This window comes from Archocentrus centrarchus, chromosome 18, assembly GCF_007364275.1.
Source record: "Archocentrus centrarchus isolate MPI-CPG fArcCen1 chromosome 18, fArcCen1, whole genome shotgun sequence".
In the NCBI taxonomy this organism is placed as follows: Eukaryota; Metazoa; Chordata; class Actinopteri; order Cichliformes; family Cichlidae; genus Archocentrus; species Archocentrus centrarchus.
The window spans coordinates 18353014-18423797 of record NC_044363.1 but is presented as its reverse complement, the minus strand read 5'-3'; the positions used below and the strand labels follow the sequence as shown (position 1 = coordinate 18423797).

The 70784-nt window shown below is 41.0% G+C and overlaps 5 protein-coding genes and 1 non-coding gene across 10 annotated transcripts; 4 read left to right on the top strand and 2 right to left on the bottom strand.

The window, feature by feature from the left end:
• Positions 1 to 2503: 2503 nt before the first annotated feature.
• Positions 2504 to 7115, top strand: pfdn2 (prefoldin subunit 2). Its single transcript, XM_030753460.1, has 4 exons — positions 2504 to 2633; positions 4657 to 4745; positions 6026 to 6149; positions 6285 to 7115. The coding sequence occupies exons 1-4, from the start codon at positions 2553 to 2555 to the stop codon at positions 6474 to 6476; spliced, it is 486 nt and encodes a 161-aa protein (XP_030609320.1). The 5' UTR covers positions 2504 to 2552; the 3' UTR covers positions 6477 to 7115.
• Positions 7116 to 8565: 1450 nt separating this feature from the next.
• Positions 8566 to 8647, bottom strand: trnas-gcu (transfer RNA serine (anticodon GCU)). Its single transcript has one exon. It is a non-coding gene; the product is annotated as a tRNA-Ser (tRNA).
• Positions 8648 to 8884: 237 nt separating this feature from the next.
• On the top strand, positions 8885 to 14640 carry b4gat1 (beta-1,4-glucuronyltransferase 1). The gene is made up of 2 exons (XM_030753440.1): positions 8885 to 10303; positions 12263 to 14640. Exons 1-2 carry the CDS (start codon positions 9200 to 9202, stop codon positions 12452 to 12454), a joined length of 1296 nt encoding a protein of 431 aa, XP_030609300.1. The 5' UTR covers positions 8885 to 9199; the 3' UTR covers positions 12455 to 14640.
• Positions 14641 to 33482: 18842 nt separating this feature from the next.
• On the top strand, positions 33483 to 37228 carry six7 (SIX homeobox 7). Its single transcript, XM_030753458.1, has 3 exons — positions 33483 to 34120; positions 35382 to 35545; positions 35750 to 37228. Exons 1-3 carry the CDS (start codon positions 33713 to 33715, stop codon positions 35958 to 35960), a joined length of 783 nt encoding a protein of 260 aa, XP_030609318.1. The 5' UTR covers positions 33483 to 33712; the 3' UTR covers positions 35961 to 37228.
• Positions 37229 to 39300: 2072 nt separating this feature from the next.
• On the top strand, positions 39301 to 48451 carry LOC115796951 (actin-related protein 2). 5 transcript variants are annotated; one of them, XR_004021369.1, is made up of 10 exons: positions 39301 to 39479; positions 40471 to 40581; positions 41997 to 42155; positions 43036 to 43165; positions 43306 to 43442; positions 43584 to 43733; positions 44775 to 44920; positions 45026 to 45158; positions 45933 to 46201; positions 46979 to 48451. XR_004021369.1 is itself a non-coding variant. In XM_030753447.1 (10 exons), the coding sequence occupies exons 1-9, from the start codon at positions 39432 to 39434 to the stop codon at positions 46101 to 46103; spliced, it is 1185 nt and encodes a 394-aa protein (XP_030609307.1). In that variant the 5' UTR covers positions 39301 to 39431; the 3' UTR covers positions 46104 to 46109; positions 47007 to 48451. The 5 variants fall into 5 exon arrangements, 3 of the variants coding, with proteins under 3 accessions (XP_030609307.1, XP_030609305.1, XP_030609308.1); XM_030753447.1 differs by having other exon boundaries at positions 45933 to 46109; positions 47007 to 48451; XR_004021370.1 differs by lacking the exon at positions 45026 to 45158 and having other exon boundaries at positions 45933 to 46109; positions 47007 to 48451.
• Positions 48452 to 49955: 1504 nt separating this feature from the next.
• On the bottom strand, positions 49956 to 69400 carry rin1b (Ras and Rab interactor 1b). Its single transcript, XM_030753428.1, has 11 exons — positions 69257 to 69400; positions 68975 to 69089; positions 66770 to 66842; positions 66239 to 66330; positions 65361 to 65533; positions 64876 to 65160; positions 64180 to 64735; positions 57866 to 58174; positions 57392 to 57523; positions 55443 to 55612; positions 49956 to 51967 (listed from the first exon to the last, which is right to left on the bottom strand). Exons 1-11 carry the CDS (start codon positions 69398 to 69400, stop codon positions 51644 to 51646), a joined length of 2373 nt encoding a protein of 790 aa, XP_030609288.1. The 3' UTR covers positions 49956 to 51643.
• Positions 69401 to 70784: the final 1384 nt, after the last annotated feature.

The following is a 70784-nucleotide window of genomic DNA, read 5'->3' as shown; positions in this document are numbered from 1 at the left end:
CAGAATTTTTTTTGTCTGTTGTACGATCGGATAAAAGGCCTCTCCAAACCAAGCTCTCGGGCTGAATTTCAACCCCAGCCCACCTCTGTTCATGCCTGTACAGTTTTGGCCGTAACGGCCAACAGTAACTGCTGAATTATAAATTAAAGGCGACTTTTTCTGGCAACCTCTCGCCGATCTTTTCAGCGTCCTCAGGGACGCTGCCGTATCAAGATTAACACGGAAACGCATTCGACGTCTCGCAAAAGTGCCTCTTTTTTTTTTTGCTCTTGTTTTTTTCCCCCCTGTGTTCCTTGCTGGGTTCCGTAATTCTAGGCTCACCAACCGAGACAAGAGAATCCCCCGTCTGCCCCTTTGCTTCTGTTACAACCTGTCTGTCAGACCATGGCAGAAAGCTACATGCACCACACAGCAGGAAGAGGGTGCTCATTACCCCACAAGTGGAGTAGTGCGGTAGGCGCTGCTGCGGCGATCGCAATGCATTGGGGGGAGGGCCCTAGATGAAAAGCCGCCCTGGGAGGCTGCCCATGTCGCCCATATCAGAAACCGCCACTGGCCATGGTCTGACAGACAGGTTTTAACAGAAGGTCCCTCCCACCATCACAGGCACACTCAGAATTTCTTTAAAATTTTTATTTGAAAAAAACATGGAAGAAACTGAAATATTTCACAGCTTCTGCTTACCTTTATCTTTGCTTGTTTCTCCTCTTCTTCTTTTCTCTTTTTCCTAAACTGCGCACCTGATGGCTTTGACCTTTTCCTTTCCATCTGCCGTAATTTGCACGTAATTTTAACAACACTATAACACACAAGAAGGCAAACTTTAAGTGGTTCTGACAGAAATTCTGTATTTATGTAGCACCAAACCACTTGCAATGTAAAAGCATCTTTTGGCACCCTCTCCTGGCAGATTTTGGTACATGTGAGGCAAAAGTTCACACAAATTTATTTCCTGTATACAAACTGTTAACAGAGAGGTAGTAGCTAATGAGGCTGACCCCCTAAGAGCACCAGCTGACTGGTTGACAGTAGCATCAGTATATACTGCAACTCTGGGGACACTTTTGGATCCGGTGTGTCTCTCACATTTTCACAGAAAATAAAGCAAGTTAGAAATTTAAAAAAAAATTAATGAATAAACAAATAGTCAGTTCCAGTGATGGAAACTTTCCTATAAGTGCTTCAGAGTAACAGCCTTTAGTTTTCTTTGAGCAGTGCACTTATTTCTTCCCAAATCAAATACCCCCCCCCCCCCCTCCCCCCAAAAAATGGAAAATTGGAGCCAATAAGCTAAATTGCTGTCTTCAAATATTATGCACAATTTCAAAAGAACAGTGACACAGTGACACAGCCTATTAACAGTACAAATACCACAAATTTTTCATAACATTAGGAGAATGTTAAATAGTAAAGACTACATAGGTGTCCACACAGGAAGCAACAAGCAGAAACGAGGCAACCACAGACAAATACTGCTTAGTTCCCTGTGGGAAAACTGGTTTTCCACGGGCAAATTTAATAAATGAGACTCTGATCAGAAAAAGAAAATAACTGAGTGTAAATGAAGGAATCAGTTCTGAATACACATTCTCATTCCTGGGGTTTTGATTAATGCTGTTTTTCCAGAGCCATTCACATAGATCAGACAGTCTTAATCACTAGATGTGTCTGTCACCCACCCCAGTTAGTCATTTTTCAGCATGCGTTTTTTTTTCCTTTCAATAAACTTTATTTAAATCAGCAAATGTAGACATAAAACAGGTGATAACCAAACAGAAAGGCAAGTTTTATTACATGTCTTAATACCAATCATAAGTAAAACAATAATGAACCCATATAAAATATAAAATAATAAAAAATTTCACCAGTAATATAATATTTAAGACAAAGTCCTCCTTCTTATTTTCGCTGAAAATGCCAAATTTAATAACCTGTATATTCAGAACTGAAAGGATTAAATTCTTGGAAAGGAGTCAGCTCTGTTCAGCATGCATAGTTATTATAGTATTTTGCTGCAAACACTGACAATATAACATGAACGCAGCTTCCGGGTTGGGAAAATTAACCTGCATTCTATCTGAAGACCAGGAGGGGGTAATAACTGTGATTGCAAAAACACTTCAGGTCCTATAGGAGTTTCTGGGAAAACATTTTGGTGACCTAATCTCTGTAAACACGTTCCTGATTAGTTTATAGGCTCCGTCGTATTGAATAAAAGTGGTTTCCAGATGTCACAGACCTTCCTTGTGACATCTGGGTGTTTAAAACTAAGATGGAAACGGTGAAAACGCTCAAGGCTTAAAAATGAGGCTTCATAAACAATTGATTAAATCCACCTTTATTACTGTAGAAAGATAATTTATTGATCCTACAAGGTAAATTGCTGTCTTACAGGAGCAGCAGAACTTCTTGCACAACAGTGATAAAAAAAAAATACTGAGACTGTGCAAATTTTATTTAGAAAGGTGGAGTGAGCCTTATTTTATTTTATTTTTTCACACAGGCATTCTGTACGTCTTTTCCGGGGTCCCTTGCAGCAACACCCTTCCAAGATGGCAGCCAACAGTAGCACCACGGGTAGCAAATCCAGCAACAACAGCGGTGGGAAACAGTCCGGACCGTCTGCTGAACAGGTACCCTCATCTCCACCTCAGGCTGCTCCGTCGGTGCACTCATTAATGTTGTTATCGTTGAGCCGCATGCGGTGACTTTAAAGCCACCAGCCTGACTCCCGGCTAGCTGAAGCTAACGTTAGCTTCCCCATCGCGGTGAGCCGGCCATCGGTCTGCTTTGACTCAGAAACGACGGAGCGCACACGCAGCTGGAGTTCAGCCACCAACATTAAAGCGTTTACTTAAAGCGCTGGGGTCAGCTGTGTGTTTCTGAGGAGCGCTTTATGGTGGTTAGGCGTATGTGTAAGGAGGTGGTGCAGCTGCGTGAAGAAAGATGCTATTTTTATCCACCCAGCCCCGCTTTACCAGCGTGACCCTGCTTAGATATTCATGAAGTACCTGCTGTGATGAGCTGAGTCTGCAGTTTAGCTGCTGTCATCAAACTATGAAGAAAACTATTATTTTTTTCTGTTAATTTTATAAACAATTAACGTGCAACAACATGTTAATATATAACAACAATTATAATACAGTTAACGGGTAACTACTAATACAGTTGTCTGTTATTACATATCGAGGCTGTTAAACTTCATCATCATTATTTCTTGGAAGATAAAAAATGTGAAAATAGAAAAATGTAAACTGTATAGGTCTGGGGATTTTAATGATATTATCTCTTAACAAGACCTTTCTAATGATACCAAGATCACTTTTTCTGTGATGAATAACAAGAAAGTTATGCTATTTAAAGCAACGCTAAATAAGCTGATCAGTAGTTATGTATAATTACTATGATCTATAAAACTGTAGCTGACCTGATTCTGGGTGTTGGTAATTGCTTTGTTTTTTTTCTCATTTCTAGCTCAATTTGTGAGATCTTGGTATCATTGGAAAGCTTATCAAAAGCTTTTTAAAACTATATGAATAAAAAATGATTTCTTTGATGAATTAATTAAATATCATTCTTATTTGGTATGACTTGCCCTGACCCAGGTCACAGCTGGTTCAAAAATGTTGACTGTTAGCTGATAATGTTTGCTCAAAATACTGTCCACGACGTAAAGAATAATACATCAAAATATGAAGTCATATGATACTCACTTTTGGAAGGTGAATAGGGTGTTTTGTAAGCAATTTTAATGCAAATTTTTGAAGATGAATTGTAGAAAAATCGCAGCTTTAAATCTCTGCTCTGCAGGGCAGTAATGGGGGATTGACACACACCTACTCTATAGAAACAGTAGAAATAAGGCATTCCATTCAATGTGCAACATGTTAAAATAAATACTCCAAAGTTAAACAGTACTATCTATAATATAAACTAGAATATAAACTATGGCAAGTGGAAACAGTCCAGGTGTCATAGGGAAGAGCTGTGGCGTCTGAGGACCGCAAGTAAGAATGATTTCCTGTGGCGCATCTTTTGCTGAACGTGCTCCTGTGGCTGTTTAACATGTCATGACATTTCCCAGTACTGTCCATAACCTGAAAAGTATCCCTCTTTCAGATTTTGCTGTCAGAGAGTCAGGCTCCACATCCTCAGTGTTACTGGCCTTCAGATCAGTTTGTTGAGTCTGTTGGTGTCTGCTGCTTCAGCACACCACAGCAGAGAGGATGGCACTGGCCACCACAGACTCATAAATCACTCTGAACAGTATTAATTTTCTATATTTCTGATATTCAGTCATATCAGAAAATAGGCATGGCTTTGGGCCTTCTTGTGGAGAGCTTCTGTGTTTTTAGTGAAGTCCACTCTATTTTCATTGTGAACACTGAGGTATTTGTAATCCACCCCATGGGCAGAAGTAGTTTTCACTACATTATGTCCTGTTAGGTAGAGTCATTGAAAACAATGCAGCACATTTGAAGATAATATTTTTAATTTTTAACTATAGTAATTATGGCTGTCCCATAAAGTTATCAAAACTAGAGACTTGTGAGTGTTACTGCACTGCATTGGGATAAATTTAAAGCTAATATGCCATATGAAGTAATTCTGCTGGTCTGTATTAGTGCTCACTGTGGGGTTTTTTTTGTGTGGCAGGTGGTGGCGACATTTCAGAGGATGCGTCAGGAACAGCGCAGTATGGCTTCTAAAGCTGCAGAGTTGGAGATGGACATCAATGAGCACAGGTCAGTGCAAACCTTTTAATGTGCTCTCAACACTTTACGTTTGTTCAGCAAAGAACTTTCATACAGCAGTGTGTGGGGAGGTGACAGTGAATGAAAGATTTAAATTCACAGTGTTGTCACAGAGATGCTGTAATGGATCATATAAACGTCCAGTGGGAAAATAATGGTAAGGAGACGAGATAAATGATCGTCTCTGCATATCCGGTCACATTATGCTCTGATGTATCAGTCCAGCAGTTAGAAATATCCTCCGCGTGTTTTCTCTCATTATGGTGGATGCGCGCACACACATTAAACTTCAAAGCTCGCAGAAGTCCCGGGATGAGCTTGTGTGCATGCACCCAAACACGGTTGTGTTGCAAGTGTCAGTTATAGTTGTGTGGAGGGGTGACATGAAACTCTCAATCAGAGAGTAATGATAATGTAAATTTAATGCATCAGTGGGGAAATTAAATAAAAATCACTGTGACTGGCGAGCTATCACTTTGACCATCGTTAATCCCTGACATCATTGGCTCATTGGCACAATCCTAACAGCTGGCTGGTTGAACTTGATGCAAAACAATTTCATCTTGAGTGGCTGAAAAATAAAAACGCTAAAATGAGGTATCAAATAGACTTGGGCGGGCGTACCTGTGTTGCTCACCCAAGTAGAGCGAGATATCACCTCTGTAGCCTTGATTATACTCTGCTGTGGACACGGACAGCTGAAGACCTGATAAATGAGTAGCTATTCCTGCAGGGGCGTGGTGGCCATCGGGAGGTTCGGGAGGTTTCCCAAACGGCCGGTCGTTTCCAGGCCAAACCAGCCGGTGATCAGAAATTTTTTTTTTTACCCAATTAAGCACAGCAGTGCTCGCCGCTGCAGCTCTTGCGGCCACAGATGCAGTCTGCACCTGCAAATAAAGTTCTCTTATCTTAAAATGATGGTTTGTCCGTTGTACAATCGGATAAAAGGCCTCTCCAAACCAAGCTCCCGGGCTGAATTTTATCCCCAGCCCGCCCTTGTATTCCTGTTATACTTCTTTGAAGTCTGCCACCTGGGAAGCATGTGTAGTTGGTGCATTGTAATGTAAATTCTCCATGGACGAGTTCTCACAGAACAGGCAGGCTTATGATCAAACTCTAAAACTCTAACACTAAAAAAGAAGGTTTTCGCACAGACCAGCTTGATCAGAATGCGTTTGGTGGGATGTGAAAATAACACTGAATGTTTGTTCTTAGTCACAAATATCTGAGTGGTCTTTGGGTGAAATAAGTTTTTTTTTTTCCCCATTCAGTTTAGTAATAGACACCTTGAAGGAGGTGGATCCGTCGAGGAAGTGCTTTCGTCTAATAGGAGGAGTGTTGGTGGAGAGGACAGTAAAAGAAGTTCTACCTGCCTTGGAAAACAACAAAGAACAGGTGATGGATGAGGAAATTATAGCATATTACCATCTGACTGTTAAACACTGAGTGCTTTGGTGTGTAATAGCTTCATATATTGTGTATAAACTCTTATTTCACAATATAATTTTCTTCCGTCATCTGTCCTCACAGATCTCCAAAATAATCGAGTCCATCAACTCACAGATGCAGACGAAGGGACGGGAACTCACAGAGTACAGGGAACGCTACAACATACGTTTGGTGGGAGAGGGTGAAGGAGAGGAAAAGGGCCAGTCGGCTGCCCCCTCCAGGGACAGCGAAGGAGGCGCATCCAAAAGTGGAGCTGGTGTTTTAGTTTCATAGTTTGTAAGCATGGACAGTGACAGTAGGGCCCTTTGATTTCTGCAGTACTGAACACGTAGATGGAGTCAAAGTTTAGGTGGAAAACAGAAACTCTTTGCAGGATAACTCTGGATTTGAAGATTACTGACATTTCAGCTTAATCTAATACACTTGTTAGTTTGCGGCAGGTGTATTCTGCTTATGTTCAGTGTGAAAGTAAAAGCTGTCTTATGTTTGCCTTTTTTTTATTGCTGAAAAAATGTGGCATCAATTCAACCCCTGAATACTTACTCTGTCACACAGGAGCAGGTAAAGATAAGATTTTACTCTAAATGCATCACGACGCATCAAAACAAAGCCGTCACATTCAGCCTCCCTTAGTGACGGTCTGTTTGCCACTGAGCACATTTAGCTTCACGCATAAGCCATGCAGAGAGAGGCTGCTGTTTGTATAAGCACTCTGAATGAGGTCAGTTTGTGTTCAGTGGTGCCGAGCCTGGAAGTGTAACTGCCACACCTTAATTAAAAAAAAACGAAACAACTGAAAACGAAACTGAGGAAATGCCTCCTAGGACCCGATGAACACTGTCCACACGGTTAATGTGTTGTAAGGACTTTTTTTTGTTAGTGTTCATGAATAAAAAACATGTCACAGTTGTGCTTTGTTGTGTGGGATCTCATGTTCTTATAGACGTTTACACCGTACTCATCCTCGGTTCATGTCATCGCCTCCACAAGGAGTCGAGGCAACAGGCATTTTTAACAAGATGAGACAGCTGTGCCTCAGCACCATCACTTTAAAGCTGCCGGTTAAATATGAATTTCAACAAAAAATGCATCATTCCCATTCACACAGAAACAATGAAGGACAGAAAGTTTTATCATCTCAAATTACTCAAGTTATCAATTCAAAGGACTAGTTTAAAGAGTCCCTCTTGCATGGCTTGTATATATTCCAGCTGTCTGCAGCATCTCTTTTCTCAAAGCATACACCTCTGTATCCTCAATTATAGCTCTTCTGGAAAAAACCTCTTTCAGGTGGATTTTAGGAATTCAGACACCTTCAACATGGTGAGTTACAACTGATTTCCAAGTCGCAGGCAGGAGAGAAACCTTTTATATCCACTGTATAAAACAGCATCCTCAGGATTTTTCTGGGGTACTGAAAAGTTTGCCACGGACCGACGGTTTTTCCCAGAGCTAAAGGAAAATCAAATAACAGGAAAATACACATTTATGTCAACTGAAGTAACACAGACATAATTCCTTTGTGTGGAACAAATGTGAGCACTTACCCCCATCCCCAACCAAGGGTAACCCTGATCTTTAAGGAGCCTAACCTTTCTGTACATCTAAAGTGCAAAACCACAACACAACCAACTGAATGCAAGCAATTGTCAAATTATGATTAACTCCAGATGTGTCTGCAAGGTAATTATAGTTACCTGAAATTAAAACTGCATGGGGAATGACTTTAACTTAAACACTGGACTTCAAATAAAATGAAAACTAAACTAAAAATGCGGGGATGTCTTTAGCTTTAGTTTTTGTTAAATCTGTCAAACACAACAAGCCTGAGGAGGCCCCAGTGCTTATGTTTGAGACTGAGATGTCTACGTGGCAGTGTTGTGTGCTTGTGTTGTGCTGAACTTCTCTTACCTCTAACAAATAATAACACTAATAACTAGAATGAACCATACCAAAGACCTTCAAACAAGAAAAATTATACTTGAATTAACAAACTTACTGAACCTCAACTAAACAGAAAAAAAATAAAAATGAGTAAAAGTTAATAATAAAAAAAATACAACGCTATGATAGCTCTGTTTGTTTGTGTGCACTGCCAGATAACTAGGACTTATAGATATTTTCATAGACTTTTAATCTGTGCGTCTTGTGCAATATATCACGTATAATCGGTATAGAGCTTATTCTTGGTTGTGGGGATTGAAGCAGATTGCTTGAGTCAGTCACTCCATTTGTTATTTAAAGCTCTTGGTCCACTTAGAGTAAAGTGAACAAATGCGACTCGGCAACTAAGAGACTATTTTTAAACACATGGTGCTGCATAAACGAAGTAAGGATTAAGGGTAAAAAGCGAAAAAGCTGTCGACGAGGATGGGATTCGAACCCACGCGTGCAGAGCACAATGGATTAGCAGTCCATCGCCTTAACCACTCGGCCACCTCGTCTGAATGTCTCCGTTAGTCCAGCAAATAGTTTTTAGCAATCACATACGATATTAGTTTTCATATTTATTCATATTATTTAAAATGACCTCACATTATCTGACGCAGTACTGAAAACAGCTTCTAATTTTCACCGTGATCAGTTCAACAATTTGAAATAAGCGCAAGAACTTCTCCGGGACTAAATTCAGCGGCGCCTTTACTTCCAATATTACGGCTATTACACATCGACGTGCGCCGCTGTCGCAGCAGCAGCAGCAGCAGCGGGGCAGACTGGTCACAACTGTGTTGCGCTTTGATGGAGATCACAGAAACTGGATCCGACTCGCCGCTTTATTCGTTCTTTCTCAAGTCGAGTGAAAATCTAGGTCAGCGCTGCCACTAACCAGAAAAATATGCGATCGAGTATTCATCACATTTACATTTCCAGCCGGGGAGGCTGCAGTTAGCACTGAGGTAGCAGTGTAGGTGACGCTAGCTGGGACAGAAATAGAGCAGAAAGCGTCATCCAGCTGTGGTTTTTGGACCTGCTTTGTGTACTGTAGTCTGTCTGGGATGCATCTCTCCAAGAAATGTTCAGCCTTCAAAGTGGTGCTGAGCGCCCTGCTGATAGTGGCGCTGCTGCAGCTCATTTACCTGTCCTTCCTGTCCAAGTTTCACGGTAAGCAGCAGCGGTACCGATACTCCGAGCTCTTCGGGGGCTCCGGGGCCAAGAAGAATGCGCACCCGGAGAAAAACTCGCGGAAGGAGCGCCTGAGGTACTCGCTGTCCACCGGTGGGATCTTTGACAACAGCGGGCAGTACCGAGTGTACAAGAACTTGATTAAAAGTGACTTCACCACAAATGAGAGGCCGGGATCTGACCCCAGCTCCAATATCCTGGCTTTAGCTACACACACCACTATCAACAACCTGCACTACCTGGAATCTCTACTGGAAAGGTGGCAGAACCCCATCTCTGTGGCCATATTTGCACACGGCCAAGATGTCAAGTTTGCCACAGCTCTGGTGTACGCTCTCAGTTTTTTCTGCCCTCAGATCCAATCCTTGGTGGACTTCCACTTGGTGTGCCTCTCAGGAGAGATGGCCAGCTTTCCCGAGCAGGACCGTGAGCACTTTGCAGGGCTCGAGGACTGCGCCTCTGTGTTCTCCAGACTGGAGACTCACGGGGAGAAGTACAAGAACTATGCCATAAGTGGAAACATCTCCTATCCCAACAACCTTCTTCGTAACATCGCCAGAGGGGGCACAGAGTCCTCATACATCCTGGTCATCGACATCGACATGATGCCAAGTGCTGAGCTGCATGAGCAGTTTCTGGCCATGATCACAAAGCGTGAGCCTGTAAGTGATGAGGTCTTCGTCCTACCGGCTTTCGAGATCCGCCACGCAAGGAAGATGCCAGCCACCAAGGCAGAGTTGGTTCAGCTCTACCAGGTCGGTGAAGTCCGGCCTTTTTATGAAGAGCTGTGTCCTCGTTGTCAAGCCCCCACTAACTACTCGCAGTGGGTAAACAGTCACGTCCGAGAGACAGGCGCCCTGGAAGTTGCCTACACACTCACATGGGTGGACCCCTGGGAGCCCTTTTACATCGGCCATCGCTCTGTGCCCCTCTATGATGAGAACTTCAAGCAATATGGCTTCAATCGTATCAGCCAGGTTGGTATGAGAAAGGTGGCTGCTGTTTCAACAAGATCCATCTACAAATTGAAACCCACGACAAAAAAGCTTCAAAATAACAACTGATCACTAAGTGCAGGAGAAGCTATACAAAAGAAACGCTACCACACACTGTCAGCAACAAAATCATTAGAGGTAAAACAAACTCTTAAGTCTGAAATCTAGAAAAACCATCTATCTTTAATTAAGAAAAAGGTTATTATTCCTAATTTAAAGGTGTAAAAAACAGTGCCACTTGTTCCAGATGTATGGCGGCTGGAGCGAGTGGCCCTCTGAAGTTAAAAGATATTGTTAGTAAGTCCCAATAAACCAAAGCCAGCAGTGTGATACTTTGCCTGCCTCTGCCTTTAAATCTCTTCATTTGATTGTCAGTCCAGAGAATTTGGGTAGATTTTCATTTTAGGAAGAAGAGAGTACTTGGTTCACAGGAGTGCTGTCGCAGGATCTGCAGATGCATTTTGACAGAAGTCTGCACTTTCTTTACTGTTTGCCTCACTGACACTCAGGCTTTTTCATCACCTTTTGCATCATCTGGGACTCCAGTAACAAAAATGAACCTGCATTTATTTTCCTGATTGTTAGGGCTAAAAGACTCAATTTTTTTCCCCAGGCCCAAAACTCTGTAAAACCTAAGCATCCAATTTAGAGATCAATAGGTTAAATCAGTGCCTACCGACCAATCAGTTCTCTGGAAAATAACGTCACCACTCTCGAAAGATTCCTCAGGCCAGTAGCATCTCATGTCTTTGTTTTCCCTTGATGAGCATCAGTAATAAATACAGATTCTTATACACCTGCTTGTGGCTCTATGCTCCACAGGGAAGCAACAGGCATAAGTCAAGTAAGTCACAAACCTGTGTTTGCAGACCTTAAATCTGCATGTAGACTAAGCCTATATTTGTTTTTTCTTTTCTTTACTTGCTCTCAGACCATTGAACACCACCGAGGCTGCAGCTGAAAGAATTAAAACCAAAACTGTCTTTTAAACAATTTAATCACTGAATTGTAATCCATCAGCAGCGTCTGGGTCTCAGTGGTAGAGCTGTGATATTGATAACTGTTAACTTACACAGTCAGCATTTTTGTCACCTTTCCTTCCTTCCTGCCTTCAAATGGGCTAAACTTTATTAATATTGTTGCTCTTGTGCAGTCTTACTGTCCTAAAACCTTTCTCGGTAATGGGCTCGTGACTAGATTGATAAACCCCGGGTTGACTTAGCCTGTTGATAACCAGCTTCATTTGACCGCTTGTCCTGATTGCTGATGTTTGGTTGAATAAATCCAGACAGCAGAAGGATACCCTGGATATTGAACTCCATAGCACAGAACCCAGCCCTGTCTGGCCCTGAGCTGGGATAGTCTCCGGTCTTCCTTGCAACCCTAAATCGCATAAATACTTAGGAAAATGGATGGAAGTTATTAAAAGTAACAATAGTGTAAAAAGGTAAATGTTACACATTTTAACACCAAAACACATTAGCTTGGCCATAGCTTCACTGAGGATGAAAAGTCAGAATATCTCTGCCTCTGGTGCATCAGTTTAGACCTCTCAAAAGTTCCTCAACTTTAGTTTATTAAAGGAGTGAATGCTTCTTTAACCGATTAATCCGTCAGTCAATCTACTCGACATGAATTGCTTTCTGTGGTAGTGCCTTCTAAACGTCATGGCCTTCTTTTTATATCCTTCACCTTTCCTTTGTGGAAATGTCTGCACACCCTCGTCGGCTTCATCACTCCACGTGGTCTCTCCCCGACACCTCGCACCTGAAGAAGACATTTCTCTCATTCCTAAAGCCCCGTCTGTCACCTTTATTCTCACTCCTGTCCTCGGTACACTGTCTCTTCTGTCATTATCTTCTCTCACCTTCCCCCTGTTCACTCTCATCACTTCCCACCTCCGTGTCTGCCTTCTCATGCTGCTGTTTTATCTCCCTCCAGGCCTGCGAGCTCCATGTGGCCGGATACAGGTTCTCTGTGCTGAGCACTGCGTTTGTGGTGCACCGGGGCTTCAAGATCCAGGGGGAGTTCCATGCTAGGAAAGACGAGGAGAACAAACGCAACCGGGTTCTGTTTCGCAACTTCAAAGAGGGCCTGAAGACCAAATACCCATCCTCCACTCGGCGCTGCTGAAGAAAGACGGGGACATCAACCGCTGATGAAATCGCTGTTGAGCTGAAATGATGGACGCTTTCTTCTCGTATCCAGATTTAGCTTCCCGTAAACCTCTTCCTGCCCAACTTTCCTAGTCAGCACATCAATGTCCTAGTTTTTCTTTTTTTTTTTGTTTTTTTTTGTGTGTGTGTGTGTGTGTGTGATGATGGCACAGTAGGAGTTTAGGCTGATCCAACTCCTGCGATGATTTCAAATTTTGTGAAAATGAGCAGCAGGGAAATGCTGTCTGGGGATTTCTGAGTGTATGCTGCATAGCTGGGACTGGAAAAAAGAAATGATCATTCAAGAGAGAGAAATGCCAGGAAATCCAGATTTTACTGCAGTTTCACTCAAATGCACATTCAGGTTGTTGATGGCATTTGATTTGGGGTCATTTTAAAGCACATAAGGTATCCATCCTATGATTAGAAATCATTTTAAACTAGTCCTCATATAAAAATAGACCAGAGAGACCCAGATTTCACTGCAAATAATGTGAAGTTTAACATTTTCCCTTTCAGTTATGTGGTCTAACATATTTAAAGGCTTGTTGGTGTTTGACTGACAGCAGCTGACAGTACACTTTAATTAGCGTATACATCAGAGGCCGACAGTAGGAATAAAAACAAGGACGACGTCAGCATCGAGTGAGTTTTAAAGCTGCTTTATGTGGAGCTCCTGGCGAGCTAATTCTCCTGCAGACTGACTGACAGCAGGTATTTAGGTGCAGTTTTAGCAAAGTGGTGGTGCATCACAGAGGTCTGGAAGGAGACCTCAGCAGGAAAGCACTGTCTGCAATGGCTCATTTTATACGGCAATGCTGACGGTTTACAGCAGATGTTTTAAACTGACATAATCTGAATTACTGCACAGAAACATGCTCTGATAGACTAACAGCCCTCTGAGAATATAAATTTCTCCCCTGTGGGTTGGAAAGGGGTATGATTTTTCTCCAAGGGGAAAACACAGTAATTTAAAGATAAATAAAGCTTATTTCAGCTGCTCCCTTGTTCGTAAGGAGTCGCCACAGCAGATGGATCCACATCTTTTGATTTGGCACAGATTCCTGTGGCTAAAAAACACCCCCCACACCATTTAATTAAATTTTGCCTGGCCTGGTTCCAGATATTTATGTCAGCTATTCTAGTAATAATGAAGATAAATGAAATACAAATAGTAAATGGGATTATTGCTCTTCAGACACAAAGGGGGAATAAAGTGCGTCCGTGATGCACTCTGACCACCAGGTGGCAACAGTCCCTCGCCTGTCGGGTGCACAGATTTATTTTCAGCCTGTAGTGAAAACAGCAGAGTGCTGTTTGGAGGATGTGAAGCGGCTCTGCAGTCAGCACATATCAGACTGAAGGGGTTAATCTCATGAGAACAAAGCACTGGGAACCTGTGTACAGAGATGATGTACAACACTAGCTTTTTGCCTACACTGTGGAGAACTGCTGTATTTATAACACTGAGGATCTGACACTGGCAGTCCTCTGCATTTATCAAGAGATGTTTTTTTTGTTTTTTTTACCTCTTAAGGTGGAGTATATGATGGGAGCAGGCAGCTACAGGCGCTAATGTAGCATACATGTAAAGCATAATCAATGTGTGAACCACAAACAGGATTGCTACTTTTGCCACTACTAGTATAAAAAATAGCTCATTTTTGATCTTAGACTTTATTCTGTAACTATGGTACATACATACAGTATTAAAACTCGACTGCCACTCTACTTTTGCTCTTTGTAGTGAATGCATATACACTTCAGATAGGTTTGATTCATGTGTTTAAGTGTTAAATTCTAATTTAATTCTCGGTTTGGGAGTGACTGAAGCATTTTTCCTTCCTTGCTTGTAATGATTGTGATATATTTATTGTTTAAAAACTTATTTGTTAACAAGAACTGTTTTTTATGACCTCAAGCAAAAAAAATAAATAAACAAAACTGTAGCACGAAATTGTGTTTGATATGGAACATTATGATTTCTTTGAACCACTGTTAATTTATTTAGCATTTTTGGAGTGGGCTCAGTTTTAACACATTACCTTATGTGATTATGTGGTGCAGTGCTTTTTTTCTGGTGTGACGTCTTCCTTATTTGAAAATACATTCTTTTTTATTTATTCTTTTTTTTTTTCTTTACAATGCCTGATTTGTATTGTTGGAATTTCTAATAAACGTCCTGGATTATTTTCACTGGACCCATGACTGTGATTGACTCTAGTTTTAATGCGTAAGCAAGAATAGACTGTGTTGGGTGGAAATTAAATCACACCCCACTATATCACACGTTCAGAGTACAGTATATGGGAGAAATGGTCAGCTGTGGCTCAGGTAGTAGAGTGGGTCATCTACCAGTCAGAAGGTCAGTGGTTTGATCCCTGGCTCATCCAGTTCACATGCCTCGGGCAAGATACTGAACCCTGAGTTGCCCCTGATGCATCCATCAAGTGTGAGTGTGAATGTTAGAAACCACTTAGGCATAGATAAAAGCACTGCATGCTTGTGTCTGTGATTTGGTGAATGGGACTCGTAGTACAAAGTGGTTTGAGTGCTCAACTTAGTAGAAAAGCACTATATAAGTACTAGTCCATTTACCAAAATGCTAAAATTAGAACCTCATTTAAATTAAGTATCTGGATTTATCTGAACTGAGCAATAGCTAAACCCTCATTTTTGTGGGCTGGATTAGATATACTGGATTGATAAATATGTTTCTACACTGGGTGATTTATATGGGAGAGAGACAACTAAATGTCCTCTCTCTCCCCACACAGCAGATGACCCCCCCTCCCTGAGCCTGGTTCTGCTGGAGGTTTCTTCCTGTTAAAAGAGAGTTTTTCCTTCCCACTGTCGCCAAGGGGCACCCCCCACCCCCCCACCCCCGCAACTCTGAATTGGATAAGCAGAAGAAACTGGATGGATGGCTGAAATTAGCTGAATTGAAGGATTAGGCATTAATGATTGGATGCCAAATTATTTTAATAAAATGGAAGAATTCAGAAACTGCCCTCTTTAAAATGTGGATTTTCAAATTAGGGAAGGTCACTGCAAATGAAATAATGTCATATAAGATGGTAAATAGTATACAATTAAAAACTGCAAAAATTGAGCAGGTACAAGTAGGATGATGATGGAATAAATGTGACTAAATTCTTATTCATTAATTTTTTTATGCAGTTATTCTCTGTTTTGAAATAGCTGAGTCAGGTGAATGGATTAAAAGTTATTAATGTAAATGAAAAAGGTTTTTTTTCTTTTTCTTTTTTTCTTTTTAAAAAGGCTACACGGGCTCTTTGAGCACTTGCTCAAATTCAGTCAATTAACTTCACCAGAGGGATTTGCACTGACATCTAACGTCAACAGAGTTTCCAGAAGCATCATTTAAATAGAACTGCAGCACTTCATGCCCAAGTGAAATGTTTCATACACAGCAGGCTTTGCTCATTTGAACTGAAAGTGTGCGTGAAGTTATGTAAAACCTTAAAATGTGTCGAGGTGTGTTATTCAAAGTGAGACAACTACAAGTTATTAGTGGAGTATCATTCCCCAAACACTTGACCTACTTGACTTTAACCTGTGGTATAACGGGGTTTAAGATGGAGAGGGTTTAAAGGCATCCCTGCACCAACAGCATGTGATGGGTGATTACAAGGTGAGCTGGGAGAGCATCCAATTAAAAGTTCCTACTTAGTAATTAAGATCTCTGTTAAAGTGGAGTTTAATGAGTTCTCAGTATGGCTTCTGTTTGATACGGACTGAATTCCCTCTGCAATGGCAGCCAAACACTTATGGCCAGTGACGACAGAGGAGCCCCTTCATTACGTCCTAATAGAGAAGAGAAAAAGAAAGCTGATGTAGCAAATGAAACACAACAGTATCATTTTGTGTAGCTTAACGTTGCCCGAGTGTTGATGGTTTAGCCAGCCATCTGTTAGTTGGTAAAGTGGAGCACGTGTGACATTCAGCACTTGACAACTGTTCGAGGGGCTGTGGCATTTTGTGGCTAAGCCTTCATTATTGGGTCCAGGCACACGAGGGCAAGTGGCACGCAACACCATGCTTTGACTTTAGACTGACGCATACTTAACCGTCACCAGCTCCATTAAGTCATGCACTGCTCTGCCTGCTAGTCACTTCTTCACAACCTCCCTAATTGCTCACATACAATAGCAAGTCCTTACAAATATTGCAGTAATATCTGAGAAAGAGTGCTCTTCCATTTATATTAGGTATCCAGTTGTTTTCCATAAATCCATGTTTGGTCTTTTTTTCTTAAATACAGAGACATGAAGCTTTGTCTGCCCTCGGCACACATTTTCTTCATTTACTTCTCCCCCTGGTCAGGGTGTTAATAATGTGGCAGAAGGTGTGGAAAGGTTAGGAGGGGGATGGTGGATCAGGAGAGGCAGGTTTGGTGAGGTAAAGTGGGGTTTATCTCAGCAGCTTTGGGGAGTGAAGGCTTATCTGGGTCAGAGAGCTTTATGACATAAGCAATTAGGGTTGCCTTCTCTTGTGTACGCTAGCAGGAGGGAGGCCTCCCGCTATCTAGATTAGCCATCCTACTCAAGCCAGGAGAGCTCGGCGGCTTCTGGACAGTGGAGGGAACCAGCTGGAGGGCGAGATGAGGAGGCGGCAGGGGGGTTCCTCGAAGGGGAGGGGTGGGGTTGGGTTGGGGGTGGGGGTAGGGGTAGGGGTAGCGAGGGCAACAAGAGCAAGGGGTCAACAAGCATACCTTGTAGACATATTGAGTATGGGTCAGTGGAGGAGCAAGAATAGAAAGATGGAGACACTGACCCGTACCGATGAAAGGAATTCACCAGATGAAATGTGGGTGCAAATGAAGAGGGAGTTAGTTCACTGTAGCATGTTTAACACAAGTTTGGAGAGAAAACGACCACAGAGGATGTTTATGGTTACGCAGCTTAATGTCATTGATTTCTTCTCATGAGCCACTTGACTGGAAGGATTTACAAGTGATTAGGACAATTGGTTTAGAGAAAAGGTTCAAAAGATCTTTACATACACTCAACAAGTGACTCGGTGACTACGGCGCCTGAGAATATGTGAAATTAAACAAATAAAAAATAACTTTTACAAGAACTTTAGATTTCCACCAATTATGTTTTATGTGCTGTAGCCAAATGCTTATGTGCTTATTTAATCTCTAATGCCAGATAACCATGAAAAAAGGACATTTTCCTTAATCCCAACCTGACCAAACACACTTTATCATTTTTTACAAAAACACAACAGTCACATTTGAGAAGCTGGAGAGAGAAAGTGTTGGCTACACTTACACACTGAGTGATTTTAATGAATCATTACTTACTGTTTTGTTTTGTTATCAGAAAACTTTACATTTTTAAACTGGTGTGGTCTGTCTTGGGCCATCGTTATTGCCCTGAAACTGTGAGAGCTGAAGATGAATTTAAGGTTTGTAAATAAATATGCCTTTTTTTTTCATTTTCTGGACTTGATTATAATGATTTCCTCTGGTAATGCCACAGATTAATAAGTAACAACTTTCATGACCTTGTCCGATGTCTTAAAATTGTTTTCTAAAACACATAGTCCAAAATCTCAAAAGAAAAAAAATAAATCAGTTTAACATTTCCAATACCACATAACAGAAAAATAATTTTGTCAGTCAGTTTGTTTCAAATCTGTGCTTTTTTAAAAAATGTATTTATTTTTTGTCTTGTGCCGCCTCTCATTTCTTTATATTTTGTTTCCAAGCAGTCAGACTTTCTTGTCATTTTTTAAAGTGCCCTTGAGCAACAGCTCTCCAGGCTTCCTTAGGTGAGGGTATTTCAGTTTTTCTTTGGACACTGGCTGTTTTTTCACTCATTTTCAGTCTTTGTACTCAGTCATTTTCAGAGGAATGTTTTTTGTTAAGCCATTTAACAGTGATCTAATAACTCAAGCATAAAGCGACATCTAACTCAAGGCATGAACCAGTGTTGTGTCTTCATCTAAGAAACAACTTTAAATTGTATCTTGGGCACTTTGTTATTGGCGGCCTGTCACAAAAATGCATCAGTTGTTCCCATCCAGCTTTCACTGATGTCTCATCAGAAACGGTCTTGGTGGATGGATGGCTGTCATTTGGTGGTATTTGAGTGGTGTTGACAAAACTGATGGAATTATGAACACAGAAAAGTACCATCATTCAAAAACATTTGGAAAGTGTCTGATTGACTTAATTTTTTATAACGACAATGATCCCAAACACACTGCAAATGCAGTAAAATCATACCTGGATAGAAAAACACACAATGGAATATTACCAGTGATAGACTGGCCTCCACAGAGCCCGGACCTCAACATTACTGAAGCAGTGTGGGATCATCTTGAGAGAGAAAAGAACAAAATGCAGCCAACATCCAAAAGAGCTTTGAATGTCCTTCAAGAAGCCTGGAGAACCTTTCCTGAAAAAATGAGAAGAAAGCTGCCTCAGAGAGTTCAGGCTTTGCTGAAGAATAAAGATGGTCACACCATTTGTTTTATCTTATTTAGTATAGTCCATATTCCATATTAACACACCGATTTCCCATTTTCCTAGCTATATTACAATCTGTTTTTCATTACGGCCTCCCCCCTTCTCCTTTTCATTCTGGTAATGTTAATATCATGCAATTGTCAGTCACAACACAAAGACACTGTTGTTTTAATCAACAATCCCAACATCAAACTGTAACCACACGCTGAGCATGTCTATCTCTGTGATGCATGCATCCGTTTCACTTAAACAAGTGAAGGCTTAGCTGTCATCCATGCCAGCTTTGGGAGACGTTTACCTGTCTGCTTACAGAAGAAAGCCTCTCAGGCAAAGGACACACATATCACTCTGCTTCTAAACCTGGTGTTCCTGGACGCCCAGCCTGCCTGCATTTTAAATGCATCCCGCTAAAGCCAGACTATCCAGGATGGAGGACAGAAGTAATGATACGTGACGCTGGCCAATGGAAGGAAAAGGAGGCCTAACAGATATAGGTAATCCTTCTCACCAAGCTAACACCTCTTAGCCTCCTGCCCCTGCTGTCACATGAAGCCAGTGGGAAAAGATGCAGCAGGCATACACATGTAGACAAACGCAGGCACGCAATCTGAGAAATTATTAGAAGTTATAATTTATATATGTACTGTTTAAAGAGAACACAGTGCCATAGCATTAAAACCTCAGACAGGTAAAATCACAATGCAGCATTCAGCAGGGAAACCTCATGTCGATGTTACTTTGACACCTACCACCACCTCAAACATTGTTTAAGCAGACAGCCCCCCCCATCAGGACGACATGCACCACCAAACCACCTAAAGGAACAGCTTGAGGAGCACAACCCCGGAGGCCCAGGCAGCTCAGAGATGTTTTGTAAGCCCAAGGGGGCAGCTCCAATATTAGGCAGGTGGTTTCAATGTTGTGGGTGATCCAAGAAAAAAAGAGAAACATATGGTCTGGACCAGCCACACACACTCACTCACACACACTTACAATGGCTTCTGCAGCATGAGTTGGCTAATTCTACTTCGATCGATGTACTAATGTAAGTCTCATTTATCACCATAATTCACTAACAGATGTTGGAAGCTATGATATCATTACCCTAATGTTTGCACAACACAACCCGGGTGAATGGCAGCAATGGCTCAAAGATTCCCTGAGTGATATTATCTCGCCTTACAACTGCATCACTAGAGAACAGATGATAGATTTTTATGCACCTCTAAATGGTTTATGAAGTGTAACACTAATGTCCGAATAGAAACAGCTCTGTTGAGCAGTTACAGATGTTATTATACTCGATTTAGCAGTCGTGGAACAGGAGATTAGGTCGGATTTATTTTACAGATTAAACTTTAGTTGAACTGTCAGCCTTTGCATCAAAGGATCACACAACATGGCTTTAATCAAAATCAATATAAGCCACGAGTGAGCGTGAACGTTTGTTTTCACTATTTTTTGGTGAATTTTATTGCAGTCATATGAGGTCAGACTGTTTGGAGGTGCAAAACAAAAATCCTGTTGGACCAAGACTGCTGCATTTATTACAGGAATACAGACTGAAAATGGATGATGACGCTAACATGAAATAAAACATTCACAACTGATGATCATTTGTTGGAGCCTGGTTTTAGCATCAGTTTGGTTTTGGTTGAAAAATGCAGCATCACATGAACCCAAAAATCCACAAAATCCTGTGCCCTGCACTTTTAAAAAAAAAAATCACATAATAAATTATCAATCACGCAGTAACCAGGTGCTTTATCCCATCAGAAGATGGTCCACTGTGGTCATAAAGGGATGGACATGGTCAGCAACTATACTCAGGTAGGCTGTGGAGTTTAAACAATGCTGAGTTGTTACTAAGGGCCCCAAAGTGTACCAGCAAAATATCTCCCACATCATCACACCAACACCAGCAGCCTGAACTGTTGATGTCAGGCAGTTTTACATGTTATGCATTCATAGATGGTTGTAATGAGTGATTATTTGAGTTGCTGTTGACTTTCATGTTAGCTCAAAGCAGTCTGGCCATTCTTCTCTGACCTCTGACATCAACAATAGATTTTCACCCAGAGAACCGCTGCTCACAGGATATTCTGTCTTCTTCAGACCATTATCTGTAAACCCTAGAGATGGTTGTGTGGGAAAATCCCAGCAGATCAGGAGTTTCTGGAATACTCAGACCAGCCCAGCTGGCACTAACAGCAATGCCACTTTGAAAGGCACTTAAATCACATTTCTTCCCCATTCTCATAATATACAGTATAGAGAGAGTATTCACAATTAAGTACTAAATTACCAGAGTAATTAGCAGCATAGTGCAGCTTGTTTTGATGTGAACAATTATCTTCATATTAGTTAGTGCAGCTTGGAGTCACACGTGTTGAAAGGTGTCACAACAAACTGGGGGCTCCCTCCATATGATCCTAATGTTTTCAGACATGAGCTTATAGAAAGCACAGGGCTATGTGTCTGTTTTTCTTGCCCCACACCATCCCAACTAACTAAAAGTTAATTAGTCCAGATGAAGTGGAGGTTATAAAGCAGTAAAACTTTAAATATTCTGAAAGCTACATGTATAATGCTCAAAATAAAGTGTAATTCAGAAAAGGTGCAACTACAACCAGATTATATCCAGCTATAATGTAATTATTTAAAATGATACTGACACATTTAATTCTATTTGTGTTTACTAATATATCTTTTTTAAGGTGTAGCAAAAACATACCAAATTATAGCTCCAGAATTATTCATGTCAAAGTATTAACACCTAATTGTTTTCTTTTTTGTGGATCTGTCTCATATTTATTTCATTTCTCAGGACAATTAAAAAACAAAACAAAACAAAATCCATCAAACACATCACATTGCATGTGGCAAGGCACAGGTAATACTTATATTTGTGACACGCCAAAGTCTGACGTGTACCCATATCTTTCAGTTTTTCGTTATCCTTCCAGTGACTCATCGAGGCCCTGACGGCATCAGCAGCACAGAGGGCGAGGCTGGGCAGGCCAGGGCCGGGCGGTCCAGAGAGGATCAGGGGAGGTAAGTCACCAAAGCAGGAATTAATGAGCATTATAGTATTAGGTAAGAATAAGTCCCACCTTAAATCCCTCAGGATTCCTAAACAACCACCAGCACCTGTTACATATGATGATGAGGATCACAGAGGAAGACGAAGTGCTTGTGGCAAGACTGATGTCACAAAAAAACCCACAATTTTTTTTTTTTTTTTGGTCTACTCTGTTTGTGTAACTGATCTCAGATCAAAGCTTGTGAAATTGTTTCGTCACAACAGTGTAAACACTTTTAAAAAAATATCCTCTTGTCCTCTGCTATGAATATTTCAGCTGCACGCTGAAGTAGTGGAACCTATTCATACAGGCTGCTGCACTGTTGAATATATTTATTTATTCTTTTAAGATTTAACTTCCTTCAACACGAGGAAACCCATGAAGGGTTCTAAACCCTTCAAACTGAGCAGCAGGCAGCAGCTATCTTCTGGGTTTTGAGGCTTTTCAGAGTGTGAAAAAGGTGCCATTCTTTGCTCAATCTGTCACATCACCTATGCACCCCATGCAGGCAGTTCTATACAAAGCTCCACGACCACAATTAGCAAAGAAAAGAAAGCAAACAATCCAGCGCAAGCGGTGATTTGCTGGGCTATTTTTTCACGGGCTTAATAAATTAGAGTTTGCCAGCTAACCGTGAGCTTGCGGTAAGCTGATCCCACAAACAGGGAACATGATACTGTCTGGAGGTGGTTTATTACGCTGAGAGAACAACAACGCAATCCACCTGTTAATGATACCTGGAAAGCATACTGCATTGCACAAACAATAAGCTTGTAGTTTAAAAATAAAGGTGCTTGATGCTCTGAGCCACTGATCTCAAGAAACCTGGAGCTACGTGGGACCTCAGAGGAACCTCGAGATCACCGACTTTTAAGAGCTTCCTTCAGGGGTCTTGAAAGGAAATTAAATCCTGTAAATATGCAGTAAAAAGCACGTGAACATTTGCAATAACAGTCACTTTGGTTGATGTCATAACCGAGCTTATTGTAGTTAAATAAACAAAATAGAAAAATAATTTTTAAAAAGTTAACTGGAAAATAAAAATGAAATAACAACACTAAATACAGGAATTGTTTGCAGTTTTGGTCTAATTTGCTCAAATGTGTCAATGAAACTAGACTCCAGAGACTTTGGCACTTGTGTTTATTGAGATTTTGATGTCTACATGACTGTGAGTGAAGTATTTGTATTAGAATATCTCTTCTAAACTTCTTAAATTTGACAAATACCACCTACATTATGATTAATTAAAAGAAATAAAGACAAACAATCAAACTAATAACTAATAACAATTTTAAACAGTCAAAAACTGAAATTTGTAAACTCTAGAAACTAAATGGAAATTTAAAGAAAAATGTAAAACTAAGAAAAAGTCAAGCATAAATAAATTCTATTATATATTTTTAATGAGATATTCTGACATTTGCAATGAGAAGTTTTCAAAATACTCCACAGTTTGAGCTTCTCAGATGCTGGAGAAGGTATATGGATGCAATGTCGCAGTAAGAAAAACTTTTCACAGTTTTCCTGTGGCATCTCATGCCATTTAGTCCCCCAGACAGAAATGTGGGAAAAATCCATATTTATGTATTTCTTCAGAATTTGACAGAGAAAAAAAAACCTATAAGGTCTTTTCTTCTTTTTTTTTTTTTTTTTTTTAAAGGAGGACATGTCTGCAGATTTGCTGCTGTGCTTGTTGTCCTTTTGCAGGACCCAGTTCTCAACAGATGTCCTCACATTTGACCCTAGAATACTTTGGCATTCAGAGAGACAGAGAAATAGAAATAGAAATCCCTTTATTTGTCCCACAGTGGGGAAATTTTGATGTAGTAGCAGCAAGCTATTGTACAGAGACACAATAAGATACTATTAACACAATAAGAAAATGTATAAAAGTATAAAAAGATAAAAATAAATAAGAAAATACACATACAGAATATACAAATAAAAACTGTATACACTATGTACAGTATAGACAGAGGAGTTCATTGTTGACTTAATGACTGCAAGGTAACCTGGTCCTGTGGCTGCAAAACAAACCCAAATCAACAGCCCTCCACCACCGTGCTGAGAGTCTGAGATGCAGCTCTTTGTCTTTTTGCAGTGTCTCTGAGCATTACGTGATCTGACCGTGGGATAATATTGTTGGGACATACACTCCTGGGAAGATAACAAAATTTGTGTTAACAAATTTGGATGCTCCAAATCAGCAGACAGCCCAAAATTCTGCTTTTATAGAGGTGCTCACACTGCTGATCAGTTAATCAATTTCATTTGATCAGCAGCACTGCTACTACTGCTACTTAATGCCTACAGTAGCATTAAGGGGACTTAGTTTTTCACAGAACTGCATCCAAGTAAAGATTTTATGATTTGAGTTCTCCTCAGGCCATAAAGCCTCTCAAAGAGTTTGTTGAGCAGAATCTTTAATTATACCAAAATCTTTTACATATTTTAGATAACCACAGCGTAGAAAGGTATAGTTTTCATTCTTTCTATATATTCACATATAACCTTCCAAATGTCCTTGCAGTTCGGCCCTAGCAGCATTAGCCATCCACACTGACTTTATATCACCTGTGTCTATATAATCAAGAGATCCCTCTCCTCCTCGCACCCCACAGCAAAAGATGAGGAAGTCATTTTTGTCGTTTGTTTGTTGAGTGTTCCCGGCTTGAGTTAAGAGGTAAAGCTAACACACATGAGTTTGGGGTTGCAGGGAGGGGAGGATGCAGAGGGGGTAGACCTGTCTGAGAGGATACTGCTATTGAGTTGTAAATGAGCTTGTAATTAGCCCTTACACATTTGCCCGGAGGGAATTAGTGTGTGCGTGCTTGCGTGTGTATGTCATTGTGTATTTTTTAACCCCTTTTCCTTAGAATAGGGGTTGACAGTGATAAGCAGATAATACTAATTACTTCTCCTCCCCATTGCTTGTTAATTGTGCTTGGTGTGGATTTATGTGGTAATACTCCCTATTCCTCACGCACACACACACACACACACACACACACACACACACACACACACACACACACACACACACACACACACACATGCATCCCCCCAACTTTGTTAGCAAAATCAACAGGCCAGTTTTTTTAATCAGGATATTTCTGTTTAAGCCAATGATTAATTATGCCACTTTAGGGTTTCATCATAAATGGGTCCCAGCCAATGATGCAGGCAATGTGTGTGTGTGTGTGTGTGTGTGTGTGTGTGTGTGTGTGTGTGTGTGTGTGTGTGTGTGTGTGTGTGTGTGTGTGTGTGTGTGTGTGTGTGTGTGTGTGTCTGTTTTAATATATTCATGGAGTCTTAATACCAGACGCCTGACAGAAGTCAGAGAGCTACAGTATATGGAGGTGAAGCTGCTGTTTGATGGATAAAACCTGGTTTTATTGTTAGAGGTGACGGGGACAGGTTCATAGGCTGACATAGTGTGCATAGCACTCTTTTTTAAAATAACCCATTGTAATAAATGTCATTTTTTTTGTCTCCAACCCATCCTGTCATTTTCTCTACTGACTTAATTTTATGATTAGCATCCCACTGATCAGGGAATCCAACCAGCACCCAAAAATCAGCACCCAACATTTCAGCCAACTGGATCATCTTTTGCATGCCACACAGATTGTTTTAAGTGCATGCAGCCCAAGCTGATCACAGCTGAATATTCACTGCTATGAAGAATCAGCACACAGTGACAGGAAGATGAAACCTAAAACCAGTGTGTACTGGGAAAAAGGCAGGGTATACCCTACACAGGCTGCCAGTCTATCACCTTTTTAACACACATATACTGTGTAACAGTTCAGGGACTGGAGTGTGGGTTCAAGATCAGGTACATTATCATGGGCCAACAACACTTGGGGTTAAAATTCTGCCTCATCAGGGGATCTTAAACAGATGCTCAATAAGCTGGAAATTACTGGAATTTGGAGCAATGTTTTTTTTTTTTAAATAAAAAATTATGAAATCAATATATTGGCCAAAATTATTTGCACATATGCATAAATAATGAACTGTATTTATCATTTTACACATTACAGAGTGATTTGTAGAGACACCACTTGACTCTATATGCTGAGAGTATTGCAAATAATGCACAAACTATACAGCGACACCATTTTTCTGCTTTATGAGCAGTAAAAAGGTTTTAATATTGGCACATATTGGGGAACAGTGATATATCTGCTCCAGGATGACGGTACCCCATAACAGTCAAGTCAGTTTATTTCTACAGCACATATAAACACAACAGATGCTCACCAAAGTGCTGCACAACAATAAAAAAAAAATTAGGAAAACAGAATTACAAAACAATAAGGTAACATAGTTAAAACATCATTAAAAATAAAAGCCTATACTGTTCACAGAAAGATGCAGTTGTGACAGACTGCAGTCAAAAGAAATGGGAGATAAAGTCTGAATACTTTTATTCTTTTGATATTTAAGATTTTCTTTTTTAAATAGATCTGAAATAGTCCATTAAAAATTCTGTTTGTGCTTTTTCATGATGGGGAACATTAGTGTAGATTTATGAAAATAAATTATTTTAATTATTTCATCATGTTCTTTTACATTTTGCTATGATGCAGTCTTATGTTAAAATGATTATTTATTATTTTAACATAAGACTGCATGCAAAATGTAAAAGAACATGATGTTGACTGCATGCACTGTATTTACCAATAACTGGGAGGATGCCAATGATATCTGTCTCATATGATGAGTAATTACAGCTTCTGTTGTTGAGTATCAGGATACAGTTCCATACATTTGTGAACAATGACACATATTTATACTTTTGTGTCTGCACGCCACAACAGAAGATTTTTTTAATCAAACCACCAGGATGTGATTGAAGTGCAGACAATTTAGGAACAATTTTCAGTAACGGCAAAGCTGCTGTGTTGAGTTGTGATCAGGTGACTGACTTTGCCATTGAACAATATCTCATTTCTCTGCCCTTGAGAAACTCTGGGGTTGTTTGGCCGTTTGCTTTGAGTCATTATCCATCAGCACTGTGATCTGATCAGTTTTGCAGCATGTGGCTGAATCTGAGCAGAGAGTACTGTATAGTCCTGCACATGTCACAGTTCATCCTGCTTCTCCTATCAGCAGTCATGTCATCAATAAACACCAGTGACCTGGATCCATGGGCAGTCCATTGCAGATCCATTGCTCATTGCCTCCACCGTGTCAGACAGATGGTGTGGTGTGCTTCAGATCATGAGCTGTTTCTCTCCTTCTCCAAACTTTCCTCTTCCCATTATTCTGGTTCAAGTTCATCTTAGTTTCTTCTGTGCCGGCTCTTTTAGATGTTTTCTGGCAAAGTTTAATTTGACCTTCTTGTTCATGAGTGTAATCAGAGGTTTGCACCTTGTTATAAATCCTCTTGGTTATAAATCTTGACAAAGCGCTGCCTGCCTCCTCCAGAGCGTTCTTGACTCTGTTAGATGTTGTTGTTTTTCTTAATCGTGGAAAGAGTTTTGTCATCGTGCACTTCAGCTGTCTTCTGTGGTCTTTCAGGCCTTTTAGTGCTGCTGAGCTGATCAGTGCATTCATTCTTTTTGAGAATAAACCAAATTCGGTGACTTTAAAGTTTCTGATATCCCTCCAGTTGATTTATTTTGGTGTTTCATCCTAACAAAGACCTCCCTCACTTACATCAACAATTTGGACCTCATATTGAGAACTCCATTAATAAGATGCAAGATCAACACTCAAAATCAACTCCAGAACTTCTACCTACTTAATTTGGCATGAAGTAATGAGGGAACATGTGAGGCCTGGAGAGGCCGTGAAACAGCTTGTCAGTCACGTGTCCACAAGCATCTGAAAAATGGGGGATTGTCTAAATAAAATAGCTGCATTTCCTAAACTGTTAATGTAATACCATTAATAATTATTTCATGGATAGTAATACCTAAACTTTAGCTGTTTTCAAGGGTTTTCTGAAACCACAGGTCAAGCATTGGTTACAGGGTAAAGCATCTTACTGGCAAATATTCAGAGTGAAAACCCTTTCTGATTTTTTTGTGGTAAAAGAAAACATTCAAAGATTATTTAAAGAGTTTACTAAAAGGTCATTGGTGCACACATGGTTCATTTGGATTTAATTAAAATAAAAGAGGAGCTGGATGCTTTTTTTAATAAAATTACAAAACAACAGCTGCACTTCTGACTTCACATGTACGACACTCATCATTCTGAGGGTTTTACGATACAGACCGTAGTTTTGGTTAAAGCAAACATTTTATGACCCCTTTTAGTATCTGCACTAAAAAAAAAAAGAGTCATGAGTCATTTAAAATCAACCTTCTGACCCCCCCCCCCCCACCGCCCCCTCCCCTCTGCAAACACATGCATAATCTTTTTATTCCTTCATCTTATTATTCATTCTGCTCTAACGGCTTGGGAGTGCTTAAGCAGATTTTGGTTCAGTCTGCTCTCAAAGTGTTAAACAGCTTGGGTGTGTGGGGGGAGATTTCATTTAATGAAGGTGAGTGTATTTGTGTGTGTTTGTGTGTGTGTGTGTGTGTGTGTGTGTGTGTGTGTGTGTGTGTGTGTGTGTGTGTGTGGTGCAGGGCACAAAGTGTCTGAAACTTGGACGGGTTAGATTAACTGTGAGCATGATCTTCACTGAGCTCATTTCTCCCCTTCTGTGACAAAGAGTATGACTGACACACACACACACACACACACACACACGCACACACACACACACACACACACACACACACACACACACACACACACACACACACACACACACACACACACACACACACACACAGAGCTAACCACCTTTCCATTAGCCCACCAATCCCACCTGGTATTTTAATCTAGATTTAGGATCTAACACGTTATCAAATGATGGCCTTCTGCTTACAAAGTAATTCTATACCCCTTCTATACCCTAAAATCTACTAAACAGCATCTCAGGAACAGATCTGGAAAACCTCTAAAGGATTAGTCAGCTGGTTACTTAAAGGAAAATGAACAAAAATAATTTTAATAAACAGAATAATAGTCTCCACTCAGACTTGTGAAAATAAAATGTCTGTCTGCTGAACATTTATGCAAATTGGTGCAGAGTGGTGCGATACTTCATTTACATATTAAAACAGCTTACCTTTACAAAAATAATTTTTTTAATGTAGGCAGTCTACTGGAGAAATTTCATGGCAATGTCTATGGCTATTTTTCTTCTATTTCAAGCCCAAACTCTCCAACTCAGAAACAGTTTAATTCTCTATTATATTCTGAAGGGTTTTAAAGAGGGCTTATTTCATATATCTTTCAGTGTCTGATTTGTAGAACATTTAATTCCTTAAAAATGTTTGGAGAAACAAAAAGACTTCCTGAATCCCCTCTGTAAATACCTCTGATTTCCAAATATGTCAACAAAATGAAGCAGGAATTTTAAGTCTGGGGTGCCCGGGTAGCTCAGTGGTGGAGCAGGCGACCACATATATATGCCGATTTGCCCGCATGTCTTCCTCGTATCTTTCCCCTGTTTCCTGTCTGTCTACACTGCAAATAAAGCCGCTGTGGCCAAAAATTTAAAAAAAAAAAAGTCTTAAAGGAATTTTAAGTCTGGTTCCATCCTATATTCACATTTCTGTTGTGTGAATGTTTGCAAATTGGTATTTTTTTTTTAGATAGATGATGGCTTCTTTGAATTTTTTCTTTAGTTTATTTACTTGTTTGTTTTTAATTCAACAAGGAAATATACATCAGAACAGGGAGGAAAAAAGTGGAACGAAATAATAAAAATACAGAAAATATTTACAGCAAATAATCAAACACAGGAGAATTTGTAAAATGCTTATTAGACTCTTACAGAAATGTAATCTTTGACTTATAGATAGTGCATTATGCTTTAAGGAAGGAATCAATATTTCTTCTGCTTTATCCCGCTTTGATCCTTGGAGGATCACATTTTAGCTCCTTGTAATGGCTGTTTTTGAAGAGGCAGAAATTCTAACTTTGAATCATGCGACTAGATATCAATCCCAGAAGCATCCTTTCAAGTAATTTATTAGGTCCATTATTGATGGCAGGTTACTCAAAAGTAAAATGGTAAAAATAACAATTAAAAACAGAGATGTACTAACTTTGATGTAGGGGACACTGTAAACTTTAAATAATAACAGAATGCAATGATTCACAGATCTCATAAACCCATATTTTATTCACAATAGAACATAGAAAACACATCAAATGTTTATTTGACTACTTCATTTTGAATTTGATGTCTCAAAAAAAGTTGGGATCAGGACAACAAAAGGCTGTGGTACTGAAGACCTGGAGGAACATTTTGCAGGTAATTGAGTTAATTGGCAACAGGTCAGTAACATTACTGGGTATAAAAAAAAAAAAATAAAAAAAAAAGGCAGTTTCTCAGAAGGAAAGATGGGCAGAGATTCATCAGTCTGCAAAGAACTGAAGCTACAAATTGTGGAATAATTTCAGAATAATGTTTTTGAATGTAAAATTGTGAAGACTTTGAAGACCTCGTGAAAAGATTTAGAGAATCTGGAGAAATCTCTGTGCACAAAGAACAAGGCCAAAAGTCAATACTGAATGCCCGAGATCTTCCGTGCCATCCACGAATGCAGGTTAAAGCTCTATCATACAAAGAAGAAACCATGTGTGAACATCATCTTCTTCTGAATGCTGATTTAAAATTGACTGAGGAAAAGTGGAAAACTGTTCTGTGCTCAGACAAATCAAAAATTGAAATTCTGTTTGAAAAAATTGGATGCCACATTCTTCGGACTACAGAGGAGAGGAACGATCTGGTTTGTTATCAGTGCTCAGTTTGAAAGCCTCCATCTCCGATGGTATGGGGGTGAATCAGTGCTGAAATCAGCGTTGAAAGGTAGATACAGGTTTTAGAGCAACAAATTCTCCCATTCAGTCTATTTCAGGGAAGGTTTTGCATATTTCAGCGAGACAATGCTAAACTGCATACTGCGTCCATTAGAGCAGCATGACTTCATTCATAGAAGAGTGCTGAACTGAACTGCCTGCAGTCCAGACTTTTCACCAACTAGAAACATTTGGAGCATCATGAAATCATGAAATGCTACAATGAAGACCCAGGACTGCTGAGCATCTAGAATCTTCTACCAGACAAGAATGGGACAACATTCCTCTCCAAAAAGGCCAGCTCCCATCCTCAGTTCTCAGATATTTATTTACAGACTGTTGCTAAAATCCATACAGTGGCAAACATGGCCCTATTTCAACTTTATTGAGACATGTTGCTGCCATTAAATTCAGAGTGACCTTATTTTTTTCTTAAAATGATACAGCCTTTTTATGAATAAAATATGGGTTTATTAGATTTGCAAATCACTGTAATCTGTTCTTATTTACATTTTAAACAGCACACCAACATTTTTGGAATTGATAGATAGATTAATCTTTATTGTCATTGCTCAGTACCAGCACAGGGCAACAAAATGCAGTTAGCATCTACCAGAAGTGCAAATAGAAGCACTGTGCAAAATCACAGGAGTGCAAATATGAAAACTGTGCAATTACAGAGTGCAAAAAGTAAAAAAAGTAAAAAATATTGTGCAATTATGGATGAAGTGCAAGTGCATAGTGCAATTATGACAGAGTGTGATAAATATGAGATAGATGTGGTAAATAAGAATATATATTTATAGTCTATGGTTATGTATAAATAAAGAATAAATATGTAGAATAGTTAAATAAGTTATAATATTTACAATGTCCGGTGAACAAAGTGTAAGGTTAGTCCAGTGTGTGCAGTGTGAACAGTAGTTGTCCTGAGGGGATGTGATGTAGTGGGTAGTTATGAGTGAATTGAGGAGTTTGGTAGTGTAACAGAGTGGGGAAAAGCTGTTCCTGAGCTGTGTGGTTCTGGCACGGATACTCCTGTATCTCCTTGCAGAAGGCAGGAGGTTAGACAGCGTGTGACTTGGGTGAGAAAAGTCCCTGATGATGCTGTGAGCACTTCACAAACAGCACTGGTGGTGAAGGTTGCTGACGGCAGGTAACTGTGCACCTATGATGGGCTGAGCATTGGGGTTGTACATTTAAGGGGAAAAAGTATCTAAGTTCATGAGTAAATTTCTTACGATTTTTCCCCCCAAATTGTGGGACAAAATTGGTCAGATTCATAAAAAAAAAAAAAAAAAAAATCAGGTTAATCACATGCTGTAATACAAAGGTGTGACAATTTGACAACTGAGTTTATCATATGATCACAAGGTTAAGACTCCAGATGTTCATAGATCAGCCTTTGGTGTCTGCTGGGCTCATATCTGTATTCTAGACAGATTTGCAGACATAATTTTAAGCCCCTTCTACTTATTTTAAACCAGATGATCCTTCACCTGACTGCAACCTTTATGCAAAACTAAATTCACTCTAACAAGTAATCTGTGTCTGTCTGCAGAGGAATTTTTTGTAGACTTGAAACTGTGTATCAACTCCTCTTCTTTATACAGGCTCATTTTTTTCCTCGATGGGATGCTTTGTGCAAATGAAGTATAACATGTTTGCATTGTAGCTGACAGATGCTTTCAGGGTCTTTAACCTGATTAATAACGAAATTGTCCTTAGACTGATTAATGAGCTACTGAGATCAGAAGGATTGAACCGGGTAGCGGATCATTAATTCCATGTCCTGGAGTTGCTCCGCTGCACACCAGTGGCCAGGGGCGTTCTCATTATGTCTTGACCTGACAAGAGTTCGCAGAGGATAGCCTGTGTGGGACCATGTCTGCTTTAATTACAGGGGTATTAGCTGGTGGGGGGATCCCTACAGCTTTGTGTCCCAACATTCCCTCCAGGCCAAATGTCGAGGCAAATATGATACTGATTTTCATATCATGGGACATCATGGTTAACTTTTTAAGTGTGCCATCCAGGTGTGTGGCAGAAGTACTGTTAGTTATCACATTTTTCATTGGTCACATAAAGGCAGAATAGTTATACCAGTAAACCTGACTTGTATTATGTTTATTTTACATTTTGCCTGATTTTTTTACAGTCTTATTTTGCTTCCTGTCCACACACTGAGCTGTTTTGTTTGTGTGTGTGTGTGTGTGTGTGGCTCACACATTTTCAGCCCACCTTTGCTCCAGCCCATCATCTGCTGCTTCAGCAGGGCTCCAACTCCACAGGTCCATCTCCACCGATTAAACGACCTAACCTCACTTGTTTGCTCACTGCAGTCATCCTGGCAGTCAATGTATCCTCAGGCTAAGCCAAACAAGCTGATCAGCCAGGCACCTCTGTACACAGTACCCCCCACTAAGAGGCTAATGGCCGGGATGTATAATCCTTCTCAAAACAACCACAGAGATGCTAATTGTATCTAGCTATAAATACGGGCCGACTCCCTGTCCTCTTTCTTCATTTGCCTATGCTCTTCTAAACCTGGAACAGCCGCAGCCCTTCACACTGGCTTCCTCGAAACAATTTACAGAGTTACCAGGAAAAACTCAGTTGCATAAGACAGGCTCCAGATAATTGCTGCAAGTGTTAATAAACCTGTTGCTGGGAGAGAGCACGGAGCTTTACGCACGGATACAGCATTTCATGCGTCTTTTGACCATTTTTTTTACTTCTTCGCTGAACTGCTGCGAAGCAACAAGTTGAGATGTTCCCTCTGCCGATGTTCACACCGGACCAGGTGGCTCGGGTGTGCGAGAACCTGGAGGAGACCGGGGATATTGAGCGCCTCGGTCGGTTCCTCTGGTCCTTGCCCGCCGCTGTCCCTGGCTCCGCCGGGGAAGCGCTCAACCGACACGAGTCCATAATGCGAGCGAGAGCACTGGTCGCATTTCACGGGGGGAACTTTGAGGCTCTTTACCAAATCCTCCAGAGCCACCGTTTTACGCGCGAGTCTCACGCCAAACTGCAAGACCTGTGGCTGGACGCGCACTACCGAGAGGCGGAGAGGCTCCGAGGGAGACCTCTGGGCCCAGTGGAGAAGTACCGAATCCGCAAGAAGTTTCCACTGCCCCGCACCATCTGGGACGGCGAGCAGAAGACGCACTGCTTTAAGGTAAGCGCCCGGGTGGAGAGCTGTTTTGTAGTTATAATTTAACTCTCTCTTGGTGAGAGGCCATTAGGCACCGACCTCTGAAAAATACCATCACAGACTGTTATACCATCACAGACAAACTACACATTAACTCCAAAATCAGGCCCCATAGTTGCCCTTTTGCAAAGGTGCTTTTTAACCTGACTGCTGTGTAAAGCAGCTGGTCTCTGAGCCTTTAAGATGATAATGGTCAGAGCCGCGGTTATCCTCCTGCCTTCTGCCCGTCGAGTCGACCAAACTACTTTATGCAGTGTCCTGCTGCAGCATCAGGGATGTCTGACTTTCTTGCTTTAAAACAACGTTGAATGAAGTTTAGAGATAAACTGTTTTTGAGCAAAGACGCCAGAACTAATGCAAGTGTCTCATATATGTATGATGCAGCTATACGTGCATTGAAGTAACCATGCATAAGAAAAGCACCTCTGCGGCTCAAAACAGCTGTTGTCTGTGTTAAAAGTGTGAAGAGGAGAGTTTCTCCTCTTCTTCTTTAATACAGCCACGTTTAATAGAACTGTTCCATGTTGCAGACTGCTGCTTTGCACAGAAAGACTTTTTCTGTTTTCTCTTTTACAAAACATTTTTTCTTGTTATAAATTAACAATCCTATACCCAGATGTGCAGAGCAACTTGACTAAAAAACAAACAAACAAACAAACAAACAAACAAACAAACAAAACAAAACAACAAGATAAAACACAGAAACATTTTTTGTGCCATGAGATTTGTTGCAGTTATTCTGGAGGTAATCTGACAGTATTTTGGCACTTGAAATGCAGGATCCACTCATAAATCTGTAAAAGGACACAAAGAACTGTTTAAAAGATTCCAAATAATATATAATAGCGGAAGTAAACATGCGCTTTGCCTCTCGGATGTGCGTGTCTGAATGTGTGAGGTCCCCCTTGTGGCCGGGTAGTGAAGTATAGTTCACAGTTAATCTTTAATTCCAACACTCAGGAGGGAGGCTGGCTTCTCCAGCAGCTTATTAAACTACTTAGCATGATCCAATTTAGTGGATATACATCGTTATGTGTGCTTCTAATGTAGATCGTGTTTATCTATTTATAAATCCAGACTAATGCGATTATACCGGGTATCATATAGGAGTGATTATTGTGGTTTAATAGGATGATATTCAAATAATGCTAAACACTTTATTGCTGCCACTTTTTGTTGATCTGACATGTGACACAATAATCTATATCATTTTAACTTCCTCTAGGAAAGAACTCGCAGTTTGCTACGAGAGTGGTATCTCCAAGATCCGTATCCCAACCCGTCCAGGAAACGCCACCTGGCCCAGGCCACGGGACTCACACCTACGCAAGTCGGTAACTGGTTCAAGAACCGCCGGCAAAGAGACAGAGCAGCTTCAGCAAAGAACAGGTATCTCAGAAATGACACCTTTTTAATAAGTTATGACTGAGAAGTAGTAAAAATTTCTATTTACTCAAGTGAAAGAAATGAGTTTGATTCTGTCTACCACGGCGCAACTAAGCAATGAGGCTGTAACAGTCTGAAGAGCAGCTCTGCCACGTACACTCTTAAATACACTTCTTACTCTTCTCTCTTGTCTCTCCCTCTATCCAGGCTGCAGCAGGATCCTTCCCTCCTGCCTTCTGAAACCTCTCCTGATGGCTCCCTCCAGGAACGCCACCATCACCCCCACCTGCTGCCCGCCTCCCCTCGCCACCTGGGCAGCCCCGAGGCCAGCGACTGCAGCACAGAGCCCGAGCGCAGGGGAACGGGAGCCTCCACCCCAGAGATCTCCGTCAGCAGCGACAGCGAGTTTGAGTCTTGAGATGATGGACTCCTTTCACAGATGGACAGACTCTTAAAAGTATCTGTGTTCAGACCCAGACATACTTATAAAGACACTTTCAATGTGGCTGTGGACACATCAGGAGTGTTCTCAGTGGGAGGAGGGCAAGGATGAGGCCACTTGTTGTGGATGTGAGTGGACAAAGTAAAGATATGCACTTAAAAAAAGCACCATGGCACATGACCCTGACTGTTATGTATTAGTTTTTTGTGACTCAGTGGTGAAAAAAGTTAAACATCTATTTGAGATAAAAAAAAAAAAAACAACAACAAAAAAACAGTTGAGTTTTAAACTCTCAGGTAAAGTATTTGTAGAAATCATGTCTGTGGTCTTTAGAAGATGTGACTATTAATATTTTAAAGTTAAATACTATTTTGGTAGAGATCATTTTCTCAGTTTTGAATGGAAGCTACATACATTTGTCTGGGAATTGTGAAGACAAAATGAACAAGGCCTTGTGTAGGCTGTTACCGTATGTGACTATGTTACCATGCACATTGTTTAATTTGATTATCTTCAGATTAGGGCCATACACAAACAGTGGAAATGCCCTTGAATTGGTAGCATAGTACTCATTGTTATCATTTTAGCAGTGAGGAAAAATTACACTCCAAAAATGTCCACTTACCAACTGTGGTGCATTTACTGATGATAAAGTTGAAACAAATAAATTCAAATTAAAAACAGCGAGCATAACTGTCCAAAATCTGTCTTGCAGTGCTGGAATGTGCATGTTATCATAGGGACGTACCAAATTCAACACATTTCACTGCCTTAAAAAGGAACTAAGGGCATCACTGTTTTGCAATGCAATAACAAGCAACACATTCAGAGAGACTTAACTGTAGCTCATGAGCCACGCACACGTGCTGCTTAAAACACAAACCATTTTGTTGGGGGCTGTTTCAACTGTTCGCTTCTCTTGTGGTTACTGCTGGTCTGCTGAAAATGCTCCTGAGCTGCTCTGATGATGATGATGATGATGAATCCCTGCAGGAGCTGACGCAGAGGTGAAAGAGAGAGTAAAACACGCTCATCGGTCTTAACTCAATGTGCCTATTACATCTGAGAACAGTGAGACCTAATCAGACATGAGACTGTCCTCATGACGACACACTCAAAAGGCTTACTGTTTGCTGTCTTTCTTACAACCATCATTTCTCATAACGTATTTCTGTGTTTCAATGATAAATGTGCATTTTGTAATGTTTTGTGTAAATAAATGAACCTATTTTTATCCAAAGTGACACCGTCTCTTTCAGTCAGTATGAATGCAGCGTCTTTAAATCACCTTCGCTATGAAAGGAGCAAAGGTTTTTTACATGAATCCTCAAACATACTTGAGCCTTACAATGAAGCAGTCTGCTGTCAGTTAGCCTATCAACAATATTAGGTGTACAACACGTAGATTTTTTTTAAACGTGGGCTATTTATGATTATTTGGTACTTCAACGTTGAATTTTCATTACAATAACACCAGGACTCTTAGCAGTCAAAAAAACAAAAACAAAAAACAGTACACCCCATGATTCAATGTAGAAGCACCTTTTAGCTGCAATAACTGGAAGTAATAATTTTCTGTGACTTTATCAGTCTCTCACATCACTGTGGAGGAATTTTGGCCCACTCCTCTTTATAATGCTGCAGTTAATTGCAGTTTATAATGCTGACAGTTTCAGCTGTCAAGACAGACGGCCTCACATTTGACTCTAGAATACTTTGGTATGCAGATGAGTTCATGGTCGACTCAATCACTGCAAGGTGCTCAGGTCCTGACAGCTGGTATGAGGTGTTTGTGCTGATATGCTGTGTTTGGTTTTCTCCAAACATGGTGCTGTGCATTATGAGCAAACATCTCCACTTTGGTCTCATCTGTGGTTTGTTCAGATGCAGCTTTGCAAACCGAAGCTGTTCTTTTTTTTAGAGAGAAGAAGCTTTCTCCTGGCAACCCTTCCAGCCATAATTGTTTAGTCATTTTCTAATTGTACTGTCATGAATATTAACATTTAACATGCTAAATGAGATCTGTATAGTCTAAGATGTAGCTCTCGGATTTTTTTAAATAACTTATTATTGTATGGTGTCACCTTGGAGTGAATTTGCTGGGAAGATTGTGGCATTGTGTAAAGACACACCTGAATCCTCCAGACCAGCAAACTGCCAAAGCTTCAATAAAACTGCTTTTACAGAGGTGCTCACACTTGTAGATGATCAGTTATTGAAGTGCATTTGATTATGAGCAAATGCAAATTCATTTAATATTGTGACCTTTTCAGTCCCCACATTGACCTATAATTCAGTGCACTGAAAACACATTTGGCTCTTTACCTTCTATCTTTCTGTGAAGGTTGAGATAAAGTGCTGTGGTTTCATCATGGCTAACATTTTAGTACCTTTGCTGCCACATTTAGCTAACGATTTTGCACTAATGATTAGCACAGACAATAAGTTAGCATACTTTTCTGAAGATAAATAAATATCCTTAACTTTTACAACAACTTTGGAAAACACCAAAGGTTGTTTGAAGAGACTTACCAGACTTACATAAAAAAAAAAAAAAAAGACTTGTAACTCAGTGGATGAGGTTGGTGCTGCTGAAAGTGGATGTTTTTCTTGTCCTAAGCCCAAAAGAAGTTGATAGTATATAACCAGATAAGATAACCACACACACTTTATAGGGAGCAGAAAGGAGCAAGTTATTACAAAACAACAACTAAGAAAAGGAAAATATTAGAACATGTCTCTTCCGGCACATAATTTGTATTTTGGAAGGCAGAAGAAGGTGAAATGCAACAAGATATATTTAAGATAAAATTAGATGAGATATACTTTGAGAGATGAAATGAGATGAGATATAAGTTGTGGAATTGCTGAAATTTGGGAAAGTAAAAATGATTTTCTATTATGAATTATGCAGCTCTGTGCTTTCAGTTTAAAACAATTTATGTCAGCATGGACAGAGAACATTGCTGGCATCTTTCAAAATAATGACTTCCCTGCAGTTTTCACCCTGACCTAAAAAAAAAAAAAAAAAAAAATGTCTTCATGTTTCACCCACCTCAAAGTAGTGAACATGTGCAGAGAAGTCTCCCCAAATGTGACTAAAGAGACATTTAAATGTAAGTGAAATGCAAAATGTGCCATTTGGGAAAATGTCACCATTACACGTATGTGTAAATCCCTCCTTTATAAAAATACTCCCTGATTATCTCATAAAAACAAAGCATAGAATAGTTCTTCCTCCTTCCTTACCACAAAAAAAAAAAAAAGGGCGTTGTCACACTCAGTACTCCCACCCACACTTAAAGAAGCAGCAAGCCTTCTTCATACCTGTCACTTTTTAGTCACTGCTGCACTTACGTGCAATTATCTCAGGCTGTTTGTGTGTTAGTGGGGTTCCTGTGCAAACTGGTCAGAATATTTTGACCTGTTTGCAGTATTTGTTTAAGCATGGACAGCCAGGGGAGGAAAGTGGTGGTCTGTGACAATGGCACAGGGGTAAGTCAAGCAGTCCAGAATAATAATAATACTATATAGTTAGACAGCCCGTTAACAGTATTGGCTATTGTCTTTTATTTTTCTGTGCATTAGCTTTTAGTCGTAGCCTAAAATATATTACTAATCATGTAAACTGAATGTCACTTTAAGATATTTTGATGCAAACAAGTGTGTTACCTGTCTGACAGCCATTTGTCTTATTTGTTTTATTGTAAATCATCTGGATCATTTAGTTGCAAACATGTGAAGAAGTTCTGGGTGTGAGACAAAGTGCACACATTGTAGCCCTTTTTCACATCTGTCTGGACCTGTCACTGCTGCCTTTAGTATGTACACAACACCATAAATGGTTGTGGTGCTTTGAAGTGAGCCCACATTGGACAAAAAGCAGGAAGAGAGATTGATCAGAGGAGCTAAAAATCACAGAAGTGGCACTTTGATGTTGATTTCCGGGGAAGCTGTGCAGCGACAGAGTTTACCTGCTGCAACCAGAAACATTCTCATTTTTACCCCTGTTAGGAATGTATTGCATCCCTCCAGGCTAAGGAATGTGTGTCTGTGGCCATACAGACAAGTTGAGACAGCGTAGTAGGAGGTGTAGTTATGGCAAAAAGGGAAGCATGGCAAATTTGGTACCTTTCTGCTATTTAATGGCTGTGTAACAATACATTTATATAGTGTGCTTTCCAAATGAATGCAATAATGCGTGTAATGAAATTGCAGTTACACTGTAGGCTAAATAAGAAACAATTTGGTAAATGCATTGCATTAATACACTCTAGGTCAGGTTCCTGTAGGCAGATTAAGACCAACATCCGATTAAAATGAGCAAACCTGATTTATGAACAGAATTTACCTGCACAAAAGGCTTTTAGAGCAAGAGTACAATTAATAGGTTTAGCCCTAATGCAGGGCTATACAATCTGACTCTCAGTTGAGCTGACATGAAAATAAAGATCTTGGTATGTTTCATTTTCACATCCCCATGCAGTTTGTCAAGTGCGGCTTTGCCGGCTCCAACTTCCCTGAGCACATCTTCCCAGCACTGGTGGGCCGGCCAATCATACGATCGTCTACCAAAGTGGGCAACATTGAGATCAAGGTATGATTAATGTCAATAAAAGGTAGCCGGCACATGGGTCTTTCATTGACCCTCGTGGATAAAGTCAGAATAGAGAAACATGAAAACAGCATCAAGTGGATAATAAATGGGTGAAAATGGGGAAACTCCATCTGTGTAGCAGGATTCTAATAACAACAAACAACAGCCACAATCAGCCCAAACATTAAAACCACTGACAGGTGAATCATCCTGCTACAATTCAGGGCTCCATTGGGGACCCTGGGGTCCAAGCATTGCAGCTTTCCCAAACAGAACAATGGGTCTCGCACCACCACAAAAACTGCTATTGAGAACACAGTAAAAAGCCAAGACGTAGAGCACAACCACAATGGTCCAACCAAGAAACCCACAGGACACTAAAGGCTTCACTGACAGACACTGCGGGACGCTACTAGAGGTCTGGTCCAGACAAGTCAGAAGCTTTTTGGCAGCAGTATGATGACCTACACGTGGTTTTTAATGCTTGAAGCGGCACAGTGGCGCAGTAGTGAGCACTGCTACCTCACAGCAGGAAGGCCCTAGGTTTGAGTCCAGTCTGGGGCCTTTCCGTGTGCAGTTTGCATGTTCTCCACATGTCTGTGTGGGTTCTCTCCTACCACAGTCCAAAGAGGCTAGGGTTAGGCCGATTGTTGACTCTAAACTGATTGCAGGTGTGAATGTGAGCATGTATGGTTGACTTTCCTTATGTTTGTTAGCCCTGTGACAGACTGGTGACCTGTCTACGGTTTACCCTGCCTCTCACCCAATAATAACCGGGATAAGCTCCAGCAACCCTGAATTAGATAAGTGGAAGAAAATGGTTGGATGGATGGTTTTAATGCTGTAGCTGACTGGTGTGGTCATCTATAAGATTTAAACACACATCCTAAGATGTGACCTTCTGTACCTCTGCATCTCCTCCACCTCTTGTGTCTCAGCTTAAAGTGTCTTGGAAGTGCACACCAGTTAGCTTCCTAAGATGGAGACAGTTGAGTTCATACACTCATGTAACCTGAGATCATTCAAACCTTTTAACCTGATAATCCCTCTAGGATTGGAGTGGAAAAAGCATGGAAAGGTCAATAGTACAGAAGAATGAATAAATAAAGCTAGGCTGCAACAAACATTATTAAGCTTTTTATTAAATGTTCAGTTGAAACACCAGCTTTCCCAGGATAATTGCCTTTCATTTGTACAGTACACATGTACTTGTGTGTGGCTGTGAATGTTTTTGACAGAAAATTTTACACTAAATGCTTAAAAATCAGAAAGAAATTATGACAATCTTCAAACAAACCATCAAACTGATACTTTTTCTGTAATTATTTGACCTATATTTTGCTATCCAGACAAAGAAAAGCAAAAACAAAGCCACTAATATTTCCCATCCTAATCTCTTCAAATCTGTACACCAGGACTTAATGGTGGGAGATGAAGCCAGCGAGTGTCGGTCCATGCTGGAGATGTCCTACCCCATGGAGAACGGTATGGTGCGCAACTGGGAAGACATGCTCCACTTGTGGGACCACACCTTTGGCCCTGAATGCCTGGGCATCAACCCACCAGAATGCAAGGTACGAATGGGTGTAAGATAGCATACGAGCTTGCAAATTTGTTAATAACTGAAGGACTTCCTTTGGAAAAAATACAGATCGCTATACTGAGGCAATCTCTTGGCCCTATCATGCTATAAAAGGGAATTTTACTAGCATTGTTTGGGTCCAGGGAAAGATCTATCCAATTCAGTACAAAGTTGTTCTGACTGTTTACCCTGTGATCAAACATGTCTAGCCTGTTGGGGAGAGGTCACTTGCAGAACAACTATGTCCACATCTAAAGGGCACAGGGGGAGAGAATAACAGTGATATGAATTGTATGCTTGTGTAATCACCAGATCTCCACCCTATTTAACACATTTGGGAGAATTTGGACCAACCTGTTGGAGAGCACTCTACATCACCATTATCAAAAACACCAGAGGAGGGAAGAACAGCGCCCCCTCCCTCCAACAGGGTTTCTTGTACTTCTATAATCAATGCCAAAGCATAATAAAACCATTGTGGTAGCATACAGGAGCCCAACACCTAAGGCCCTTTATCAGATTTTCCTTGAATTTGTCACTTGTTTATCTTTATTCTGAGCTCTGCCTGTAGTAACATTAGAATGAAACCCAGTATTTCTGCCTTGAATGTTAAGCTCAGTAATCTTAAAATGTTCTATCCTGTAATATAAATGATATGAAAGGTGGTTTCTCACTGGATGAGCTGTTAGAAAACATGGATGGGTTAAATTTATTCAGTTGAAAGCTAAAAGCATCAACTTTTTCACATGAAACACATGCATTTACAACCATTTTCATATAAAAATGGTTGGTGCTACTGAAAGAAATGGCCTATAGTGATTGAACAAAATTAAAAAAAAAAATTACTGAGGTTGTGTTTGTTTCCATTCAAGATTCTTCTGACTGAACCGCCCATGAACCCAACCAAAAACCGTGAGAAAATCACCGAAGTCATGTTTGAGAAGTACCAGTTCCACGGCATCTATGTGGCAATTCAGGCTGTGCTCACTCTGTATGCTCAAGGTAAGAAGACTGGAATCTGTACAAACTCATTGTGTCTAAATGCTTTGTAGCCTGACCTGCTCTGTCTGCTATTAATGGTGCAATTCACTGGATATTTAGTGCATTTTGATTCCCATTCTTGGAACTGACTTTGTCTACAGGTTTGCTCACCGGTGTTGTCGTTGATTCGGGAGATGGCGTCACCCACATCTGTCCAGTGTACGAAGGCTTTTCTTTGCCCCACCTTACGCGCAGGCTGGATATTGCAGGACGTGAGGTCACACGCTACCTGATTAAGGTGAGCTGATTTGTGTTTGGGATATAGGGTCTGAATATTGTACAAGCTAAGGAAAGTATATGTACAGGTTCACAATAAACGTGTATCAGTTGAAGAAAATGCCTAAACACACATATGAAAAAAAAAAAATCTTTCCATCAGCTCCTGCTGCTTCGCGGCTACGCCTTCAACCACACAGCTGACTTTGAGACCGTGCGTATGTTGAAGGAGAAGCTCTGCTATGTGGCATACGACATTGAGCAAGAGCAGCGTCTGGCCACAGAGACCACTTACCTGGTGGAGTCATTCACGGTATGTGGACAAGCAACATCCCAGGAAGGTTTAATTTGATTTGCCGCCTAACGTAGAGAAAAATTATATATATATATATATATATATATATATATATATATATATATATATATAAAATTTTTCAGGGCTGTGAAAACAATGAGCACCCCGGGGGCTCCACAGGGCACTGCCCTGGCTCCGTTCCTTTTCACACTGTATACAACAGTGTGAAAACATACAATTCTGAGTCCTTCCGCATCCAGAAATATTTGGATGACACTGACGTGTATCAGGAATGGACAGGAATCTGAATATGGGGCTCTCATTAAAGCCTTCAGTGACTGGAGTCACAAAAACTATCTCATATTGGACACCTCTAAGATGAAGGAAATCATAGTAGATTTCCAACGATTAAGGCCCCCTCTCCAGGCTGTGACAGTTTGTAGGGTGGACATAGAGGTGGTAACAAAATATAAATGTTCTATCAGTCTGTAGCGGCAAGTGTGCTGTTCTATGCTGCAGTCTGCTGGGGTGGCAGGATCAAAAACAAGGATACAAGGAGACTGGACAAACTAATGATGAAAGCTGGCTCTGTAATTGGAGCCAGAATGGACACGCTGGCAGAGGTGGTGGGAAAATGCACAGTAAAGAGGGGAGAAGCCATCCTGAACAACTCTGATCACAACTTTATCTTCATGAAACAAGAAAACATCCAGAAAACATCCAGACTCCTCTCTCTGTAGTAAAACAGCACCCACAGCCATCAGGCTTTTCAATTCTCATACAAATAGCAGATGAGCTATATCAGACAAATGAATTTCTCTCTGGGATCAATAAAGTTATTCTTATTCTTATAATGTGTTATTCACTTCACTTGTCAGTGGTGAGTGTTATGCCTGATCAGTGTTTATTCTCACCAGTTTAATCATCTTTAAATCAGCTTATGTGGAGTGACATCCATAAGTTTAGGATAAGATTATAACATTGGCTCGCCAATTTGCTACAATCACAATCATCAAAAACGTTTAATCAAAACTGAACTGAGTCTTCTCCTTTTTGCAGCTGCCCGACGGCAGGCAGGTGAAGGTGGGTGGAGAACGATTTGGGGCTCCTGAAGCTCTTTTCCAGCCTCATCTCATCAACGTGGAGGGAGCCGGAGTGGCCGAGCTGCTCTTTAACACCATCCAGGCTGCAGACATTGACCTCAGGTCTGAGTCCCCCTCCCTTTGCCTTTGTCTCTTTAACGAAGCTGCACTACTATAAACACACCTTCATTATCATTAGGCATGTCTCCCATCTGCTTTCCCATGCAGAGCCGACTTCTATAAGCACATTGTTCTGTCAGGGGGGACCACCATGTACCCGGGCCTTCCATCCAGGCTAGAAAGAGAGATCAAGCAGCTCTACCTGGAAAGGGTGCTTAAAGGAGACACTAAGAAACTATCAGTAAGAACTTTCATATTATTAATGTCAGCACAGCTGAAACATAGCATAAATATAATTTCACTGATGATTAGTGTCATCTGTATCATATGCTCATGATATGTTAATATAATACATATCCAGTTATTTAATAAATGTCACAAAGCATTGACTTGCTCTTTTTTTTTTATTCACTGAACCTGAGGTCTACTTACATGCAGGCCTTGGAGCTTTTCTCTGTATTGTAGGATCTTCCTCAGCAGATGGAGTTTACCTCTTTGGCTTTGACATAAACTTCCCAAATTAAAAGTACAGTTTACTCTTGAGCTCCAAGACAAAAGTTTAGAAAAGGTTCAGTTTAAATTCCACATACGACTCACTTCTCCTGCAGCTTTCTGCTGTTACCAAACCATCAAACTCACGCCGTGCATTAGCTTGTGTCTCTGCATTAATAATTAAAGGATCAAAATGAGCACTACATTAGCCATTGAAGAATAAATATACTTCTTTTTAACACTGAATCTGTTCATGCAGCCAGTTTGGATTATTACTGCAAAAACCAGAAAGCACTTCCTTTTTTAAAAAAAAAGTCAAATCCAAGCCAATTGTAACATTTGCCACATTTATTAATTATGTATCTAGAAATGGAAAATATAGTTTATTAACGTAATTACTGTGGTTATTTTTCTCCTTTAGCACTTTTGTTCGATATAAGCTTAAGAGACAGAATTCATCCACTTAAATATGAGAAGTCTGCACTTTAATGACCTCTCCTGACTTTTCTGTTCACCCCTGCAGAACTTTAAGATTCGAATCGAGGACCCTCCCAGGCGTAAACACATGGTGTTCATGGGTGGAGCTGTGCTGGCCAACATCATGAAAGACAAGGACTCCTTCTGGCTGACTAGACAAGAATACCAGGAGAAAGGCCTGGGAGTGCTGCAGAAACTGGGATGTGGAATCAGATAAAGGAAAATCGAGTAAAATAGAATATATATATATCCATATATATATGGAGACTCTGAAAGTCTCCAAAATAGTTGACATTTTCCATATTTGTTGTATATATATATCAGAGGCGATTGCTCTAAGACTGCAAGGGAAGCTCAGCTTCCCCTAAAATGTCAAAAAATAAGTGATCAAATATATACTGTTGTGTGTACATGTCATTGACTAAATATGCGCTACAACGCGCTCAACTTTTGTTCAGAATCAGCTTCTTATCACTGGTAACGACGCGGCTTTCCTCTCACTCATTCCCGCAGCTTCACAGCGCTTTAAACAGTGTGGACGCTGAGCGTCTACAGAGTTCAAAAGCGAAGCAAAGAAAGCAGTGAAACGAGACGAGTCATTGGATAAATGCTGGGCTTTGTCCCGCCCTTCGGACGCTCAGCGTCTCTGGGGGTCTATGGGGCAGTGGGCTGGCCTCGGCCGGCCCGGACGCTCAGCTTCTGCATGATGATTGGATGATCTGTCTGAGGCTGAATCCCTTTTTGATTGACAGCGAAATGAGCGAATCAGCGATCTTTTGGTGTAAACATCCGTGGGAGCATTTGTTTTGAGTTGAACCGGAGACTTTCCTAATCCACTTAGCGGCATTTTCTTTGTTAAAAACGACTAGCGAAAAAAAAACAAAAAACGACTAGCGACAAATGGAGCTTCTATTTCTGGTGGGGTTTTTTTTTTGTAGCTGCTTGTGTTTGGAGACTGACTTCTGTCACTCTTTCTGACTTGTATCGCAGTTTCTGTCCAGCGAGTGCTGCTGTATAAATAAACTGACACATTTTATGGTGTAGGCCGAAATTGAGCTTCCCCTCCTTGAAAGACCAGCATCCGCCACTGATATATATATATATATAACAAATATGGAAAATGTCAATTATTTTTTGTACTTTTAAATCAAGACCTTACCTCTACAGAAAATCTCACCTCCATTCACTGACTTTTCTCCATCTTTGCTAGTGCTAAAACAGTCCCCAAATGATAATTAAAAAACAACTTTGTAAGCTTTTTGTAAAGGTAATTTTCAAAAATGAGGTTTTTCAGCTTATATAATTTCAAACATAATAGTTAATGGTTTTCTGAACTATTTCAAAACAGTTTTGATTGATGATTAATCTTAAAAAAAATCATAAACTCTGAAAGTCTCCATTGTAAAGTTTCAGGAATTCATTAGTTACACCCATAATGACTGGAAGTTTGAGGTCAGTACTGTGCAAATGTTTTGAGCCACGTCTAATTTCTTTATATTTTACTAGGAAAATAGGAAATAGGTGCAGTGACGTGGGCTCATTGTCATGCTTAAAAATGTTTTCCAGAAATAAAAACTTTGAAAGACCTTCAGAATGTCTCGAACTACTGCTTAAGACCATTAAAAATAAATATATTTAAAAAAATATAAGAAAGTTTGGCCCTTGGAAACAAAATATGAAGAAATTATGGGCTACTCAAGATTATCACATAATACTATATGCATTGAAACAGTAGTTTAAAACAGTTTTACACATTTTATCTTAATAAGTTTTAATTCATCCTTACAAGACTATTACAGAACAAAAACAAGAATATTTGAAACATTACAGCCAGAATTAAATGATTTTGTTAAAATCCATTACTAATTCATTTTGGGGGTGTATTTACCCCCACACTGTACCAACAAAAGTACCCTACACTGGAAAAAATATTTTAAATATTTTACCTAAATATTTATTTAGGTAACAATTCCGACACACAAATATTTTCAGTAAAGTTTACTTACTAGAAAGAATTTATTTAATCAAAAATATTCAGAGAATTTTACTCACAAAACCCACTGTGCACCCACAGTTTTCACTTAGTCTATTTTGGCATCTCATTATATTACTCCTCTTTTATTTACTTTGTGTATATGAGTAAGTGCTCAGGTCTTTGCAGTTGGTGGTGTTGGCTTTTGGATTCTTGTAGAGTTTTCACTGTTTTTATGCGCTTAAATTTTTTTATCAAGTTGAGTTTGATGTTTTCATTTCTTGATAATTCCAAATATAGTATTAATTTGAATTTTTGTTTCCTTTGTTTTCTGCACTTTAGGTTTTGGACTTTGGTTTTTTTTTCTAATCTGAATAAAGGTTTGTTTTTTCTGTCCTCTCAAACTGCCTTTGAGTCCTCACTGCATGTATCAGAAAAAGCATGTATCACTTCTATAGACATGAATGTTCAATGAAGTGACAAATATATAGGGCTTCTCTAGGCTTACTGACCATTTATAAGTAAACTGATGAATGAGCTGTGTACAAAAAACTGCAAAGAATTTGTGTGTGGACTCCCCCCCCCCTCCTAAATATCACTCCATTGTTTTTCATTGTAAATATTTCTTGTGTGTACTGGAAGCAATTAAAAAAACAAAAGACTTTTTACTCTTACAGCAGAGATGCACTAATTGTCCACTTCATTAGATACACTACTTCAGTTGCTCATTATTGCAAATATCTAATCAGCCAATCACACGGCAGCATTTTGGCATGTAGACACACATGAGATGAGCTGCGGAATGGGGAAGAGAGGTGACTGTTGTTGGTGTCAGACAGGCTGGTCTGAGTGTTTCAGAAACTGCTGATTTTGCAGGATTTTTCCACACAACCATCTCATGGGGTTTACAGAGAATGGACTTAGTAGTGAGCAGCAGTTCTCTAGGTGAAAATGCCTTGTTGACATCAGAGCTCAGGGGGAGAATGGCCAGACTGCTTTAAGCTGAAAGGAAGGCAACAGAAACTCAACCATACTTTAAAGCAAATGTATGCAGAAGAGCATCTCTGAATGCACAATACACTGAACCTCAAAGCAGATGGGCTACAGCCGCAGAAGACCACTCTGTCTCCTGTTAGCTAAAAACAGGAAAGTGAGCCTACAGTTTGCGCAAGCTCACCAAAACTGGATAAGAGAAGACTGGAAAAGCGCTGCCTGGTCTGGTGATTCTCGATTTCTGCTGCGACATTCAGACGGTAGGCTCAGAATTTGATGTAAACAACATGAAAACATGGATCCATCCTTTCTTGAGTCAACAGTTCAGGCAGCTGGTGGTGTAATGGTGTGTGTGTGTGGCGGGGGGGATATTTTCTTGGCACACTTTGGGCCCCTTAGTACCAATTGAGCATCATTTAAACACACACCTGAGTAATGTTGCTGACCATGTTCATTCCTTTATGACCACAGTGTACTGTGTTGTATAAGCGCTTTGAGTGCTCAGCTAGAGCAGAAAAGCTCTATATAAGAACTAGCCTATTTACCATCTTCTGACAGTTGCTTCCAGCAGGATAACACACCATGTCACAAAGTGCAGATTATCTCAAACTGGTTTCTTGAACACGACTGTGAGTTCACTGCACTCAAATGGCCTCCACAGTCACCAGATCTCAATCCAACAGAGCACCTTTGGGATGCGGTGGAACAGGAGATTTCCATTATGGATGCACAGCTGACAAATCTGCAGCAACTGTGTGATGCTGTGAGCAAAATCTCTGAGGGATGTTTGCAGCACCTCGTTGAATCTGTGCCGTGAAGAATTAAAGCAGCTCTGAAGGCAAAAGGGGGTCCATCAGGTACAACTAATAAAGACTTCTAAACAAAGTTGATCATGTGTAAATAATGGGTTGATTGGTGAATTATTAAACAAATTAATGAATAATCAACAATAAATCTGTTCACCAAAATCAGAACCCTCAAAGCTTGCATGAAATAAACGTGAAGGTGTGAAACAACAGTGTTAGTATCTGCTGCCATCTGGTGGTTGAATGTGCACTCATCAACACTCCCAGCACATAACTGACTGTAACCACATGCTGAACAGATATTGCAATTTTTTTTTTATTGCGATACTGAGTTACCTGACAAAATACAGTCATGTGTTTTTACACTGAAAAGAAATAGTGAGCTCTCACAATGAACACATGCTTCACGCACACACACACACACACACACACACACGCACACGCACACACGCACACCCACACACACACATACACACACCACATTCGCAGAACCTTCACGTTAAAATGAAAAAGCATGCAATAATGTTCAAAACACATCTCAAAAATGAACCCCCTCGGCTGATTTTAAAAACTCCAGAGATGTCGGAAATCCACACTTAGGTTCGATATCTACCCAACAAATTGAACAATTCAAAGTTAGTTTTAAATACACAACATGATAATTGATAACGACACTGAGTCGAACAGTCAGTCGATAGCGATGACTTGCAGCAGGAAGTCACCAGAGGCTGGTGACGTGTACATTTACATTCTACCAGTCGCCACGAGGGTCCTGGTTTTATTGGTCAGACTGTCCTCTCAGTCCACTTATGACAAAAAAAAAAAAGTTAGCTTACAGGCTCGGCCAAGAGAAACAGCAGAACTCAAAAGCGGTGACTCGAAACGTGAAATGAATGCAATTCTGAAAGGAATAAACACTGAGAAAGATTTTAAATACATTCGCAAGTCATTCAGTAAATCTGTTGTCCTGGTGTGTCGATGTGATGTGCTTCTTCTTTTTTTTTTTTTTTCCCCTCACTTGGTTTAAAAACAGAGAGATGATGCCTTTCTATCACTTCCCCTCCTACTCGCCCATTACTCCACCTGCCAAAACCATTAAATAGAATACGCAAGCTGGGAGGAGAGCTTTTTCTCAGGAAGTAAAAATAAAATAGTCTTTGTGGGTGTCTAAAAATAAACAGCTGATTTAAAGCTTCCCTCACGATTTCTTTCAAAGCAAACAGCTGCTGTATCGCTAAATGGCCTCTCTTTTTTTTTTTTTTTTTTTTTGTCACTTTGGTATTGAGGTTTGGTCTTGGCTATAACATTTCTCACCTCTCTGTCACTGGGGAGGGGGGGAGAGAGGGGGCACAGAAAGCCTCGCGTCCCCACCTTTAACAGCATAGTTCCATCCAGCAATCTGCAGACTTTTACACATAAAATGAAAGTAATAAAACATCCAATTTTCACCCAGAACTATACAGTGAAAGGGTTACATCACCACGGTGGACAATTTGCCTTCTTGGGTGCTTGCAGGAAGTGATTAGTTTCCAGGCAACAGTAGTCTCACAGAATTTGTCTTTGGATTCGAGCCTCTTCACATGTTTTAATGATGTAATCGCTTCATGGTATAAATCTGGGTTCATGTTTCAAATAACAACCAAATCCATTTATTACACATTTTCCATGTCACAAGTAGTACACTCCTTTACACTAGCAGCCACACTGAGTGGTACATAGTACAACTTTTGGCAACACTTCCTATGTTGGTCCTGCTCTGTTCTGCATGTTGGTCCATTTAGGGAAGAGTTTACCATTTAAGCTCTGCTCCTAGTCTGGAGAAGGGCTGCAGTTTTTCACAATAAGTCCTGACCCACGACGAGACACAACACACCGTCAGAGAGAAAAGAGACAGGACAAGAGAGAGAAAGAGAGAGAGAGAGAGAACGCAAGAGCGACCATCCATCTCCTCCTCCTCCTTCCTCCTCCTTCCTCTATGCCTCCCACTCACTCCTCACACACCGACTCGCTCAGGTCCACGGCGCCACCTCTGGTGAGCCGCCGCATCTTGCTGAAGTCGTGGTCGGTCCTCAGGTAGGAGAGCGAGGGGCCTCCCTCGCTGTGGCTGGCCAGGTCCTGGGGCTGGGCCTGGGGTGGCAGGGCCCTCATCTCGCCGCCGCTGCGCCAGTACAGGGTGTATTGTTGCGGGTCGGACACTCCGAAGGTGGCGGCACACAGCTGCGCCAGGGCCTGGCTCGTCTCCCCGGCTCTCCACTGCAACGTCCGCACAGCGCTCCGCTCCCCGTCCTGGAACAGTATCCGAACGCACCTCTGGAAGGAGTGAGGGAGGGAGGAAGAGAGAGAGAGAGAGAGTGAATATATACTGTATTTATGCAAAACAGAGGTCAAGAGGCTTATGGAGTGAGGGCAAACGAGGGGGAGGAGAGAGATGGAGTCAGAGGAGGAGTGAGGACTGTATAAGCACGGGCTGATAAACTGCCACAATAAATGAGCCAAAAAGGACGTTCATGAAAGAAAAATGCCTCTTCAACAAAGCTTCTGCTTCCCACACACAGCCAGCAGGTCCGAGAGCTTCATGTGAAAGCCATCTTCATGAAACTGCTCTTTTTTTCCCCTGCTTCATGTTACAGCTTCACTGACAAACTCCCAGCATAAATCCACTCGAGCAAGTCCACTTCCAAACTCAAATATCATCCATTACGCTCGCTCTACTCTGGTGCTCTGCTGAAGTTTCCCCTCTCTGCAAACAGAAACTTTTTATCACATTTTCCACAGAACAAAAAGCGAGCAAACCCAAAACTAACAAGTCTATCGCAACAATTGCTGCTCTTCAGACACTTAAGCCATTATATAATGTCAGATTCAACCACCTACAGACGCCCTCACAACTCTCTGTAAAGCACACACACACACTGTGAAAACATACTGGACATAATCCTTTTACCAAACATCCAACCTTGAGAAATCAGGGAGAATCCTCTTCCCTGTCGCACACAGAAACACACACAGAGGAACCAGCCTGCGCACACAAGTGCCTCCCTCAGCTCACACACACACACACAGACACACACACACACAAACATCACAGATGAATAAGTAGCTACATGGGCTCTTAAAAAAAAGAAGAAGAAGAAAAAAAAAGCACTCAGTAGCAATTACAATCAACAGGTCAGCCATTATCAAAACTTACAGAGTCACTGAGCTCCTCGCTGTCCGTGTGCATATTGTGTTTGCCTGCTTCGATGGGTAGATGCAGCTCAATAAATTTCATGTTATCTGACCGCCCACTTCTTCATAGCACTTGGCTCACTGATCCCCGCCTGTGTCAGTGGAAAATCTGGCTGCCGGGTGAGTTAGATCGGCTATTTGAAGCCAGGAGAGGCACCACGTGACGAGACAGAAACGTTGTGGATGACAATGCCTATTTTCCATGGCATCTGGTAGACTGTTACACAAACGTGGGGCCAGGAGAGTGATAATAGGAGAGTGTAGGTAAAGGTCTGTGCGTGTGTGTGTGTGCATGCGTGCATTAGTGCATGCCCAGTCGTAAGCCGGCAGCCCCAGATCAGGGGATTACCTCTAAAAATGTCTAAAAACTAATCCCCTCAAATGAATTTCAAATGTGTTTCCATGCAAAAATAGGGAAATCCAGGTGTGCTCTTTGACCTTCAATTAAATACCTGCTCTCTGAAAACTCCCCAACTTTACCGAGAACCAGCGACACTGACGCCCCAAATCAACTTTGAGTCAAGTATGGGCCACAGTTCCTTTTTTTTTTTTGACCCCACCTCCCCCTGTCACAGATGTGGGACAGTGTGCTGTTGCTCAACATACGTTGCCATCATTGTAATTAATGTGCTGTAATGTCTGACCTCTTTGGATGGATTATCGCCTTGTTTTTTGTTGCCGCTTGTTTTGTTTTGTGCCACTGTTGTGTCAAAGCACACTTGTGACAGTTCTGAGTAGATGCTGGGTGTTTGATTAAGTTTCAGACAGATACAATTTGTCTACATCAAAGCTGTAAAAAACACTTTTGATACGAGAGAGACTTTGATTGTTCTGTCAGAAGAAACAAGATTTGAACTGTGGATGCCTGTGAGAGGCCAGCGAGCAATGATTTACTTTGTTATTCTCTGACAGTTGCAATTACAGACTAAGCCAAGGTAACATGCTGCTAGGTGCAGCTTTGTATTGAAACCATAAATGTGCAGAAAATGTATAAAGGTATACTGCTGTCAGGTAGTAGTACCACTCAAAGCAGCATGCGACAGCTTTGTAACTGTATGGAAACGCTCGTCGGCCACATTTGAGCCAAGCTACAGTGGCTCCAGAAAGTATTCACGGCCATTTACTAAGACAAGCTATTTCTAGTAACTCTGTATCTGCAATAATTGTGAAATAGACAAACTGATTAAACAAGCATGTGTTTTTTGGGGGGGAAAGAGTTAACCAAAAACCCAGTGTTCCTTTAGAGTCACCTGTGGAAGCTTGTTTCCCACAACTGAGAAAAACACAAGTGAAAATTTTGGGCTACTGAGTTACACATCTCACGCTTCAACTTACTAACTCAAACTTGTAGCAGGAATAGTTTCCCGCAGATGCATTTTTAAACCTGGAAAAAACAAACAAACAACCTGCTGTGAATTACAGAAATTTCAAGCAGCTATCACAATTACCTCCTCTCTTCTTACCATCTAAAATGACAGGGACTTTGAGCTCTTCCAGGTAGTAAATATCAGGCACTCCTCAGCATACCTACAGTGAGCATCAAGCCATCGGGTCCCAACCCAGCAGCGGGGAAAGGCAGAGTGGTCAGAGCAGAGAGAACAAAATCCACTCTGCTCCAAAGCGCAGCGACCTGAAACTCAGGCAATGCTTTACCTTTTTAGCATGACAATGAACTGAAGCAAAAAAGTCAAGACAACTCTGGAGCGGCCCCAGAGCAGGTCTGTGACTGTGCTTAAGCGACCTGATCAAAGCCCAGACTTACATGCCGCAAAACATATGTTGAGAGATCTGAAGGTGGCAGTAAACAGACACCTCGCACCCCATCAGGTTTTGAAAATCTGCCAAGAAGAAATAAAATTGAAGCTTCTTTCGGCTGCTCCCTTATTCACAAGGGGGGGTGCGTGTTTGATTTGGCAGATTTTTTTTTTAATGCCAGATGCCCCTCCTGACCCAACCCCAAAGGGATTTGTGTCTCCTCCTGGGATCAAACTGGGGATCTTTTGCGATTTAGGCAAGTGTGTAAAGCACTACACCGTTGAGCCAGTCCAAGAAAAATGGAAGAAAAAGCCAAATTTTACAGGCTTGAATAGACTTACATCAGAAGAGTCAAAGCTGTAATGAGATTTCTACAAAGCACCCAATTATTATGACTGGACGATGCTAATACTTCAGTTCATTATGAGTTTTTGATTTAAGACCGATCCAATTCACTGCATTTGTAATAACCTTTATATAGGAAAATAGCTAAAGAAACCTCTGTTCCAACTAAAAAATAATACCACCCACATGCTTATGTGTTTGTTGTGATCTTCATTCATCCACCTGCAAGATTTAGTTTAATTTCTTTAAATAATTTTTGCCATGAAGCCATCCACATGGTCCAGAATATCCCATTAGAGTTGTCTCACTGCATAATAAGCAGCTGTCCACACATAAATCAGCATTTCACACAGGGCAGGTTTGTGTGAAGGCTATATACTATATTACTCCACAACAAACCCACATGTAAAGCTACTAGGGCTTCTGCACTGCTACAGTCGAAGCAACTGGCGCCTACTTGGCTCTGCTGATTCTCTTTTTGTCTCTGGGCCTCTCGGCTCCGTCTGCAGCTCCACTCTTTCAGCGCTTCTTGGACCTCTGGCGTCAGGCAGCCTGAGAATGGCTGCTCCTTGTCCAGGCCCTGGATCAGACACAGGCTGGCATACACGCTGGTCAGGTAGTAGCCACCTGGAGGCGAAAAAAGTGTAGGAGGGAAAAAAAAGAGTGTAAAAACAGGACTAAATCTTGCATCACATAGTACTTACTCCTACTCTGTCTTTAAAAAGATTGTCTTGAAACTTCACTGCCGTGTTCAGCTTTTGAGTGATTTTTTTGTTATTTACTTCCTAAATGCACTTCCTGCACTCATCCTGTGTAAGCCAGAGGAACAAATTAATAATAGATGATAACAATAATCAGTGCATGTAGCAACAACTACTAAAACACAAATAACACATGGAAGAATATGAACAACAGTCAGTGCTATTTTAAGACAAAAAGGAAGTGAAATGTGAAGCGTCTAATGATGGTGTGTGGTAATATTTAAAAATCAGATTTTTGTTTTACTGGTACAAATATAAAAGCAGGAAAAAGGTAAATAAAATTGTTGTCATAGACCTCACAGTATCTGTTAATTTTATTGAACTGTTTTATTGTTGCCTGTTTCTCCTGCCCTCTGCGCTCCCAAGTCTCTTTCTTATGGCTGAGCCTTATTTCAATAGGAATAAGTATGTAACATTAACAGAAGCCCCACACCTCTGCACGTATGAGACCAGTTAATTTGCCACTATATATATAAAGCGCACAGTAGAAAATGCAAAAAAGCTTTGTACACAAAAAAAGCACCAAATCATTGATGACTGCCTCCTTAAAATCTCTTTCAGGTTGAGTTTAAAAATATCCTAGTCAGGATACAATTTGAGTTCTTCTTCTTCTTTCAGCTGTTACCTTTAGGGGTCACCACAGTGGATCGTCTGCCTCCATCACACCCTATCTCTAGCATGCTCCTCTGTCACACCAACCCTCTGTATGTCCTCCTTCACTTCATCCATGAATTTTCTCCGTGGTCTTCCTCTTTTCCTCCTGCCTGGCAGCTCCATCTTCAACGTCCTTGCACTAGGGGATATCCACTCTCCCTCCTCTGCACGTGTCCAAACCATCTCACCCGTGCCTCTCTAACTTTGTCTCCAAACCACTCAACCTGAGCTGTCCCTCTGATGTACTCATTTCTAATCCTGTCCACCCTGGTCACTCCCAATGAATAACTTAGCATCTTCAACTTGGCCTCTTATCTTTTTCTTTTTTCAGTGCCACCCTCTCCAAACCATACACACAGCAGGTCTCACTACATCTTATAAACCTTCCCTTTCCCTGCTGCTATCTGTCTGTCATAAATCACCCCTGACATCTCATCTCCACCCACTCCACCCTGCTTGCACTCTCTTCTTCACCTCTCTTGTGCACTGTCTGTTACATTGGTGGCTGACCCCTCTGTAGGTAAGGATTTAAATATGTTGATCCCCCAACATCAACATCAGTCCTTTTTTGTCCAAATGAGGATTTATATAATGGTATCTTAAAATTCCCAAAGGATGATACAGGCACTGATAGATGAGTTCAAGATTAGCACATTTAATAGAAATTAAAGCTTATGTTATAACATATCTGATTTCTTAATAACATGGCAATCATTTGGTTATATCAGCCTTCGATCCAAAAATTGCTTATGATTGATTTATCATGATAAGAGGTTCGGTTTTCTCTTGCAGTTTATGACTATTGTGAGGGTTACAAAAATAACTTAAGTCAGTTTCTCCTTGCTGTTTGGATCTGTCCCACAAGAAAGATGACAAATGTGAAAGAATGATTGCAATAGCTGGTCAGTGGTCCAGCTATTCATAGAGACAAAATTCAGACAGTGTCAGAAACTTTGTCACAATGTGACTGCTGCCACAGTTTAGTACATACCCTCTCCTCCGAGCCACGAGGGCTCCAGCAGCTCCATCATGTACTCCACCTCTATGAGGATGTGAGGTTTGTTACACTCCACAATCACGTAAGACAATGATGGCAAGAAGTCGTCCCAGCCAACTTCCTGTCCTGCATAGAAATTAAGAGAAGGAAAGGCAAAGATGAGGCTGTCATCATACTTTTTGACAATTTGAAATGAATATTGTGCCCAATGAACAATGTACAAAAGCAAGCAGGTCGTGCTGCTGCCCACACAGATACAGTTTTAAATGGTGAAGGTTTTGACAGTGACAGCAACAATGGCAGCAACAATGCTCGTATAGATGGTACAGAAAGAGAAATATTTCCAGTCTCAAACTTCAGATTTGAACTTTAACTAAAAACACCCCAAATCCCCCAAAAAACACAACCAAAAGTTAAACTGTCTCTGGCTGTCAGTGATTTTCACTATGCAGCAAGGAGGAGTCTCACCGTGTAAGGACCCCATGGCCTTGTGGACACACTTGCACACTTGCAGCAGCAGCAGCACCTTGTCGATGGGTGAGTGCGTCCGCTGCATCAGCAGCAGCTTCTGCTTCACCCTCTCCACCTCTCGGCTGTCCGGGACGCCCGTCCGAACACCAAGCCGCTCCATGGAAGCGTCCCCTTTCAGCCGGAGCAGGTTCTGGGTGAGGCGCTGGGTGGAGCCATCCTGACTGTGTAACGCAACAAGGGCTTTCTCGAGGTGGGACCTCAGAGGCCTGAGCACGCAGGAGAACATGGCCCGCTCCAGTGCCAGGTCTGCAAAAAGAGGGAGGGCCTCATTATTCAGGGAAACCAGCATCTACTCTGACAGGCTGATGCACAAGGAAGAGAATTGATTTTGGTGTTTTGTGCTACTGGGAAATAATAATGCATAATAATAATAATGCATGTTTATGGAGACGGTCTGTCAATTAATATCATTACCTCATTAACCTTGCTAAAATTTTAAAGTGGTTTAGTTTGGCATTTATTTCTGATTTCCCAAGGGACCCCGCGGCTGTTTCCACAGGCCACTGCCTGACTCCATTTAAAAAATCAGAGAAACGTCTAAGTGCAGGGGACAGTTCAGGGCTGCAACATTTTATGTACATTTATTTTGTTGGATTACTGTTCTCAAATATTTAGTCATCATCCAATGGCCTGCAGCAGTGCATATAAAGAGTTGGATAATGTAAATTTAGAGACAAATATTTGCAAATACATAAAAAATTGCAACAAATAACATTGGCTTGATTTTTCAGTGATCTCGCCCACATTATGTCAAGTCCCACTGTCTGGCTTCAAATTAATATTTAGATTTTTTTATTTAGAGCCTTAATTTTCAGGAGACTAATCATTCAGATCACCAGTCTGTCACCAGGCTGCCCTGTGGCAGACTGCAGCCTGTCCACGATGTACCCCACCTCTCACCCTATGGCAGCTGGACTACACTCAAGCACCCCCAAACCCTGAGTTGCATAAGCGGAAGAAAATGGATGGAATGGATTCAAATAGTGGATTTGACAAAATGCACTTAATGGAGTAATCCACAGAAACATAAATTATGGCCTTAAAAGGTTTAACCACTAACACACATTACTTACAGAGCATACTGTACTTGATTGCGTGTTTTTATCTGGCTCATATCATGTAAAGTCAGATGCGTGTTTTGGAATATGAGATTGAGTGTAATTGAGTGCAATCCAAATGACTGTTCAAACTCTTCTACTGATTGTACAAACAGTTCCTATTTTGCATGTCACATTAACCTGATAGCGACCCCTCTGTATTTCACCTCCTGGCACAGTTTTTCCATTAACCCTTTATGGAAAGCACAAACCTTTCCAGAGGCACAGAAACTGTTTCACTTCAAATCAAACTTGTCCATCAAACTGATCAGCAGTCCTGCTCGGGCTGTAGATTGAGATTGGGATGTGTTGCCAGCTATTCTTAGTCGAGCTATAGTTACAGCAGCATGTAACTGCTCCAAAAATGGTCTAGACTGTCATTTCCATCACCCCTCATCACTTTGGTCATGTTAAAGCCTGAGAAGCTTGCAGGTAGTCAGATTGGTAGAAAATATTGTGTTAAAAAACAAACAAACAAGCAATCGATCACCTTTTAACAAGTTATTATGGAAGCCTGTTTCTGCCACTGAAAATGAAAAAAAAAATATTGGCATATAGAACTAAGTCGACATTTTGAGTTATCTCAAGCAATCAACTTACTGACTCAAACTTCTGTGTAAGTCAAAATTTTGAGATACTAACCCAAAATTTTGACATACAGACGACAAAAAAATCTTTTTTTAAAAAGGCTTTTTAGTTGTGCAAACAAGCTTCCATAATTTATGGCAAATATCCCAGTAGTTCTGTTAACATATTATTATTATTAAAACCTTTATTTAGACAGGAAGCCTCACTGAGATTGGGATCCTGTACAAGAAAATTGAGACGGCCACATAATAGTTTGTCAGGTTGGGGAACTCTGTTTCTGGGACATTAATGAGCAGCCCGGGTGCTCCACAGGGCACCGTCCTGGCTCCGTTCCTTTTTACACTGTATACAACAGACTTCAAATACAATTCTGAATCCTGCCATGTCCATAAATATTCGGATGACGCTGACGTGTATCAAGAATGGACAGCAATCTGAATATGGGGATCTTGTTAAAGTCTGTGGCGGCAGGCGTGCTATTTTATGGTGCAGTCTGCCGGGGTGGCAGCATCAGAAATAAGGATGCATGTTACATGTAGAAGCCGTCCTGAACAACTCTGATCATATCAGTACTGGAAGACTGTAAAACACAGAGGTACACAAAATCATTCGTACCCACAGTACCAACAATGTCAGACATATCAATTTCCCCCTGGGATCAATAATGTTATTCTTATTCTCTCATTCTTAATAAAATGATACACTATATTTGATCACAACTTAAGAAAAACATGTGCAATAGTAGTTGCAGACAAACAAATACAACCCTTTAATGTGTAATATGCAACCACAGAGGCCACAGAAACACAACCTTCTCTTACCTCAGCCTATCTGTTATCTTGGGAGTGTTCATCTGTCAAAGCACTTCATAATCCCCATTTTTAAAGTTTATTAATAATTTATTTATTACATAAAATATGGATCCCAGAAACTTTGACAGTGGTTCTCACCAACAGCAGGCATAGACGATTCTCATTTTCATTAGGTTTTTCCGGGATCTCCTTTGCAAATTTCCACCCTGCTTGCACAAACCTGGCTCCCACCTCACTCTAGCCTCTCCTTCTTACCCACAATTCTTTGAGAGGTGACTCCCACAAACTTAACCATGTGTCGGGTACTGTGTTTAGCAGGTCCTCACAAACATTTATCCAAAGATAAAGCGAAGAGCTTTAAAAGCTGCTTCCTCCAGCGAAGAAATGAGCTTATTTATGCAAATGTTGAACAACTCCTTTAAATTTTTTAATTTTTCATGCAATTAGAAATTACATTTTCTTATCCCCCGAAAAGCTCCAGGGTGTTTTCTTTTTTCTTTTTGTTTTCTTGTTTTTTTTTTTTTTGTTTTGGCCTGGCAACAATGAAGTCATGTACATTTATGGTTCACATGCAAGCCTTCCCTCACACGTGTAAAAAACACACACTCAGTGGTTCTCCTGCAGTCAGTGGGCAGTCCTGACTAAGTGGGTAACAATTCTCCAGTGCACACTGTTTTTTCCACTCATCATCAATATCCTCCACTCCCTCCTCTCCATCCTTCATGTTTCCCTGCTGCATAATCCTTGAACATCTCCCCCATCTACCTTACTATATCACTCCCCCTTGTGATCAATCATTCCCACCCTCCACTCTCTGTTTATCTACCTCCCTCTCTGCTTAGTCCCGGCATCCCTCTCTCTCTCTCTCTCTCTCTCTCTCTTGCTCTCTTACAGCTCTGGAGAGTAACAGATTACATGTAATGGGATTACAGCCTGGTTACAGAAAAGCCTGGCTTCTTTTTTAGTTTTTACTCACAGTTCAGTAACTGATTACATTTTCAAAGTAACCTGCCTATTTCTATCGCTCCCTCCCACCCTCCTCTGAATCGTGCTGCTCTTCAAGTGAGCGTGGGACTGTGATATCTTTTTATGATAAACGAGGGGGAGAAAAAAAATGCAAATGCCTCCCACCGACGCAAAGCGAGATAAATCAGAATCGCAGCGCAGGAAGGAAGGAAGGAAGGGAGGACGGAAGGCAGCGGACGACCGCTCTCCCCTGAAGCCTCTGCACAGCCAGGCAACCATCCGTCATCACACATTTACAAACAAGCACACACACACACACACACACACACACACGCACACATGCTCGGCCACACACAAAGCAGTCCAAAAAAGAAAAACCTACGCAGAGGAGTGTGTCAAGAGATCTAACTAGAATGCTTCCAAAGTAACACCCTGCGATGTCTTTACAATAATGAGACGAATCCCGCTTTGAATGCGATAGATGTGAGTCGGGCCGGGCTTTCCTAATGCTATTTTCTAAATACCAGAGACAATATGAGCTCCACTGAATGAGACTCTACCCCCTCCCCTCCCCCCACGCAAACTACTTTGTGTTGACAGTGCCTTTCACTGGAGCCTGAGCAGCCCACCATTTATCAGAAAAGGCTGTCTGTTTCCACAGACCTGCGTCCTCTGGCACAGTGTCTATTGAATCACTATTTTCTAATAGTACAGTATTTTCTTTCTTTCTTTTTTTTTTTTTACACATTTCTATCTCTGCTCCAGTCCCTTGGTGCACTCACCATCTCCTCCTTTTTAATGTGATAAACCAATCATGCATGCATATGAGAAGGGTTCAGGATATTGTGCTCAGCCTGTGAGCCACCTCAGTCAGCTAAATTCAATCGACTCCTCCCCTCAGCGCGGCAAACTTACTTTGAGTTCCACTGTGGCTGAAACCCAAAGATATTAAAAGTTGTACAATCACTTCTAAGTGTTTAGTGTTGCTTTAAAGTGTAAAGCACTTCTGATGATACACACTAAGGAAGGTGAAGAGTTGAACAGGTGGGGATGATCATTCACACTGATCAGATTATTGATAAAACATGCAGAGGACCACCAGTGAGCTACAGGATTAAAGATATTACTTTAACATGCACTGCCATTGTGTGGGGGTTTACACGTTTGCCTAACAATGCGAAAGATTCCCAGTTCCATCCCGGGAGGAGACACAAATCCCTTTGGAGTTGTGTCAGGAAGGGAATAAAAAAAAAAATCTGCCAAATTAAACATGTGGAGCTACTTGTTCTGAAAAAGGGAGCAGCTGAATGTAGATCACTTTAAGACCTGATGGGGATTTTCAGAAGAGGTCTGTCCTCTTAAAATGCTCCTAACCTAGAGGCAATGTTCCACTAACATGAGTGGATATTGTTAGTGGCTTTGAAGCCTCTCTCTGGTGATGGAGGCCTATAATACGAAGCAGGATTTCCAGGTAACTCCGGGGCTAACCCGGGGCTTTCTTTATTATGAAGGTGTTTCACTTCTTACTAGGGTATATCGTAAATTATGCTGCAAACTGTTCCAGATTGGAGATCAACAGGTATGAAATCCCTGCCCCCTGACCAAGCAGTTCTCTGGAAAATAGCGTCACCATTCCTTTTTTTTAATAAAGTGTAAAGTCTTTGTGTTTCCCTGATGAGCATCAGTAATAAATACAGGGTTTTTCCTGTTGGTTGCAAACACCCAAAATTTTATTGCTCTATAGCATTAATATAGAATAATTTTTATTTTTTACTTGCTCTCAGACCATTAAACACCTCAGGTGCTGCAGCTCTTAGTATACAAACTAAAACTGTCTTTTAAACATTCATTTAATCAAATACTCGATTATAATTCATCAGCTTTCCCAGCCTCTTGATAAAGTTGTGATATTGATAAGTATTTTAACTTATGTGGTCGGCCTCTCCTTCCTGCCTCGTTTAAATCACTCCATATTCATACAGGCTTTTAATGCTTAACTACTGTACAGAGCTTTTCCTCACACACACTCACATGCTGCTTAGTCTGCAGCAGGTGTGTTACTTTTAGTGCGTGTTGTGTGCTTAACCTCTTAATATTTTCTAATATTATAGTTTTTAATCTTCATTTGTAAAATCAGCCACTTTGCTGCCAGTACACTGCCGACAATGCTGCCGACACCACCCCCTTCACATGAATGCGCTTGTAACTAGATCAATAAAGCCTGGCTTAACAACCAGTGACCTTTGAACTGGAGTGCCAATGTTAGGGTAATTGAATCCAGATAATGGAAAGTTACCCTGGGTGTGTTGAACTTGTATTATAGTACAGGGGCCAGGTCTCATTAAAAAAATTCACACAACACCAGCCATCGAAATATTGGCTGATGATTAGGAGCACCCGACTGTGGTAATAGCACTCTGCAAGGCCAGCAGAACAATGTCCACACCCTCAACTTGAAGAATTCAAACTATGACCCGGCCAATGGAGACCACACCATGCAATCATCAGGACCCAGCATTCTGGTACCAAACACCAAAGACACCCACAGAAGGAAACTTAACTGAAATTCAATGTGAAGCACGAAAAATGTCAAATTTTAACTTTTGTTTGTGTAATGCTGTAAAAACTAAATTTTCCTCATTTTATTGAGATCCTTTCTGCTTAGGAAACAGGTCAGCCTGTTCCAGCTCCAACTTAGTTAAAATGAAAAGATCAAACTATGCTTTAAATATAATGGGTTTACATCACAATGCATCAACACATTTACTATGTTTTTGTGCTTACTTACCCTTCTCATTCTCTGGCACCAGGGTTTCAATGGGAGGCTCCAGCTCTCCGCTGTCCAGCAGGCAACACTTGGCCTGGGACAGAAAGAGGCGCAGACCCTGCAGAAGCTGCACAGAGGTCACACGTGATGAGGAAGATGCAGAAGGCGGGGATGTCAGGGATTTCAGCACCTCTCTTTGCTCTAGGAGGAAGTCTTGAACCATACCCCCGAAGATTGAGCGCCTGTCTCTGGACAGCTCCTCCACCAGTCGAGTGAGCCGCTTGTCTGGTGCAAAGAAACACACAAACGCCTCGCTCATGCGGTGCAGCCCGCCACGACCTCGAGAGCGCAAGAGCGGCGGGCGATGGTAGGTGTGCATTTGGAATTGGGCCATGCTTTCTGGTTCTGTGTCCTCGTCATTGTCCTCATCCATACTGCTGAAGGAACTGCTGCTGTCGAGCTCTGCCAAAGATGGAGCCGGGCGGCGCTCCAGGGCCAGAAGTGCCACCTCGATGCCTGGCTCCTCAGCTGGGCCGGACTGCTGTGGCTTTGGAGGCTCCTCCACCTTAGCAGATGTCTTGAACAGAGGAGAAGTTATTGCTTGACATCAAAACTGACATCGTTACTATCAATCAAGACAGAAAGGAGGTGTCTTCACATATCCATATCATTATAAGTATACTATAACATGCAAATAAAGATTCCGACTCTTATTACTTGTGGCACATAGACAGACATCAGGTCATCCTCCTCAGCAGATCCAGGTGAAACAGCAGGGGTTCTCCTCAGGACACCCGCACCAGCGTGAACTCTCCTCTGTGAGTTAGTGTTGGTCTTGTTCAGCCTCTCTGACCCACCAGGATGCTCAACCGAAGGGGGAGGGGAGTAGGAACCAATCCCCTCTAGGGACAGATTCATGGAGGACTCAGAGAGCCGGAGCCGCATGCTGCGCTTGAAGCGGTGCCGTTTATTGGAGGCACTGTGGTTTGTGAGCTGTGGCTGCTGTTAAAAGGGAGAAAATGGATTCAAGGCTGGATTGATGAACTGTTTATTTTTCTATAAGGGATGAAGTAAAGCACAGGGTGTAGTTATTTAGCAGTTACACAGAAGGTTAGATTTAGAGCACTTGTGGCTCTAAGTGGCTAGAAAAGCACCAAAGGATGTCCTTGAAAGGTCCCAGAGAAAGCTTCTAAGCAGCTAACCTTGCAAACCTCCAGCTGCAGAAAGAGCGGGTTGATGAAGCAGAGTTTGCCTTGTGTGCCTCTTGACAGAAGAGAACATCGGTCCTGGCCCCCAGTCTGGGCCTGACTGGTGGATGCAACTGGCTCTATTGGTCCATTTTGGATGTCTGACGCACTTGGTGAACTCCAGAAGTCTAATTGAAAAACCAGGAAAAAGGGAACTTATACATCATACGTACCTTAAATGTAGGTATTTAAGACTTCAACATGATTCACCTGAGCCTGAGGCAGTGCCTCTGTTGTTTCATTGTGCAAATACTTGAACAGGTGTTTCACTTGCTTAAAAACTAAAACAATAAACAGGACAACATACACATTAGCCTTTGCTTTCTACTGTAAGCTGATCCAGAGCAGACTGATTTTGCAGAAGCATGATGAGAAAGTCTGCTTATCACTTTTCGCAATGAAATCACACCTCAGTGCACTACAAAAGCATGCTACATGTGTAAAAATAGATGCAAGCTGGCAGCCACCACTTTAGTCAGCTATTACTTTACGCTCTCATTTTTAACTCTGGTTTTCTGTCAGTGATCTCATCCAGAAAATATGTTTAAAGTCCGTAAATCTCATTTAAGTTCACTGATATTTTGTACCCTCTTTGTAGTTAAAAGGGAAGAAACCCCCTCTTTGTTTAGTGAACTATGATAGAGTAGCATAAACTGGAAATGTGAGTCTACAGCCATGGTAGCAGCTGTATTAGGCTGCAGTATTTAGGCAATTTAGACAATTAGACAGTGCTGGATAAGCTGGCATGAAAAAATGTTAATCTTAGTTAAGTAACTATTATTTGGAGCACCTGGTACTATAGTTTATTTTTAAAGAGGTCACCAGTGACTGACCTTGTCCCATATGTGAGATGGCCTCCAGCTGCCTGTGTGTTGTCGCTTCAGCGATGGCATCAGGTAGCTGCAGAGGCAAAGGCAACACATCCCTGCAGACCAAAGAAAAAAAAAAAAAAAATATATATATATATATATAAAAGAAAGGAAGTTCAAGCTTGAGGATATGTGTGACCACAGGGTTAAGGCTGGATAGAGTCAAGTTTACTGCATGGCCAAAAGTCTGTGGACACCTCCTCTTTTGGGTACAGGCTTCCCACCAGATCCAGCCTGCAAAGATTTTGCTCCTGTTTAGGCACAAAAGCATTAGGTGAGGCCACCTGTGTTAAAGAATAAGATCTGGATAGTCAGTGTTCCACGTCATACCAAAGATAGGGCCAGTGAAGCTTATTGTTAGCAAAAAGCAGCATTGAGATTAGCTGTATTTGGGGAAAAGGAGCCCTAACTACTGTACGAGAGCAAAAAGTGTCAGGGAGTGAAGTGTCCATATACTTTCGGCCACAGCAGTTGTCAGTTAAAAGCATATATTACCTGCTGATACAGTAGAAGGCCACCAGTCGACACAAGTCAGGGAAGCTGAGCGCTGAGCTCTCCAAGGCGAATGCTGGTTATAGACAGACAGAGTTTGCTTGACAGCTATGGAAGCAGTGGGACGCTTGTTCAGCTTTAACAGGAAATATGGCAGCTGCAAAAAAATTTGAAGGCCCCATCCCCTCCGGCCCAGACTGCTTCACCCAGGAAGTGTCTGAGCTGCACTGCACCACAAGGGCGGACTGGGTTGTCAACTCTCACACTTTAGACACAAGACACCTGCTTTCAGTCTGTCTCACACTCTCACGCTGACAGAACAAATCTCACACCAATTAAGAGGAAGCCACGAAAAGAATCCTTCATGAAAACAATGCATGTTAAACAGGCTTCACCTGAGCACGGGACAAAGTCTGAACAGCCTGAACACCAACATCAATCCAGCAACATCACAGAAACAGCACAAAAGCTGCAGCTCCATCCAGTTTAGTTGATGGAGGCACACTTCACCAAACTTCATCAAAAACCACAGATCGACTTTCATTGATGTTGAGTTTTGCCTCATTTACTCTGCTCTACATATTTCATCTATTAGAGATAGAAACCCCTATAAAATAGGGTACAAATTCACTGTGATGAAGACTGAGTTTGTACAGGCACATTTTACTTCACCAGTAATGAATGTAATCCATATCTGACAAACCTGTAACAGGAGCTGAAGTTTACTCTGTTGGTGCAGCTGTTTGTGGGAGTCTCTCCTCTGAGTTTATTAAATACCTGCTGCATTAAACAGCAGCAGGATCCATATGAGCGTCTCCAAAATGAGAGATTTGAGCATTTACACAGATGGCCCAACAGCAGTAGTTTCATTAATTATTATTTCCAACACAGAGAAGGATTGAACAGGACCAAATGGTAAATCATAATCTGTGCTTTGCTATACTTCAGACATTTGAGCCGTCACATAATGACCATCTTCTAATTAGGCTCTTTATTTTGTAGTTACTAATAGTCTGATGTATGAAGTCAAAAGTTTTCTGCTTTTTGTCTTTAATTTTCTGCTTGATTTCAAAATTTTTGCAGTAGAAATTATTTGTATCATTATTGTGTGCAAGGCTGTACCACCTCTTCATCTTACAGCTGCTCCCTTTAATGGTTCACTACAGTGGATCATCTGCCTCCCTCTCACCCTATCCTTATCTTCTGTCACACCAGCCCTCTGCATGTCCTCCTTCACTACATCCATGAACCTCCTCTGAGGTCTTCCTCTTTTCCTCCTGCCTGTCAGCTTCATACTCAGCATCTCTTGTCCAGTATATCCACTCTCCCTCCTCCGCACATGTCCAAACCATCTCAGCCTCGCCTCTCTAACTTTGTCTCCAAACCGCTCAACCTGAGCTGTCCCTCTGATGCACTCATTTCTAATCCTGTCCATTCTGGTCACTCTTGGTGAAAATCTTAACATCTTCGACTCGGCTTCCTGTCTTTTTTGTCAGTGCCACTGACTCCAAACCACACATCAGAGCAGGTCTCATTACCATCTTGTAAACCTTTCAACCGTCACTCTTGCTGCTCTCCTTCTGTTACAAATCACCCAGACACTCGTCTCCACCCTGCACGCGCTCTCTTTTTCACCTCTCTTATGAACTGTTGTTTTGGATTTGGAAACTCCCACCTTCACTTTCTCTACTTCTTGCATGTTCACCTTTCCACCTGTCTCCCTCTCATTCACACACATGTATTCTGACTTTCAGTCCTCTTCTCTCCAGTGTATACCTCCACCTCTCCAGGTTCTCTTCCACCTTTCTCTACAGTTCACAATGTCCTGTAAAAGGGCTAATATTCAATATTGCATGTAGTAATTACTGGCTGTATGAAGCTGATGTACAAGCAGAATAATTAATCTTTAAATTTGTTTGTGCATATCTTTATGAATGTCTTACATGGCCTGTTTTAGAGGTATGAAGATGACAACTTAATGGCTGTGTGGATAATTTCTCAAATAAATAAACAAATACAAGTAAACCACTCTGGTAGTGTAGTTTACATGCGCTATTCATTCAGCCAGCTGCATCCAACACAAGCCCTCTCCCCCACATCCCCTCACCCCTGATCTCACTCTGTCAGTTGGCAGCTGTGGATGTGCTGAGTGTTATGTGTATTGCTCTAACTGCAGGTGGATGCTAATTTAGCTTGTTTTATACTCACTGGAGTCCTCCTCGCAGATGAAGCACTCCTTAACAGAGGAGGCACTTCTGTCCGCTGTCACCCTGAAACACAGCACCTTCCTCTGGCTGGAGCTGCATTTGCGCACTAAAAATGTCTGTAAGCACGAAAAAACATCACATAATAAGAATAAAGGACTTTATATTTTCAGGTAAAGGCACTGATGTCGCGTTACCATTCATTTCATTGTTAGGCCCAAAAGCTTTCTCATTTATTGTTTTACCTGATTAAATGATATGACTAATATGATTGATTTGTCCTCACCCCAACAGGTTCTCTGAGCAGGATGTAGAGGGCAGCTTCTTGGTTGAGTGACAGCTGCAGCCACACAGGATGTGTGAGCAGCAGACGATCCAGGACGCTGAAGGCCCGCTGAGAGCCTCGCTGGGAACTGCCCACCTCCTGCATCTGCAAGACAGATGCAGCCATAGGGGAAAAAAAAAAAATCAGATGAGCTGTTCCTGTCAATTATTTCAGCTTCAAATGCAAAAGTATTTATTTATTTTAAGTAAAAGTTAAATTTCAGGTAGTAGATTTGATTGCAAACAGGGAAGACGATTTGAGGTAGCTGGAAACTACTTTTACTCTTTGCCTCCATAAAAAGTGATTACATTTCATATTTTTTTGCTCTTGTAAGCATTTTGTACTCAGCGAGCAGCTTTGAAATGTCTTTACATCACTTTTACTAAAGAGTCATGAAGCATTTTGTTGGCTTTAGGGTCAAGTACGCAAAATATACACATTCTAGACAACTCCTCCTCCTCCTACTACTACTACTACTACTACTACTACTACTAATAATAATAATAATAATAATAATAATAATAATAATAATGATAATAATCTTACTACAACACACAAAATCTCACTTTGTTTGTTTGCCTGTGAAATTCTTCTACACAATCAAGAGTTGAGCAACCAAAATTAGCACACAAGTACATCTTTAGCACCTGAAGGTTCTTATCTATATCAGATATTATGACATCATTGTGTTGCCTGGCAACAGGCTAAAATGACCCATTAGTAGCATTTATGCACCCACCATACCTTATAAAAGCATTGTGTCATTTAAATTTCACAGCCAATAACATGAACAGGCCAAACAACAACAAGAACAAAGACCTTTAAACAAAAAAACAAGAAAATAAAAATAAAATAAGAAAACAATAAAAATAAGAAAAATAATGAAACAATAAAAAAAATAAGAATAACAATCATTTTTAGTGGTTTTAGTGGTTGAATGTTATGCTCCATTATTTTCTGACTTCTCAGAAGTCAACTTTAGGTATAAAAACATGAATTCTGTTTGTTTGTTAAACAGGTTTTAGACAGATTTCTGAAATATTTGTGTTTTCTTGTTTTTATGACAGGTGGTCTAATAAATTTGTTTAGCCCTGTAGACTGCATCATGTTGTAACCAACCAAATTAATACTACTACCAGTTCTAAAATGTACTGCAATTCTCTGTGTGGTCTGTTCACGTAGTGTGGACCAACACAAACTGTAGCATGACTGCAGAATCGTCTGCAACTTCTACCTGCTAGCTTAGCATGACATTAGGATCCAACACTGTTGATGGGACACTTATCAATGTAACGCCACACGAACTATAACGCTTCAGTTCAGCAGGACAGGCTAATATTCTATGTTTTTTTCTTCTGAACTATGAGTATAAATAACAATGTTAGGTGCCTGGAGCGGTGTTAGCTTTTATATTTAAGTCATCTGGAAAGTTAACCAGTCTCAGTATGTTTACACTGTGGTCAGTTTTACTTCCTGTCCCTCCTTCTGT

Excerpts from the sequence above, each read along its gene's own strand:
- six7 (XM_030753458.1), top strand. The coding sequence starts at position 33,713 with ATGTTCCCTCTGCCGATGTTCACACCGGACCAGGTGGCTCGGGTGTGC. Across the intron at positions 34,121-35,381 it reads AGAAGACGCACTGCTTTAAG|GAAAGAACTCGCAGTTTGCT; the intron begins GTAAGCGCCCGG and ends AACTTCCTCTAG. Across the intron at positions 35,546-35,749 it reads GCAGCTTCAGCAAAGAACAG|GCTGCAGCAGGATCCTTCCC; the intron begins GTATCTCAGAAA and ends CCCTCTATCCAG.
- LOC115796951 (XM_030753447.1), top strand. The coding sequence starts at position 39,432 with ATGGACAGCCAGGGGAGGAAAGTGGTGGTCTGTGACAATGGCACAGGG. Across the intron at positions 39,480-40,470 it reads TCTGTGACAATGGCACAGGG|TTTGTCAAGTGCGGCTTTGC; the intron begins GTAAGTCAAGCA and ends ATCCCCATGCAG. Across the intron at positions 43,443-43,583 it reads TCACACGCTACCTGATTAAG|CTCCTGCTGCTTCGCGGCTA; the intron begins GTGAGCTGATTT and ends TCTTTCCATCAG.
- pfdn2 (XM_030753460.1), top strand. The coding sequence starts at position 2,553 with ATGGCAGCCAACAGTAGCACCACGGGTAGCAAATCCAGCAACAACAGC. Across the intron at positions 4,746-6,025 it reads ATGGACATCAATGAGCACAG|TTTAGTAATAGACACCTTGA; the intron begins GTCAGTGCAAAC and ends TTCCCCATTCAG. Across the intron at positions 6,150-6,284 it reads TGGAAAACAACAAAGAACAG|ATCTCCAAAATAATCGAGTC; the intron begins GTGATGGATGAG and ends CTGTCCTCACAG.
- rin1b (XM_030753428.1), bottom strand. The coding sequence starts at position 69,400 with ATGCAGGAGGTGGGCAGTTCCCAGCGAGGCTCTCAGCGGGCCTTCAGC. Across the intron at positions 66,331-66,769 it reads GCCTTCTACTGTATCAGCAG|GGATGTGTTGCCTTTGCCTC; the intron begins GTAATATATGCT and ends TTTGGTCTGCAG. Across the intron at positions 57,524-57,865 it reads GGCCATGGGGTCCTTACACG|GACAGGAAGTTGGCTGGGAC; the intron begins GTGAGACTCCTC and ends ATTTCTATGCAG.
- b4gat1 (XM_030753440.1), top strand. The coding sequence starts at position 9,200 with ATGCATCTCTCCAAGAAATGTTCAGCCTTCAAAGTGGTGCTGAGCGCC. Across the intron at positions 10,304-12,262 it reads GCTTCAATCGTATCAGCCAG|GCCTGCGAGCTCCATGTGGC; the intron begins GTTGGTATGAGA and ends ATCTCCCTCCAG.